Source organism: Rhipicephalus microplus, chromosome 5 (assembly GCF_043290135.1).
Source record: "Rhipicephalus microplus isolate Deutch F79 chromosome 5, USDA_Rmic, whole genome shotgun sequence".
In the NCBI taxonomy this organism is placed as follows: Eukaryota; Metazoa; Arthropoda; class Arachnida; order Ixodida; family Ixodidae; genus Rhipicephalus; species Rhipicephalus microplus.
Genome location: NC_134704.1, coordinates 16,414,205 through 16,486,293, shown reverse-complemented (window position 1 = coordinate 16,486,293; position 72,089 = coordinate 16,414,205).

The window sequence follows — 72,089 nt, the reverse complement described above, 5'->3', positions numbered from 1 at the left end:
CCGCTTGGGGCTACGTCCGGGATTCACCCAAGGGAGTGTTATTAGAGAACACCACGTCTAAATTAGGTTTTACCCTTATCACTCTGCCAACAGCACCCACCAGGCTTGGTAATAGCATTAGCAGGGACACGTACCCTGATTTGACCTTCACCTTCAACATTAAAAATGCCACGTGGTCAAACCTCGATGAAAATCTTGGTAGTGACCATTATATTCTTAGCACCTCTATAGCATCACCAAAAGTTCGTCGTGTCGCTGGTGACGTTGTGATGACAGACTGGGTGACCTTTCGAAAGCGCCCTCTGCCGGAGCAAACGCCCTGTGATGTCAGTGGGTGGGTTGCTTTCATTCGAGAAACGCATGATGCCACCTCTAAGAAAATAGCGCGCACAGTTGAGGCGCCTGCGATAGACCGGCACCTATTGCACATGTGGGATAGTAGGCGACGCCTGATCAAGAGGTGGAAAAAACAACGCCTCAACCGCTGCCTCTACAGGCGAATCGCTGCTCTGTCGGAGGAAGCGAATGAATACGCCACGAAACTTGCCACCGATGGTTGGGTGCAGTTTTGCGGTTCTCTCCGCGGAACACTAGGGACTAGCCAGACGTGGGCGATACTGAGGTCCATGCTGGAGCCGGACAAATCTAAATCCTCCATGAACCGCATTCTTCAAAGAATAGTACACAGCTACCCCGGCACCGACGGAGAGTTGATCCAGGCGCTTAAAGACCGTTATATCGGTACTGATGTGGTTCCGCCAAGTACATTAGAGTACATCGGTAGCGAGAATGCCACATTAGACGCCGCAATCACGAAAGAAGAGGTTTTCGCGGCAGCCCAGGCAGCCAATCGGAACTCTGCGCCGGGGTCGGATGGTATAACAAACGCTATGATAAGAAACCTCAGCACTGAGGTTCTTGAGCAGATAACGCAATTTCTCAACGACCACTGCTGGTCCCAAGGTCACGTTCCTCCGGAGTGGAAGGAAGCCAAAATAATAACTATACCAAAGCCCGGTAAAGCACCATCGCTCGGAGCCCTGCGGCCCATTTCGCTTACTTCGTGCATGGGCAAGCTCTACGAGCGAGTAGTACAGACACGGCTTCAAAATTACATTGAAAAAGAAAATCTGTTTCCCGCTACCATGATTGGTTTTCGCTCCGGACTCTCAACCCAGGATGCCTTTCTCCTTTTAAAAGAAGAGGTCATGAGTTGCGTACCCAGGGGAGGCGAACATTTGGTCTTGGCCCTCGACCTCAAAGGGGCCTTTGATAATGTTTCGCACGAGGCCATTCTCTCTGAACTCAACACAATCGGCTGCGGAAAACGTACATTTAACTACATTAAATCCTTCCTCTCTGGGCGGACGGCAACTATTGGGATAGGCGACACGAGATCGGTGCCGTTCTCGATGCCAAATAAAGGCACACCGCAAGGGGCAGTCATCTCCCCCTTGCTCTTTAACATAGCTATGCGCAGACTTGCTCACGAGCTCGAAGCAATCCCGCACCTTGGATATACATTGTATGCGGACGACATCACACTCTGGGCTACGAAGGGTTCACTGGCGCTGAAAGAGCAGACCCTCCAGGCTGCTGCGACAGCTGTGGCAGAGTTCGCAAGAAATAGTGGGCTGAGCTGTGCGCCTGAAAAATCTGAACTCATAAGAATACACAGTAAGTATTACAAAAGTAACGGTGACATAAACTTACAGGTAGACGGCCATGCCATAGCCGAGGTTACTCAGGCCCGTATACTTGGCTTCTGGGTCCAAAGCAATGGCAAAGCCAGTCACACGATAACCACCTTAAAGACTACGGTTAAACAGATAGCTAGAATGATCCGTCGCATCACTTATCATAAAAAAGGCATGAAAGAAAAGGATACTCTCCGGCTTGTCCAGGCCTTAGTTTTGAGCAGAGTGACGTATGGCCTACCGTACCACTCACTCGACAGAAGTGAGGAGAGCCAGGTGGATGTGCTCATTAGAAGCGCTTTTAAGGCAGCACTTGGTCTACCCACCAGCACACCGACCGAGCGGCTCCTAGCTCTCGGTATACATAACACTTATGCTGAGCTCAGTGCCGCAGTCCTCATGTCTCAGAGGAATCGTCTAAGTGAAACTTCAGCAGGCAGGGCGATACTCACTAGAATAGGAATTTCGCCCCACCCACAGCACATTGATGAGGAGCTGGTCGACGTAGCCCAAGAGGTCCGCAGGCGAATCTCAATCGCACCGGTGCCCAAAAATATGCATCACGACTTTCACGCTGAGCGACGTACTGCGAGGGTAAACTGGCTTCGAAAGCAATTCGGCTCAGCTTCAAATGTCGCGTACGTCGATGCGGCCAGTTTCGATTGGCAGAGACACATAATTACTGTTGTCGACAACAACATGACGCTGCTAACGAGTGCCTCCGTACGCACGACCTCGGCTACAAAGGCGGAGACGATGGCCATAGCCTTAGCCTTAAGGTTTCAGGAGCGTAGAGGGGAGCCATCAGTTATTTTATCCGACTCCCAGGAAGCCTGCCGGCTCTTTTTAAAGGGCCGCCTTCCAGCAATGGGGCTGAGGCTGCTAGGATCCAAACTCACTCACCACCATCGCTTGATCTGGTGCCCGGGACACGCAGGTCTCGAAGGCAATGAAAGGGCGGACGCTCTAGCTCGTGCGTTTTGTAACCGAGCGGAGAGTCCATCTCTTTCATTGACCATGCCAATTTTACCTAGGGAGATTCTAGCTCACCAGCGCTTCACGCGTCAAAAATGTGGAACACCTCACAGATCCCTTAATGGGGAAGAGGCCACTGACCTTAGAAAAATTCAAACGGATGTATTTCCGCACCTACTGAAGTTACACGCGATACATCCAACTCTTTACCCGGCTGTATGTCCGTGGTGCGGTGGAAGACCGACTCTCTACCACATATCGTGGGGGTGCGATCGTAAACCAAGCGACATAACCAATTTTCTCGGCGAACCTTTAACACCTAGTATGGAGCAGTGGGAGGCACACCTCGCTAGCTCGGACCCAGGGGTGCAGCTCGCACTACTGGATCAAGTCCGGCGGGCGGCTAAGGCCAGTGGAGCCCTGGACGTAGGGCCCCAACCATAAAGGCTCTAAAACGCCCCTCTCCCTTTCCCCTTCAATAAAGTTTTACTCTCTCTCTCAGAGAGTTTTGTTAATAAGGACAAAGCCGTTCGGTTTCCAAGAAACACACAAAAAGTTTAATTGAAAAGTAAAAAAAGGCGAAAATTCCTCACAAAACAAAACACTTAATAAACAGTTGACTGGACATGACGAAACACATCTGTAAACACCCAACAAGAACGTTCAAAGTCAGTAACTAAACCTAACGCTCGAAAGGGGCTGAGTGATGAGAGTAGCGCAAGAGTATCGGTGCAGTCTCACCCACAAGTTGGTTTTCGGCGGTGATGAGAAACCGGAACGCCGTGACTCCGGCGTCAGTGCGTGGGCTGGACGAGGACGAGGGAACGCTGGCTGCTGGCGACACGTCGGAAAGCCCTACCAAATCGTGATGGTTTCGGCTTGAGGAGCGTGTACACGTCGGAGACGGGAGAACGCAGGCTGGTGGCGACGCGTCAGGGAACTAGGGTCGACCTAGTCAAGCAGCTGGGCGCACAGCTCGGGCCCGGAGCCCGACGGCTGTAGCTCGCCTGCCGGAACCAAAGTCCGCAGGCCCTGGAAAGGAGTTCAGGACCGGATGGCCACGGTCCTTTGGAGCGGGAACCCGACAGCAGGAGGCCCCGGCCGGTTGAAGTCCTGTAGGCTCGGGTCCGGAACCCAACGGCTCATCTTCAGCGCCCGGTCCGGTGACGACCTTCCGCTTGCACTGCCTGCCTCGAACTCCCCTTGCTCTGGTCTGCTCAGGCTCCTGCTTCCGCTCTGGCCCACTTGTCTCGTTCTCATTGGAGATACTGCTGTTTCGTGGTGTCAAGCCATTGGGCCTTGAAATCTCCGTGTTCGCTGCCCATTGGATGTTTTACCTTTTTGTTTACTTCACGTCCTGCCACGCATCCTCGTGCTTGACGCTCTTTAACGTCGTCATTCTTGTTTAAGCAGCACCGCACGTGCACTCTGGTATTTCTCCTTTTTTTTTTCTTTTTTTTTCCGTGACGCGCACTTTTCGAAGGCGCGCACTTTAAACGCGCACCACACATCACACAGTCCTCGTAAGCCTGTGCCAGAGCTTCGATGAATTGCGTCGTCAGCGTTCCATCGCCCGACAGAGTGTCCCATCACCAGATTCAATCTCGGCCGTCGCACTCGCAAATGGCAACGTTCAGCAAGGAACTCTGTCGAACCAGATTAAAGACTTCATCAGGGAGGAAGTCGCCCGACAGCTCTCCCTGCTGCCGCATAGCGACGCGCCCACGACAAGCCTCCCTTCGAATATGCAGCAGGCCATACGCACTGAAATTTGCAATGCCCTCCCTACAGTTCCGGCCTCTTACCCATGCACTTCGGTGCCATCTGATCCCTCAACTGCTGGCTACGCACCAACTGCGCCGCCTTCACCTCTCAGCTACGCAGCTGTGGTCGCGCGGCCCCCACCGCATCCAGTCGCCTTATCGGCTCCACCTCCTCCGGCCTCGCCTCCAGTTTACAGGCCCCCACCTCGCTTTTTCCGTTCATCTAATGAGTGGCGCACCCGAGACAATCGTCCCATCTGCTTCGCGTGTGGCATCGCTGGCCACATTGCACGCTTTTGCCGCCGCCGTCCCACACCTGCGCACGCATACTTCGGAGCTCCTACCTACGCACCGCAGCAGACTACCACGTCTGCATATGAACAGAGGCACTCCGACTCGGATCACCACCCATCGACTGCTCGTTTCTCATCACCTCGTCGCCGATCGCCATCGCCTATGCGTCGTCGACCACCTCCTGAGGAGGGAAACTAATCAGTGCAGTTCCGGAGGCAAGAGCTGCACCTTGTGCGCAATTCCCAAGGCCTCCATTTTCGCCGCAAAATGTTGTTGATGTCGATGTTGAGGGAGTCGCCACATTAGCGTTAATTGATACCGGCGCCGCCGTTTCTGTGATGAACGCAAAATTTTGTAGGAAACTGAAGAAAGTGACCACATCTCTCAGTGGCTTGGTGCTGTCCACGGCTAGCGCGCAATGCATTCATCCCTCGGCTGTGTGTACGGCGCGCGTCGTCATCCGAGACGTTTTGTACGTCGTACAGTTTTTTGTTCTACCATCTTGCTCTCATGACCTTATCCTGGGTTGGGATTTTTTATCACGTCATGAAGCTATCATTGATTGTTCCCGTGCCGAAGTGTCCCTTGTGCCAACATGTGAATTTACACCACCCGACCGCTCTCCTCTGCTCTGCAAACTCACCGCTGATGACGACATCACCTTGCCTCCTGAAGCTTCGGTCCCTATTAGCCTTTCATGTGTGGCGCAACCTGACGGCACGGTGGTGTTTACGCCATCTCCGGTTTTTACTGAACGCAAGGGCATCGTTCTCCCATTTGCTGTTCTTACAATTGCGTCTGGTTTAACCGTAATGCTGGTCACCAACCACTGCAACTACCCCATTGGCTTACTTCGTGGTGAAACGTTAGGATATGTGCAACCTGTCGACCATATCGATGATATTATTCTTCCCGACGAAACGTCATGCCACATTGCTGCAATCACTCATGCGTCTGAGCCATCAAGTTCGTCAGCCTTCGACAATGCTATTGACGCAGACCTTCCCCTCTCGCATCGCCGCCAACTTGTTGCTCTCCTTAACAAGTTTCGTTCTTCTTTCGACTTTCAAGAACCTGCTTTGGGCCGCACCACGACTATCACACATACTATTGACACCGGCTCACATTCGCCTCTGCGACAGCGTCCTTACCGCGTTTCCGCCGAAGAGCGCCGCGTCATTACGGAGCAAGTAGATGACATGCTTAAACGTGGAGTCATACAGCCTTCTCAAAGCGCTTGGTCATCACCTGTGGTTCTGGTCAAGAAAAAAGATGGCACCGTACGATTTTGCGTGGACTATCGCCGCTTAAACAATATTACGAAAAAAGATGTCTACCCGCTACCACGAATAGACGATGCTCTTGACTGTTTACAAGGCGCCGAGTACTTTACATCTTTGGATCTGCGTTGTGGGTATTGGCAGGTGCCAATGGCTGAATGTGATCGCCCTAAAACAGCCTTTGTAACGCCGGATGGCCTATATGAGTTCAAAGTCATGCCATTTGGGCTCTGCAACGCGCCTGCCACATTTGAGCGCATGATCGACACCATCTTGCGTGCCCACAAGTGGAAAACCTGCTTATGTTACCTGGACGACATCGTAGTCTTTTCATCTGATTTCCCGACCCATCTTGCTCGCCTCCACGAGATTCTGACGTGTCTAACTTCTGCAGGCCTACAGCTCAACTCCAAGAAGTGCCACTTCGCAGCACGAAAACTAACCATCTTGGGACATGTCATCACAAGAGACGGTGTTCTTCCGGATCCCGATAAGCTTCGAGCTGTCGCTGACTTTCCGTTGCCTACATCACTGAAAACCCTAAGAAGTTTCGTCGGTCTCTGCTCCTACTTTCGTCGCTTCGTGCGCAACTTCGCGTCCATCATCGCACCTCTCACGAGTCTGCTTTCCAACAGCAAAGGCATATCTGCATGGTCACCTGCATGTGACGATGCATTTCGCCAGCTGCGCCGCCTGCTGACCTCACCACCTATTCTTCGTCACTTCGACCCTGCTGCGGCCACAGAAATTCACACCGATGCAAGTGGCATCGGTCTCGGTGCAGTTTTGGCACAACGGAAAGGCACCCAAGCTGAATACGTAGTCGCCTATGCAAGTCGCGCTCTCAAGAAGGCTGAATTGAATTACTCCGTGACAGAGAAGGAGTGTTTGGCCATAATCTGGGCGTTGACGAAGTTTCGCCCGTACCTTTACGGCCGTCCTTTCGACGTGGTCACAGACCACCACGCTCTATGTTGGCTGTCCACCTTGAAAGACCCGTCCGGACGCCTGGGGCGTTGGGCACTTCGATTGCAAGAATACGACATCCGTGTCGTATATCGTTCCGGTCGCAAACATGCGGATGCCGATGCACTTTCGCGATCGCCATTAACACCAGATGTCGCTTCTTTGTCTCCCCCTTTTACCACCTTGTCACCACTCGACACGACTGACGTGCTTTCGGAGCAGCGTAAAGACCCATACCTTGCCTTGTTAGTCGACTACCTTACCGATTCGTCTGCTGTCCCTTCCACGAGAGCGCTACGCCGGCAAGCAGCCCACTTTTCCTTACGAGACAACGTTCTGTACCGCCGCAACTACATGCCTGGTGGTCGGAAGTGGCTCCTTGCTGTCCCAACTCATATGCGCTCTGACATCTGCATGAATTTCCATGCAGATCCCCAAAGTGCTCACGCAGGTGTTCTGAAAACCTACGAAAGGCTGCGCCAACGCTATTACTGGCGAGGAATGTATCGCTTTGTGCAGAAATACGTTCAGTCTTGCACCACTTGCCAACAGAACAAAACACCTCCGCGGCACCTTACTGGCACGTTACAGCCGCTCCCGTGCCCGGCTCGCCCATTCGACCGCGTGGGTATAGACCTATATGGCCCCCTCCCATATAGTAGCTCTGGAAACCGGTGGATTATTGTCGGAGTCGATCATCTGACACGCTACGCTGAGACTGCAGCTCTACCGGCAGCCACCGCCCACGAAGTTGCACTCTTCATTCTCCGCAGCTTCATTCTACGTCATGGTGCTCCGCGGGAATTACTCAGTGATAGGGGTCGAGTGTTCCTATCGGAGGTCATCCAAGCTATCCTCGCTGAATGCAACATTATCCACCGGAAATCTACCGCATACCATCCACAGACAAATGGTCTTACTGAGCGGTTCAACCGCACACTTGGCGACATGCTGAGGATGTACACCTCCTCCGACCACACTAACTGGGACGCTGTATTGCCCTTTGTTACCTTCGCTTATAACACCGCGACGCAAGCGACTACCGGTTTTTCCCCGTTCTTTCTATTGTACGGCGGCGAACCTTCCCACCCACTCAACACTATACTACCGTACCGCCCTGATGCAACTGAGTGCTCCCCGCTTTCGGAAGTCGCCAGATACGCTGAAGACTGCCGTCAGTTGGCTCGGTCTCTGACAAGTGAGGCTCAAGGTCTACAAAAAACTCGACACGACGACGCTCACCGCATAGCTCCTACATTTCGTGCTGGCTCCCTTGTGTGGCTTTGGGTGCCCCCGTACGTTCCTGGCCTGTCTTTTAAACTTCTGGCCCGGTACCATGGTCCCTACCGTGTCATTGACGCGACCTCCCCGGTGAATTACATCATCGAGCCATTAACACAATCACCAGATTTGCGCCGTCGAGGACGCGAGACCGTACACGTCGACCGTCTCAAGCCCTATTACGACCTCCTCATTGTGCCTACTCCCTGAGTCGCCAGGATGGCTACCCTTCACCCCGGGGGTATTGTAGTGGAGCATACGCACCAACGCGTATGCGCCTTCGGAAGACAACGAAAAGCCCATGCTCTGATAGCGCGAGAACCTGTGCCGCCTTTGCCAGACTTGCTGTTCGCCCATTTTCCGTCGCAACCTCGTTGCCGCTCCTCTGTTCCAATAAACATCATCGCAATATATATAATTAGGAAGCAAAGGAGCACACTTACGAAAATTGGATAGTTTTTTATTCTACGTTTCGGCCGTGGCACGGCCGAGACGCCACGGCCGTCAAGATCCTGACGAAGGCCGTGCCACGGCCGAAACGTAGAGTAAAAAACTATCCAATTTTCGTAAGTGTGCTCCTTTATTCTTTATTTCCTAATTATATTTGCACCGGACCCACAGAACTTCTTTTTTGAGTCATATATATATATATATATATATATATATACATATATATATATATATATATATATATATATATATATATATATATATATATATATATATAGGGAAAATAAGTATGGACCTCTACGGCAACCGAAGCTAGGCTCTTTATAATATATATATATATATATATAGATAGATAGAGAGAGAGAGAGAGAGAATAAATCCCTCCAGAAGCCCACTTGAATTTGCAGAGATATCAGAAGTTGCATAGGCCGGTTTCAGAGAAACAAGCGTTTCATCTCGACCACATCAGTTATATTTTTTGTTGCATGTGTTTCCCGTTTTTCGCACGTGCCCACACAACACGTGGGCTTAAAAAAAAGATCACCGAAGTTTATGACGTCCTCACAATCTCAAGTCAGATCACATGACGCCATATTACGACATCATCGTTCGACGACATCGCTTGGACAAACGTGGGCCGCACATAGAAGCAGTACAAAACCACGCTATGTGCATAAAGCTTTCGGTTAGTGTGGGCCAGGATAAATGCAATACATTTACTTCGAGTCTTCATAGGGACGTACATAAGAAGGAATGTGAATTTTTCAATGCAATATTCGATGCGTAAAAAACCATGCTGTTTTACTTGTGGTAGTTATTGCCGAGAGTAAATTATTAGGGCAGAGCAATATTTTTATTGCAATACTTTTTTTCTCTGTCAAGCATTTTCCTGCGTTCCAAATACACGACACTTTATTTTTCTAATGCTGAATGCTACCACCAACGACGTTCAGTGCTCCCACTGTGCCTCCGCCGACTGCCCAGTGTTGCTACTACGTATTAGCTAATGTCAAGCTCTCTTCCGCTAGAACCAAATACTGCTGACCGACTTTGCGGCTGTAAGTGATTGAATGAGCCACCTGTCTTGTGTGGTAAAATGCATGTATCTTAAGTAAATTTCTTTAGGACTACAGAAGGATCGTTTTGTTAGGCTGCGCTAGAGCTATTTATTGCTACTGGTCCTGTGTATGATTAAAAAAAAACCTACAAGAATTAATCCTGGTCTTTAGGCTTTCAATTGATTTACTGCGACACCAGCGTTTCCATTTGTTTAAAACCAGCATGTTGAATAAAATCTAGGCCTTTCTTTGCTATCTATCTATCTATCTATCTATCTATCTATCTATCTATCTATCTATCTATCTATCTATCTATCTATCTATCTATCTATCTATCTATCTATCTATCTATCTATCTATCCATCTATCTATCTATCTATCTAAGCTGCTATTGGCAAGGCGCGCCTCCAGACGTTGCACTCATTTAACACGTGGGATTTTATTTTACGCAAAGCGAAGCAGTTTCTCTCAATATGCGGGCCCAGCTAAGAGATTACCTTTGAAATACAGCGTAACTTTCGTTTAAGATTTGTTGAAGAAGTAATGATGACTGTGGCCTCGAGGAGTCCTATAATCTCATCTTTTGTACTGCGTTATCTTTTTTTTTATTTAAGTGAGAATTACTGGTTTTTGCAATTAATGGAGGACATCGTAGAGTGCAAATATAAATCTATCGACCTGTATTTAGTCGCCTACGTCTCAGTTCTCGTGATGACATCGTTAACATAGCATTGACTGAAATAGCGATGAAAGGGCAACATAGTTTGATGATTATGACTGTCTGTTAGTGATGTGAAGAGTGTGAAACTTCGGTCACCTATGTCTTCAAACGAATTCCTTCAGACACGTTTGACATATACCCGTATACCACGGGGCGTGCAATGCGCCACGGGACATCAACACCTTGTATCTACCCAGAAACAGTGAGTAGAAAATATATTAATAATGTGAGTTTGAGAACGTGAAGAAAAAAGTCGCAGTTTACGCACAAGGCTGAATCAATGAACGTAATAGCAACACATTGGGCTGTTATACAAAGTAAAGGTAGGATATTTAGGAACCCTACGAAATGTAGTGAACATGACCGATTGTTCTTGAGTTGGCAGTAATGCAGTGACCCTAATACCTAAACAGGTGTTGGGAATATGGGGACTGCGTGACGTCTGACAGAAGGACAAGTCCAAGTTCGGCATGCAGTAACGTGACAAGCCACTGGTTTACACGTCGAAGTACATTAACGTTCAAGTCTCACGGGACTATCACTGGAGCACCCTGTATTCACATCACCCAGATGTTGGAGAGCAAGATGTTCATGACGTCAGTCTACAATGTTCCTGATAAGATGCACACTGTTGCAATGACGAAGCGGCCGTGTGCTGTTGTAACGGCGCAAGCGTCAACACAACTTATATGGAGCGTGTGGCAGCTTGGGCTAGTGTGTATGGCATGACGATAGTTATAGCGCGAGAACGAAACGACGACACAGAGACAAGAAGGACACGTGTCCTTCTTGTCGCGCGCTCGTAGCGCTGTTGTAGCGCTCGTGTCCTTCGTGTCCTTCTTGTCTCTGTGTCATCGTTTTGTGCTCGAGCTATAATCTGGGGCAGCGAGTTGAGTTTGTTCGTCTAAAGTGGTAGTGGTGGTGCGCATTCTGATGAGAACCGAATTCACAGAAATGACAGGACAAGCAACTTCCCGAATAGTTCTGAGCTTGATGCGAGCAATGTTTCCTGGTGGCTCGGTGTGAAAGTCGAGCCAAATACATTTTGGAATGCCCCTTTCATCTAATTGTGTGTGCTTCAGTGAACCCACCCCTCCATTGATTGCTCCATCGGACACGTCAATGTTTAGGGAAAGCATGTATGGCTTGTCCAAACAACATACTTGCTTTGTTCAAGAATGTTTCTTTTAGGTTCGGTGAGAGTAAGCCAGTGGTAAATGGTGTATTTACATAGCTCGCAGTTAGTGAGTTGAGCGTGGCCCAGTTGGTTAATGCAGCAAGCTGAGAAGCGAGGTGTCGCAGGTTCAAATTTGCGGTGAGTGCCTTATAATTTTTTCTTGTGAAGTATATTTCTTCGTGCCTTTTATCAATATATACGTACATACATATACATATTGGACAGATGATGGTGATGGGAACGTAAAAAAATTGCTGAGCGTACCTATATAGATGCGATCACAACAAAAATCGACATCAGCAGCGTCGACCCATCGATAGGAAATAATAAAAATGACAAACCCAGCAGCGATCTAACCCAAGCATCCCTCGTGGCAGTGAGGTACTTTACCACAGTGACACGTCAAGTCTTCAAAATGCTTTAGAAAAAGACTCTCAGCCGACCCAACGTCGGTCGAACGTGAGCTGGGGTTGCAGTACTGGCTATATAATTTTACAACAAACCAATAGGCATTGCACATGTACTCCTATGATGAAGGCGTCAAATCGGGTCGGTGTCCGTTATGGTGCCGGCTCTGGCTTCACTTTTACAGCAGCCTATTAAACTTTACATTTGTATTTCTATAATTCCGCAAGATATATTCAAGCGTTGCTCGAACTCTGGGCCTCGCTAGGAAACGTTACGTAGCATATTCACATCGCTAAACCACAAAGTGTACTTCGCCTCGATAATATTGGTGTTTGTGCTCAAACGTGAGTGCTGATGCTATGTCAGACTATGAGGTATAGTCCTCAAAATCCAGCGCGGAGTAAACAATCTCTTTCTTTTTTCCTCTTCATAAAGCTTGGCTCAAAACAAAAAAAAGAGGGGGGGGGAGCAGCGTAGACAATTACTCACCAACTGCTTCGCATAAAACAGATTCCCACAACAGGCGTACAATGTGCCCAACTTTTTACGCTCAGCTTGGTTTACCAAGTTCTCCGTCAAGAGAGACATGGACAAAAATGTAGTAGTTCTAGTGTTATTTCATTGAAAAGAGAGGCGTGTTCGTATGACTTCTTTCGAGTAAGGTCACCCTTATTAGTACGCTATATGATTTTGAACGCACAAGAAATCGGTTAATGTGCATCAAGAAGGCATTACATAAGTATGGTGTAACTCATTTCTATCAGTGCGTTCAATTTATTTATGTGACGTTTCCCATTTATCATCTTCGATATACATATGTGAATTCTCCCCTGCTATGCTCATACTAGAAGGATCAGGAACTCTCAGTATATCCCTGGCGTAGCCTATGTATAGGCTACTTTGGGAAATAATATCTGGCCCGCAAGTTTGCCTTCTGCAACTGTAAAACCTATTCATTCTACCACTTCGATTCCACTTGGTCTTTACTAAGCGTGCGAAGTTTATCGCAACATAAAACCGTAACTTCTTGATGATCACATGCTACAAATAAGAAATTGGCCGATGTTTTCATATAGTTCTCATGGCTTATTAGTATGTGGGTCATAAAGTGATTGACAAATATCTGACCGATCTTATTATCTAATTATTTGGGCTTATGCTTTCGGGAGTAATTACTGCTGTCTTTCTCTCATTGACATTTAACTAATGAAAATGATGTCGGGAAAGGTGGGAGGGTTTTATGTTAACGATAAAAAATATACCTTCGTAGGCCTTGTAAATCTGTATATGAAACGTTTATCCTCGGGGTAGTGGCTGCAAGGCACAGCGTAATATTATTTATTTCAGCATTACAAGCGAAAAAAAAAGAAGGAGAAAGGACATAGAGCAGACGGCAACACAAGAAAGACTACGTTGTTATAACCTTTCATAGTTGTTCTGGCGCCTCATCCTTTCCTTGTTTCTAGGAAATGCGATCAGCATGTGCAGCATAAACATTGTTGTTGTGGGGAGGATTACGAACAGTAAAGGTATACTCTATTTGATTCTTACTCGAGAACAACAGCGTCGTTTGTGGCCGCACGTTGGACTATCGTGGCCCTAAAGACTCGTGGGAAAACTCCAGTAATGCTGCCCTGAATAGAAACTCAATATAGTTGACGCCATTGTGCTGAGAGCGCCACTGAGGAAGAAACTTAAGACTTGCCTTCGCGTATATATGAAAATTGTTCTTCGCTTGTGCAAAACACTCGAACTTCAGAAATTCGAAGCACGGAATTATGGAAAGGCTCTTTGGATAAAGGTATTTTGAGAACGTGGACTTCCAGAGTTCATATATGCAACAAGTATTGGGCACGAAAGCACTTAGTCATAGGTTTGCAACATCTATATCAGACCCCAGCAAGAGCGTAAAATAAAGCTACGTTTCGTTCTTTACGATATTAGAGCATTAGGACCAATAGATCAATAATTACGAAATAAATGTTCCAGCAGTATGTTAGTGTTCACGGCACTTCCTCTATTTTTTTTTCGTGCTCTTATTTGTGAGACCGCAAAAAAAAAAGTTGTTGCGAGGTACAGTTCACAGGCACTATGTTTCTTCAAATGTCTATTTACTTACGCATTTTATGTGAAAACCTTAAAAAGGTGGAGAGAGCGCGAAATGAGAGGCTAAAATGTAGAGCTAAAATGTGGAATTAAGCACGACTAGGAAATTCAGATGGCACTTTCGCGTTACCAAAGGCTCTACAGTATTTTCACGACCTTGCATCTACATTTCAATATGATATGAAACGAAACTTTACACAGCGTCAATGCTTGCGTGCATAGTCATCTTTAGACAGCATGTAGACCTTATACTACTTATGTGCTTCTGGCCATTTCTGCAGGTTAGCGGATAACTTTTCAAGATGCGAGTGAATTGAAATGTTCCAGCTTTTTTATTTACCAGATGAACTGAGATTGCGCACTTCCTGGATTTACATCTCAGTTTCTACCAGCCGCTGTGGCAATTACTCTTTTATTAGTAGGTTGCTTGTCCGATTTTCGGTGTTAATTTCGCGCTGTTTTTGATAGTTCATGACGACCTCATTATGCCGAGTTCTCTACCCGAATCAAAAAGGTTGAGCGAAGACAATAAACTGCGTAGTATTAACGAACGAAAACCAGCACACAGGGCAATCAAGCCTATATGACTGCGATCAGTTACCAGAAGATTGTGTAAAACTTAATTGAAAATTTAGACGGAATTTCAAGAAGTCATACTCTAAAAACAAGAAGCTTTTATTCTCATTGCTGTCTGAATATTTTCACAGAGCTGATGGCATATCTTGAGCTCATTTATGCGAAAGTAGTGAGAATATGGGTCACCGTAGATCTAGCCCATATCTAGTATAGAAAATGCAACTATGGTTTTTCATCTATGTTGACACTGACTTACTTAGGCAAGCACGTATGCCTAGAAAGCTAGCCTTCATGGAACCAAAATGGCCTCACCATGTTGCACAACAGCAAAATTGAATGAAAATAACAAGAAGGTACTTTTCTATGCACCCTAGTGTGTATACGAAGACCGTCAGCGTTAAAGTGCTTTGCAAAGCACTGTATCGTGAACCACATTTTCGGCCAAGCTAGCGTCGCACGAAGCGTGAAAAATGAATGAGACGTTTCATCCAGAGTGCATTGTCAAGAAAAAAATCAGGCAGATAAGAAGAAGAGCTTTCGCTGACACCGAAACTGAAAGAAGAGCTCGAGAAAGGAGGGTTGCTGGCCGTTGCCTAAGCGTGGGACGAGCACTCTGCAGCTGCAACATGACACTTGTCATCATCATCTTGGCGTCGGTAACAAAGGGGAGAGCAGGAATAACTGACACGAGAAAAGGATGAGGCGGTTGCTCTGCGAAACAATGGCCATGACGAAAAATTATATCGCTCAAATGTAAAGAAAACAGGCGGCTCGCTTTATAAACTTTAGAAGCCGTCATTTCTAACTGAGAAAGCTGCAGTTGTGGCCATCTGTATTCCGTACATCTGTCGGGAACATGGTGAGGAGATAAGGTGAAAGTTTTATCCCATCAAACATCGTTGCAGTACGTGAGGCCTGAACATAAGGTCTTCGATCTACGCTTCTAAGACTGAACAATTTTTTTCCCGGAAATGGTGCATCAGAGAGAGAGAGTAAAAGAGAAAGAAATAATTTACAGAAAGGCATGATGATATGTGGAGTTCAAGGTCCCAAAACCACCATATGATTATGAGAGACGCCGTAGTGGAGGACTCCGGAAATTTCGACCACCTGGGGTTCTTTACCGTGCACCGAAATCTGAGCACACGGGCCTACAGCATTTCCGCTGCCATCGGAAATGCTGCCGCCGCAACCGGGATTCGATCCCACGACCTGCGGGTCAGCAGTCGAGTACCTTAGCCTCTAGACAACCATGGCGGGGCTACAGAAAGATAGAGTGGCTGGCCTGAGGTACAGTTTGTTCTGGCCTGCAACTGTTTGTTTCTCTTACATAAATATCAAGTTGATGGTAAAACAGGTTATAACGTAGCACACCTTACCAAGTTTTTTAACATAGGTAAAAAAACGAAAGAATAAAAGAAAGTGATATCTGTCGTTTGACGCCCCAAAACCGCGATATAATTATGAGAGACGCCGCAGAGTGAAACGCTCCGGAAATTTCGTCCACCTGGGGTTCTTTAACGTGCACCTAAATCTAAGCACACAAGCCTCGAACTTGGCCTCCACCGAAAATGCAGTCGCCGCAGCCGGGATTCGATCCCGCGACCTTCCGGTTAGCATCCGTGTGCCAAAACGCCTACACCACCGAGGCGGGGCGTGAAGTAAAAGAGACAGCGCGAAATTATGTTTCATTGTGTTGCGTCGTATCGATAATGCTAAAGAGACCGCATCTTCACATGACCGATTTTTTGCACTGTGATCAGACAATGAGATACTCCTTTAAAAAATGAAGAAACGTAAATTGACTGATGCTTTTTAAGAACATATGGGGCCGCAGATTTTATAGAAATCAGCCCGGAGATGATTACACCAATTTGCATTTTTTTGGGATGTCACGTCGCACGCTCTCTTCCCCTGGCCGGAAAGTCATGAAACGTCTCTTAATCTCGGAGGCTTTGCTTCTGGCAATACCGGTTGTCGCAGTGTCCATCAAATCCCTGTCCAAATGGCCTAACGTGGTACTGGAAGATGTAAAAAGTCGACAGGAGAACTGCACGGGCGTCTAGATGCCGGAGTCGCAAATTCTTGCAGATCTCGCAAAACGCGGAGGCTGTATTAGAGGCAAGTAGAATTAAGGTTTAGTATCAACAGCGCTTGTTTTTCATGCATGCATGTTGTTTGAATGAACGTGAGGAGCCGCCAGCTAGATAACACGCATGCCAAGTGAACGGCATCACAGTTCGCTGATTGTGATTCGCACATACCATGATTTTTGGATAGGATTGCGACGTGCTGAAAAAAAAGGATTGGTTCGCGCCAAAATTGAACAGGTGAGACGGAGTGAAACAGCGTGGCTGGCAACTTCACTCTCCTTGTAGTTACAGAAATGGGCCAATCCTATCAATTAGCTAAGGGGGAACAGCGCGAACACACACCCACAATAAAGACGGCACGGGCACACACGCGCTGTCGGTGCCCGTGCACCACTGCACCACTGCAGTGACGCAAGGAGTGGCAGCTGTTCTTGCTCGTAACGCTCCTTTCAAACACCCAGCCATATGTCACGCGTACGGAGAACCCTTCATTGATTTTGCTTCAGCGACCGCCTTTCGGGCGTGCGCAGGACACTTACTTCACCCGACACACTCGGCGCCGTGGACTCCGACATACGTCTTCATAATGGCTTCGAGCTGAAGCCTCCGTCATCTGACCCGAGCTCACAAATCTTGTCACTTAGCCCTGGCATTACGCACACAATATATAGTACTCTCGCACTTCGACCAACAAATATGGGCAGATGATTAGCAGCAGATAAACAGAAGGCTAAACATAAAGGCAAACAAGGTTCATAAGACGACTGAACACCCTTCACACAGGATAGAGACAGAAGCACAGATTGGCAGCTATATGCATGTGCTGCTTGCTAACCTGCAGTGGGGGAATACATCAGTAACGTATGCTGTCGGGCTAGTCAGTGTATAGCTGTATAAAGCATCGTTATCGCAAACATGAAAGAAGACGAAACAAAGAGACACGGAAAAGCGCACATTCCCAAGTGACTTTTATTAAAGCTCATCTTCTGAAACTCTCACGCATGCGTACAACCACAAGAAAAGCCCAAAAAACTATCATCACTACCTGTCAAATAAAAAAAAGAAAAGTCGTTATCAAGTATAGACAAGGACGGGACACTGATACATTGTTGACCAAATTGTTTAATGTACATTGTATCTCCCGATTCACGTGCGACATTGTCCTTGGTCCTTTTTAAAATTCTCGTTCTGTTCAGTAATGGTTCACACGAGCACTTCTTGAAATTATACGGCAAATGCAAACCCGTGCTGCTTCTCATGCTTTCATCTATACATCGGCCCAACCGGCTGATGTGCACCTTGCCACGACTGAGCAGGATCATGTAGACAACACCTGCTTAACATTTCAAAATCTTTTTTTCGTGCTTTTTTACACAATCTTGGTGCGCCACACAAACGAACAGAAAGCCTCCGAGGTGCCGAGAACAGGACAAAAACTAGAGGCCACGTTCTTTAACAAATGAGTCACGCAGTGTACATAAGTAATGGCACACAGGGCACTTCTGTGTTTCTTTTTCCGTTGTGCCTGAATCGTTGTTGGAACCATATCGAAATTTTCTCAATAAAGGTTCACATACTGACGTTAACACCAGGAAGGAAAATCCAGGACACGTGCCTGGAATGAAGAAACGGGAGCAAAAAGAGGCGGAGAGAAAAGAAAAGAGGTGGAAAAAATTGGCCCGAATCTACACGTTACACTGTAATTGTCGTCGAAAGACGGTAGTCTTGCGTCTGGAGAGAGTGAACAAAACGTTTATTTGATGTTCTGCGCAAGCAAACAGTCCGGCAGCAGTGCACATTGGCATCGCTTACTAAATCTACGCCTGTTTCAGATACGCCTACGACCGATGCATCGTTGACGCAGCCTGATACTCTGGCCCAGGCGAAGCGGGGCGTGTTTGCTTATCGACGACGAAAGCAGCGCATCACCAGAGGGCGACGGTTTACCGCTGCTACAAAAGACGCTGCAAGAAAGTCGTTGCCTACAGTCCGGCAGCAGTGCACATTGGCATCGCTTACTAAATCTACGCCTGTTTCAGGTGAGAATTTGTCTGTTGTATTCAACAGCATTTATTTTTTTTTCTGCGATTTGTGCACTGCTGCCGGACGTACTGTTCCTGTGTCATCGTTTGCAAGTGAACGCATTTGTGTTGGCTAACCATGTCGAAGGATGCACGCGATACTGCTAAAGCAATCGAAGACTTACGACGAGAACTAAGAAAGGAACTTCGAGATATAAAAGATGCTTTGAACGAAGTGAAAGAACTCAGAGCAGATATTCAATCTGTAATAAAAGAAAACCAAGAGCTCAAAGCTGAAAATGACAGACTACATCGTAGAATAGAGGAGGTCGAAACTTACCAGCGCTCAAATAATCTGGAAATTAAGGTTGTCTCATCTGATGTTGAACCCCTTGATGCGGTTAAGAAAATCTGTGGTGCCATTCAAGAGGAAATAACTTCAGATGACGTCGATATCTATCACAGAGTACCGACTGCTCGTCATGACCAAACTAATATAGTAGTCCGATTTGTGCGCAGGACAAAGAAGCTTGCCATTCTAAGCAAGTCAAAGAAAGTTAGAATTGACAGCAAGGACCTGGGCAGCCAGACGTCTTCTGCAGTATATGTCAATGAGCACTTGACGAAACACGGAAAACAGCTTCTTGGATCAGCTATTCAGAGAAAGAAGGAAATGCGTTGGAAATCTGTCTGAACATCGGGGGGCAAGATATTTGCTCGTAGAAACGAAACCTCGCCTATACTAAAGATAAGAAACGCAGATGATCTTGCCAAGATGACCGTGGAAGGGGGCGGAACTGCCACAGAGTGAACTTTTTTTTTGCACAAACTGATATACGTTCGTTTAAGATGAGCACCGATACAGCAATACCTAGTGATGACTATCATGATAGCAGTTCTGCGAATGGTCTTCTTGGGGCTGCGCGCAGGTGCATAAAGGTTTTTCATTTAAACACACGCAGCATACGCCACAAGACAGATAAGATCCTTAGTATATTTAGCTCCCTTACATTTAGCTTTGACTTGTTGCTGTTCTCTGAAACCTGGCTAACTGTAGGCGAAGATCCACCATATTTCGAGAACTACACTTACAATGGCATAGTGCGTCCCGTTGGTAGAGGTGGTGGAGTGGCTATTTACCTCAAACAATCATTAAAGCATGAAGTTGTCCCCCAATTTTCCCTGGTTAATGAAGTTGTAGAGTGCCTCATGGTTCGCTTAGAAAAAGCATTCGCTGTGATCGTTTACAGACCACCCTCGGGGTGTAAAACAAAGTTCATTTCATTCATTGAAGACGTTTTTGAGTACTTGTGTCCTACTGGCTTTCCATTTGTGATAATGGGCGATGTAAACATCGATATGCTCTCTCAGGATGCAACTTCACGGCAGTTAATAGCGCTGGCAAATTCTTTTGCCTGTAATAACGTAATTTCTAAGGCAACCCGCCTAACTGCAGAGACTGCGACACTTCTTGATATATGTTTGACGAACACACTCCCAACGTCTTGCGTTGCTGGATCGCTGGCAGTAGATATAAGCGATCATCTACCGATCTTTTGCACCATTCCTTCTTCCAATGGTACTTGCAAAAGCAATAAAAAAGTACGGTCTCGTCAGATCAACGCTGACACGCTTGGAATCTTCCGGTATCGTGTTATTGCAACAGACTGGAACCACGTGTTACAAGAAAGGGATGCTAACTTGGCATACAAGCTATTCATTAATAAACTCATGAAATGTTATGATGAAGCTTTCCCGGTGTCTGTGAAGAACGCAAAACGCCAGAAAATTAGAAAACCTTGGATAAGTAATGCGCTATTTAAAAAAATTACAAAGAAGAACAACATGTACCATGCGTTTATAAAGACACGAGATATCAAATTACTCAGTGAGTTCAAAAAATACAGAAACCATCTAAATGGTGAAATAAGGCGCGCTAAATTCAGGTATTATGAGAATTTATTTAGTAGAATAAGTGATAATCCGAGCAAAATTTGGAGCGAGGTTAGAAATCTTTCTGGTCAAATAAAACAAAGCCACATTCCTAGGGTTTTGGAAAACTCTAGTGGCCTTGGTAACCGAGAGGTGGCAACGGCAATGAATAACTACTTCATAAAAAGTTGTGATTTCGATGATGCGGGGTATGACGAGGATACACAACTGCCTGTAAATGACCGTCGCTTATCTAACTCTATAGTTCTGCACACTATCTCATGTCATGAAACCGAAGAATTAATAACAAAGATAAAAAACAATTGTGCAGCAGGTTACGATGATATTAAAGCTATACCAATAAAATACGTCGCTGATGTTATATCACCTGCGTTGTCACATATTATTAATTTAACTCTTATTACCGGCGTATTTCCCAATGAATTAAAAATACCTCGCGTATGTCTGGTTTTCAAGGGTGGTAATGACCAAGAGATTGGAAACTACCGACCGATATCGGTACTTCCGATTCTGTCAAAAAGCTTTTGAAAGCGCTATTAATATTAGATTACAAAAATTTTTTGCAAAGTACAATGTAATAAGTGATGCCCAATTTGGCTTTCAAAAATGTAAATCCACCGAGCTTGCATTACTCAATATTAAAAACGAGATACTAACCAATTTTGAGAAAAAGCTATATACTCTTGGTCTTTTCGTTGACTTCCGCAAAGCATTCGACACCGTGCACCACAGTGTTCTTTTAGAAAAACTTAATAACTACGGTGTCCGTGGCGTTGCCAATAGGTTAATTCAAAATTACTTAACAGACCGCTATCAGTATGTCGCTATTAATCAAGAGACATCTCCCCGTGCGAGGGTCAACAAAGGTGTCCCACAAGGATCGATACTTAGTCCTCTGTTGTTTATAGTTTATGTAAATAACTTGTGTAGCATTCCGGATTCTCCTAAGTTAATCATGTATGCTGTCGACACTAATATATTTTTTGCTGGCTCATCGATCTCTCAACTTGAAAAGTCTGTAAACACATATCTAAATAAGTTGTCTTCCTGGATTAAACTAAACAAGTTGCGGCTAAACGCGAGTAAAACTAAATATATATTGTTTGCACCCATTAATAAGCCACGGAATATAAGTCTAAGTATCTCCTTTGAGGGTCAGACTTTAGAACAAGTAAAGGTACAGAAATTCTAGGGTGTGTGGTTCCAGGAAGACCTTTCCTGGAATGAACATATAAATAAATTGGCAGCAGATCTAAGTAGAAGCGTTGGATGTATGTACAAACTATGTCCGTTATTACCACTTTGGCTAAAGAAAGCGTTAGATTATACACTGATATATTCCAGGCTAAGTTATTGTGTCTTATGTTGGGGAACAACGACGGCTCAAAACTATAAAACATTACTTACACTACAAAAGAAGGTACTAAGACTATTCGAGGGATATTACGGTATGCCACAAGGTCTTAACGCACGTCCGTTATTCCCTAAATATCTCATATTACAAGCAAACCAAATATATTATTATAAGTCATTATTGTATATCCAAAATAATAAACTATACCCCATGTACGCTTCTCGATGCGCTGAGTACTATCTCCGTACACATAGTATAAGAACACCGAAAACTAGAAGAACCTATGGTCAACAACATATTGATTATCAAATACCGAGTCTCCTCAACAAACTGGGTGACGTAGCTGACCTAAATAAGAAAACTTCCAAAAATAAGTTCAAGGAATTTCTCCTTTATAATTGTATTGAATACACTTAATACAGAAATTTGGATTATTTATTACTTTCTGTGTCCCAATTGCTTAGAGTACACTATTTGTGTCCTTTTGTTGTTGTTTCTTAGGAATGTATGTGTCTCCTGATGCTTTCCTTACCTCACCTATTGTATATATTGCGATGTTTTTTAGGTATTTCACTACTATTTACGGTCCTGTTCTTTCTTTATATTTGTAATGGTTACATGTGTGATCATAATTTGCAAATTGTATCTGTATATAATGATGTTCTCTAATTCGGCTAAGTTGTGTATGACATGTTAATTTTAGTTTTTATTTTATTTCGCCAGACTGTATTTCGGAGCAAAAGCCTCCGTCAGGCTATGTAGCCTTTTGCTTTTGCTTCGTTTTTTCTGTTGCACGTAAATAAAATAAATCTCAAATCTCTCTCTCTCTCAAATCGGTGAATGATATTCTGCAGGCGTTGCGTTAGAGTGCCTCGAGCGTGTGGCGGAGGCGAACGAGCGCATCTAGGCATGTTAGACACAAGTACCAGCTGGCAGTTATCTTCGAAAACGAAGGCGTGCAGCCCGCGGAGAAAGATGCGCGCCAGTCTCGGAGGTGATAAGGTGTAGAACGCAAAGTGAAGGGCAGGTGCCACCACCGTGACGTCGTATCAAAGCGTTGGAAACACATTTTCGAGCATCGCGTTGCACTGTCAGCGCCGCGCGATTAAACACTACATTCCTTAGAGTTACTTGTGTGTGCCTCTTCTAGTATAAAGGCAGACATAGAAAACATCGAAGCGTTGTTGTGGCGCCTCAGATATGGGCAATAAGTGCTTTTTAATTGACAATCGCACAACTATGAACGCTGAACCTTGAGCAATATTGTTGGGCGCTACGGATGGGGTTGGCCGTTTGGTGCCGTTTGAGGTATCGTTAGGGTGGACAAACAAACAGACAGACAGACAGACAGACCAAAATTTTTCCGTGGAAGGTCCCCAAGAAAGACTATCGTCTTTAAAAGTCACCAGCACAATTGTGGGATCACATCGAGTATGCAGGCGGTCGCACTGATCTGTAGTTCATATATTTCAGTACCACTTTCGTTGCCTTCTGCTCACTCGAGAGAAATGCACCGACACTTTGTGCTACGATCACGGCTCGTACGTACATAGAAAAGATACAAATTTTTCTGTGGTCCCGACCAAGACCCACTAGCCTGCAATGTACGATTGATGCGAACCTAGTTAAGTCTAGTTAACCTGCCTGCTTTCTAACATTCCTTCTCTCTTTTGGTTGTGAATGAAATTTTAACCCACGAAGTTCGATACAAACGTACCCTAGCACAAAAGTATGGACAGGTGCAGCCCGCACTGCCATGAAAGACGCGAAAATCATGCGCGGGTGTGGACAGGCGTTCTGCGCGATCATGAGCGATGCGTCATTGCCTCCAAGATAGTATGCGTGAACCTTGGAGATATTAATGCATCTTCACGTTTATATAATGGATATCTATGGTATCGCACTTCTCTGATTCTTTTCAACACTTCAATGCGCGTGCAGTGTTGTTCTACTGCTCTAACACGTGCCTGCCACGTTGTTGCAAGCCATTCGCTCGCAATCGGACGTCCGAAGAAACGAGACACTTGGGCTGTGGGTCCGTCATGAAGTCCCATGAAAGGCGGAGAGGATCCGCCATGACGAAACGGACAGTCTTTGTTAAGAAGCTGGGACTCACAACGTAGGCGCACACATGCCAACTCTGAATCGCGTGGAAGACTCAAATTTTCTGAAACCCTGCCAAAAGAACCTCATCAGAATTTGCAAGTGCGCTTCTCTGCATTGATTATTTGCCCAGGGTGGAACCTGTCGTGCTTCAGACGGAGACGCGGTCTTTGTTGCACATGCTGGAGCTTGTCTATCATAAGTGTTTATATGAAGGGAGCCGTGTCAACATTTTGCACGTCGTTGCATAAGGAAACCGCGCTTGAACAATTTATTAGCAATAAGTCACTACCCTACATCAGATGTTCCAATCACAAAGCGGGGAAGGTAACTTTACAGTTTTGAAAAAAATCTATTGTGCGGATAAGGCCGTTATTCTCCCGAAAAGCACCCTCACCACAACTATAAAAAATGAAATCAACCAAAAATACAGCACTTTCAAAATTTTCTGGCCTTTTTCTATTGAATGCAAAGCACGTTTTTGGTCACTTTCACCGCAATACTGTACTGTTATGCAAAGAAGTGTAGTAACGATTGATTGATTTGTGGGGTTTAACGTCTCAAAACCACTATTTGATTATGAGAGACGCCGTAGTGGAGGGCTCCGGAAATTTTGACCACCTGGGGTTCTTTAACGTGCACCCAAATCTGAGTACACGGGCCTACAACATTTCCGCCTCCATCGGAAATGCAGCCGCCACAGCCGGGATTTGAACCCGCGACCTGCGGGTCAGCAGCCGAGTACCTTAGCCACTAGACCACCGTGGCGGGGCAAGAAGTGTAGTAAGATTAAGAAGGGGCTACAACCAGTCGCGGGTCACAACACACACGTGCACGTGCCTTAGGCTTACGAATACAAGTCTCATCGTTGACGTCTGTAAGTTTTATTGGCAATCATTCATAGCTGCTATTCATGACAGCACTGCCACCCTGAGAAGCAATAAATCAAAACGTTTTGGATGCCAACTTACATACTAATTTTCCAATGTTTCTGGTGATACTAATTTTAGATGATACGATTATCTTTGGTCACGCCGCAACATTTGTATCACCGAGTTTTTAATGTATAGTAATGTGTAAAGATGACTACGTAACAAACAAACGCATTGTTTTCTTATCAGCACACGTTTATAGGTGCATTTCAAGTGATCTGTGTTGCTCGTTGTATCATCATGGCACTTCTCCCATCCTTTACTCCTAAACCCCACATAGTGTGCCATGGGCGCTGTTTAAAAGACACTTGCGGAATTGACACTTGGTCGCTGTTTTAAAGACACTTGCGGAATCAGGACGAAATCCCCAGGCCAACGAATATCTTCTTCACTTTTAAGCGTCAAGCAGAAACATATATTACGAGCCCGACGAACGCTTGCGTGCAGATTTGAATGTGCAAGAGCATGGATAGTAATATGGCCCCGCTGCGGTGGTCTAGTGGCTAAGGTACTCGACTGCTGACCCGCAGGACGCGGGTTTGAATCACGGCTACAGCGGCTGCATTTTCGATGGAGGTGGAAATGTTGTAGGCCCGTGTGCTCAGATTTGGGTGCACGTTAAAGAACCCCAGGTTGTCTAAATTTCCGGAGCCCTCCACTACGGCGTCTCTCATAATCATATAGTGGTTTTGGGACGTTAAACCCCACATATCATCATCATGGATAGTAATATGATCTACACGCACAAGCTCCGATGCAACAAAAAATTAAGCAAGATATGAGAAGTTCAAACGGGCCTCGTTTTAATGTCAGCCTAAACTTATAGCTTACCAGGATGACAAAGTGCGGTTTGCTAACTTAACACATCAACACTTTTTTTTGGCGTAGCCTGTGCCATAATCATTTTGTGTCCATGCTTTATAACATCACGAAAAACGCATGCATGAGGTAGACGAGGCAATGTATGGGTAGGGGGGTCTTTGTCAGGCAGTTGCATCTGCCTTTAGCCCCTTCATCCCAGATCATTACTGTCTGAATAAACTTCAAATATAATATAATATTATAATGAAGCTGCTTTCTATTGGATATGTACGTACTTACTCTTCCGGGAACTATTGTGGCGGGCAATGCATGTTATCGGTGTTCACCAGGTTTCACGTGAATGTGCTCCTAAGAAGGCACTTTGAGCAAGAAGAACCATTCATTCTAAACAAAACAGGGCGGGCGTATAAGAATACAAGAAAAAAAAGCTGCCATGACACTACAAACACCGAATAACAAATGAAGAGACGCACGACGGCGGAAAAGCAACAAGGCTTAAAAGCTTGCCTCACAAGTAAGCCTATCAATCCGCATGGGGTCTGTGTGAAAAGATGACTCTTAAGGCATCTGATTTCATCCTTATGCAGGTCAACTGACTGCTGGCTGACGCCTGCGCTGCCACTATTATTCATATACTATGCTTCGGTCATCAGACGCGTTTCGTCATCCCTGTGACGGTATAAAACTGTGCACTCATTCAATTTTGACGAAAAATTACACTCCCGACAATGTAAAGATAGACCAGAAGGTAAGCCTGGTGTTAGCGATCTCCTAGGTTACTATAATTTTTCGTTAATACGAGTAACAGATAAGCACGCCCAGTGAAAGGGGCAGTGGAGCACAACACGATCGGAAGAGTAATAGCGGAGCGATATGCCCACCTATTTCAGCAAAGCCCATTGCTGCGCCATGTGTTTGACGAGGTTCAAGTTGCTGTCGATCGAACAGAGGCTTTGATTAGAAAACACTCGCACCATAGAGAAACACACTTACATAAAGAGCGCACACTCCCGTAGGGCCCCGCGGCCCAGCTAAGTGCTCTGCTTTCACTGCCACGAGTGGTAGGTCAGACCCGATAATGTCTTTAGCATAAATAAAAAACAAGTTTTCTATCTTTCCGACGCTAGGATTTGAGCCCGTACCCTCACGCTCTGAAAGCGAGTGTCTTTGCCACTATAGGCTACTCACCCATGTTTCCGCAAAGAGAATGCATGTACAGCACACCTAAACCACATGAGTGTGCCTTTTTGTGCAAAATAAATGCAAAAAACAACACTTTCCAGTAATACTTTAGTGCTTTATGTTTAGTGCTTTATGTTTAATGACCTCAGCGGGACATGATGTAGAGCAGATATAGAAAATTGGCATAAATTATTAAAATTTCTTTTTTGCAAAAAATCGATCCCAAAGTTGGGCAATATTTTTCCTCCTGAAGAAACTATTACATGTGTCAAAATAGAGTAAAAGCGAGGACGGGTACGCCATCTATCGGTTGGTCAGACCCATTCTTGCTGGGCCGCGAATAGGCTCCAGTGGCTACTCTTAATATAGTCTATTTCTCTACGCTCGCGCACTCGTCCTCAGCGCAAGCCTCACTGAGGATACGAAATGAGAGGGTGAGGGCTCGCTCCGTAAAAACACTGGATGCACCAACGTACTGCGCACGTGCACTTAGGGGCGAATTCAGAGGGGGTGGGGTACACGGTAAAGGTGATCGCCCCCCTCCCCCCCCAAAAAAAAAACATCGGTGGCAGCGTCTTCCTCGCTCACTTCAGTGCGCGTAGTTTACCTCCTATCTGCAATAAGGACAAAGGAGTAAAACCAATGTGAGCACATTAATAACAGTATTTACAATATGAGGGGGTTCTTCTGCTGCTAGTAAATACAAAAAAGTCCTGACCAAGCCCTCCTTTCCAGTGTTACGTCTAATATACACCCTGCTCTCTTTAAGCTTTGAGATGCGCAATGGATGTACGGTATACTGCTGACGCTTTCTTCCTATCACTTTCTACAACTTCTCAAGTACTCAACGGACTTCTTTAAACGTTCAGTGACAGTGGCCACTGCAACACAGATAACCTACATATAAAAGACGCGTCACCTTTCCGTTACATCTATCACTCATTTCATGCTCACATGACTTTGTGAGTGCCGATTTAAGATACGACAAGGCTACACGATTGCCGGCGATCAGTCATTTCAGATACGTAAATCAGATTTTTTTTATCGAAATCACTTGCCATTTCACTTCACCACATTTCATATTTGCATGGATATCAACGCACTACCATCGTCATTCCTTGCAGCACTTGAAGTATTGCGCTACAGAAAGTTAGATTACTGGCTTAGAGGAAGGAAACAGTTAAGAAGAATTGGGCAATGCCATGAAATAAGAAAAGAAAGAGAAAAGTCGCTTGGTAGCCGCGGCACCTCGCGTCTTAACTTCGCTCATGCATTTTGCAGTGGACGTCATCGATATACTGTGCCTTTCTTCAGCGAATTCATTTGAACCATCATCCTGGGCATTTCTCGTTCGTTGACAGCGAAGTACTAGTACACACGCTGGAACCCAGATCGTCCCCAAGTTTTCGTCACAAGCACCAACGTGCCACCACGCGGATATCAGCTCAAAAGAGCAGTGGTTGTTCCGCCTCACTTGACAGCAGCGGCAACTCGTATCGACAAGTTATACCTAAACTTCGCTCGTGTATTTTGCAGCTTGATACATTTTTTGATATTCTTTATATAACTTTTCTACAACTGCTGCCGAACGGTTATATATTGCGACAGGGCCGAGAACTTTCCCTCTACTTTGGACTTCTCAGGAATGCCTCGTTGCGGTGCCTATAAAGATCTTCTTTGGGATAACAACCCGCATTTGACGTGCTGTAAGTGTAATTTTCTTCTCCAAATAGGTGCTTCGTCTGGTGCATCTAATGATTGATTGTATAGACAGAGGGCATCTCTAACGAAAACTTGGAAGTGCACATCATGCAAGCCGATTGGAAAAGAGGCCACTACAGCACCGGAAACGCTGATCTTCTTGAGATGGATGTTCACGCGCTGCTATTTGACGTGAACGCCAAGCTGAGCACTGTCCACTCTATGCCTGAAAACGCTGATGGCATCGAGAAATCAATAGAAATGCTTTTTGCGGAACTTGACACGTTCACGGAGCGTTTTCATGTTCGGAAAAGAGAGACTCAGCAACTAAAAAAAACGTGTGTAGTAGAGCATCCAGCGACAGGATATTGATAAGTGAAATGCAAGCAGACATTGATGACTTGGGATGGCGCAGCCACCAGCTAAACATCGAGTTTCATGGCATCCCGAAAAGAAAATGTGACGATCTGTTGAGAAACTTTAATAAAATCGCGGCTCTGCTCGGCCTTCACACTTCAGATACACAAGACGACGCCGCAGTACAGATACTTTCATCAAGACCAAACTGAATTTCGGGTATTATTGTGCGATTTACTCGAAACAAGATAAAAACAAATGGCTAGGAGGGAGAGGGGCCCCGAATATTGCGAACAGCAGTGTTTACACCCGGCGTCCTCGTCACCTGCTCTCGGAGCGTAAAGAATGAATTCAACAATCTGGCTATGCGTTCTCATGGCGTGATAACGAAAAAATACTTATTAGAAATAAGTCACTTGATACCGCTGTTGCTGTTTGGTTTGAAGCCGACTTCGCGTCATTATTTTGCTTGTGGACTGATTTCTGTTATCTTCCATGCATGTCGCACGAGTGTATTCTGTTGACCCTTAGACTCCATCAAGTTACATTTATGTATCTTTTGGTACGTGGTCATTTCAGTGCTCTTTCTTTTTTGTAAAGTGGGAAACTACAAACAACTTTATAATTATTAGAAAAAGAAAACCGAACCGGAAAGATAGGTCAAGCACGCACACGGAAGCTACACTTGCCACCATTTTTCTTATAGAGAAGGGGTGCCTGAAAGCTAAATAATTTGAAGTGCGTATAGCACTTAATGACCTGGCTTACCACCCGTTCATTGTCTCATGTCGCACGATCACACGGCGGTGGATAGAAACCTAAAACAATGCTGACAATGCCCGAAAGTCGTGCAGAATGCACTAACAATATGTAAAGTAATACAAATTACAAAAATAATCATGAAGTAATTGCGACTCTCTACCCAAAAACACGTAAAGCACTGCTGTAACATACGACCAATGTCCACGTCATGCGAGAGAGGGCGCCACCATCTCGGAAAGCGCGCGATCGCCGATGCGGTGGCATGCGGGTGACTGCCAAGGGAATCGCTGGCTTGCCCATGCTACACACTTCCTTGGTTTGCACGCCAGTGAAACAGCATGGATAATAATTATCACTATATGCATGGGTTTCTCGTGACGTCATTTCCGGTTAGCAAAGTGAGCGGCCGCTATGTTTGTCAACGTTGAGTAGGGTTAGGCTGCGCGTGTAGCTTACCGCCGCGTCGGAGCTTGTCGGCGTCACTCGCGCAATACGACGAAAAAAAATCGAAAACGGTTACGCACTGTTCCCGTCATACTTAGAATAGCTTTTGGGATCGACTCGTCTACGTTACCGAGCAAAAATTGAAATGTGCGATCGCATCGGTCAGTACGAACTGCGCATCGGTGAAGGTTCTACGTCGGTCTGCTGCCTTCCGTGATACACGGCGGCATCGTGAACTATTTGGTGCTTTCGACAAGTCATGTCACGCTGCGATAAATGAAGTCTAGAAGTTGCTGGACGGCCCCAACCACTTCATCAGCGGCTGGATGAAGAGCATGGCAGCTAAGCTGGTTCCGTCACAGCGTGTCGTCGTTCTAAGCGAGGTCAGTTACGACGCTTTCTTATTGCGGTCGAATAAAACTTCGTCTATCACAAGACGTATGGGCTTCGACGGGATCTACTGCTTCTGGTTCATCCCGCTCTCGTTCAGCGTCTGTGTCAGGCAGTTCGAGAGATGTTCCATAATCCATGGCCGGCGGGCCCACTGCGACTGCGTTCAGCATGTTCGTCTCTCAATATTTAGAGCGGTGAGAACGCATCATGGAACACTGTGGCAGTAATCCAGTCATAATGTCCGTGGCCCAGCAGTGGGCTAGATGCCCAGTTCGAGTCGTCCATTCAATTTGTGGGTTGTCCTATGAAAGAAGACACGTTCCCATATGTTGCACCGTTAGTCCTCATATAACAGGCAGCGCGATTATTAGAAGGCGAAAAGTAGTCTACATCGCTGATAAGCTAGGTAGCATTCTCAAGAAGCGTTGCGATCACGTCAGTAAGCGTGGTAAAAACCAGGACATAACTCGAAAATACCCTTACTTGTAATGACTGCAGACACGGTTAGTTTTCACGGTTAAAGCGCGCCAGCAAAGCAATACGGCAATTTTCAGATGCATCCTTGTTCGCGCGCGCAGATTCGTGATAATCGCGGGAAAACTAAACATTCTAACGCGTGGATGTGCCTTGTCTTTAAAAAAAAAGTTCCACTTCTCGTCGTGCCTTCAAAAATAGCATAAATATTCACGGTGAAGCCGGTAGTGCGACTGAAGACCAGATCTCGCCGCTGCAAAGCTCCCGACTACGTTTGCAGGCAGCTGCACATGTTGACAAACATGGTGATTCTCGGTCCTTTCGTTCCCGGATCTGACGTACGTGCAACCCATCTATAGCAAAGTCCACAATACTTTTTTGTCTGATTCGTTGTTTTTTCTTGCCCAATGTCTTCTTCACAATTCTTGCATTCGCGTACGTTTTTTCATTTTCATCACGGGATCAACTTCGCCCTGATGACCACAGTTCTGTCGCACCATCAAAGCGTTAGGGTAAAGCTAATGTGATGCAAACGAGATCACTTCAACGCGAGATAGACTTTACGGCTGGCTGAATCACCTCTTCGGGTGGCGAATGAGAACCAAAAGAAAGTAAAAGGCGTCAGCGTTTTCTTTTTTTCTCAAGAGCACGAACGTAAGGGCTTGGCGAACAGCACGAACTAAGCATGTCTTTGGCAGCAGCGGGAGCTTTTAGAAGAGCTTGATTGGGAGGCCGATTTACACGAAGACTGCAGCCATTCTGTGACGAAGGCTTGCGTAGTCGCTGTTCTAGCACGAAGCATATAGTTGAAACACTCATGTGGCTTTCATATTCTTTTTGTATGTGCCTCGTTGTAAGTTACTTAGAATTAAAATGTATGTATCAGCTTCCTATCACCCGGGAATTGCCGCTACAGATGTTTTTTCTGTGACATACGATGATTCAAGGCAACTTTCACGTCATTTAACTTCCCCCATTGTGCGTGCCTCCTAATAACATCCTCGCTTCACATGTATTAATTCATTTACCCGTTGGCTGTAAGCAATGCTTTTAAGTGACATTAGTGCAAACTGCGTGGCACAGGCTTTCTTACATACATGGGCAGCGCGAATGCATGTTATCAGCCATTTTGTTCATACTGACAACTAAAACTAAGAGAGATATAAGACTTTATTCCACACAGTGGGCCAGCAGTTTCGTCTTGGGGGCTTCAGGTGGCGGCTCGGATTCCCTGGACTCAGACGGCATAAAACATGAAATTATTACTGTCGCGCGACCTAATTGCATCATTCATTACATGCGCATGGTCTGCCACGTTACTGGTATTATTTTCTTGAGTGAAAGAAAGAGAGATATTAACGAGGGGAAAGTGGCAAATAACCGGAAGAAAGGGTACCAGTTTTCTTATCCGACATTAGGAGAAAATGAAATACGAACAATCTTTGGGGCTTCTTCTCCTCACAGGTGGGGACCATGCGAGGAAGCGACAGAATAAAAACGACTGAAAAACAAGCGGCTCCCATCGCAAAAAATTGACCCCGTATCTGCATGTTAATCTGCAAATGTCGTCGAAAGACGATAGCCTTGCGTGTGTAGAGAGTGAACGAAACATTTATTTGATGTTCTGCACGAGAAAATTGGTGAATGATATTCTGGAGGCGCTGCGTTAGAGTGCCTCGAGCGCTCAGTGGAGGCGAACGGCATCAAGTCACGTCACACGGGAGACATGAGTGCCATTTGGCAGTTCTCTTGGAAAACGGATCGCGTGGCTTTGAGACGGCAGTGTGCGCCCGTCTCAGAGGTTATAAGGAGTAGAACGCAAGGCGACGGATAGGTGCCACCACCGTGTTGTCTTAGCAAAGCGCTCGAAAAGCCGTTGCCAAAAAGCTGTTGTATATATATAGTCAACCTTACCTGGATTATATTTGCTGCTCCTTAGTCTTCTTTCTGTTCTCCACTCTTTGGTACATTCACTGCCTCGCTAAAACTGTTGCAGCTCTACCTTGCTAGCATTGTAAGGAAGAAAAGAAGTGTACATTTGACGGCTCGTGTTTCTTCGTTAGACACAACATTAACGAGATCTAACAGACTATCAAGGAAAGCATTTTCCTTGGCATCATTGTCTTTGAGATGTGATCAATATGGTAAGAGAGTTATTGCTATCTGACGCATCTGTTTTATTTTCGGCGGTCGTAAAAATTCGCATCGTGTTTCAAGCACCCGAGTCACCGCGTGACATTTCAAAGTCGTTAAATAAATGCCTGCAGGTTCCCCGCCAAGGTCACCGCGCGTTCACATCTCCGCCGCCTGCGACAGCGAACTTTTTCAAAGCTCGCTTTTCTCGGCAACAAAACCTGGATAGATTGTTCTTGCGTCTCTTTTTTGTTCTTTTACCATTTGATCAATTCCTTACGCGAGTTCATATTTTTCAGTTCACTGAGGCATCAAGTGCGCCACCAATTTCACATTCATTACCGAAGTGTCTTGTTTCCCTTGACTAATGCCGACCTTTTGTGAGCTTGGAAACTTTTTTACTCGTGATTTCGAGGCAACGACCGCTCTCACTCTGCGTTTTCCTCTTGGTAAGTTAACATAACTGAAACTTTTAATGAAAAAGAGCGTAACGTTCGCCCAAGTTTTTGCAAAAGGCGATGAACGATATTAATTCCCTTCTTGTACGTGCATTTAAATATGCGGTACTAACGTTTCAAAAGCCCTTACATAAGGTACGTAAGACCCCGACTGTTGAAAAGCATGTATAGTACAGCGGGACTTACGGTCGAATATCAGCTAATCATGTCATAGTATGTTCGTGACTGCTGGCAGGCACTTTGACTATTTTAACTATAGAAAAGCGGATTCGGATTCCCCAGTTATTGGCAGTTCACCTTCAAATATAACAAACCGAACCTTTTGTATCCGTTGTCCACATATGTGGACAGAGAACATTAATGAATCATAATTGAGCTGGCCAATGGCTTGTCTTAAAATCGATTTTAAACGGTGAAATTACTCCTGCGCGGGTTATTGCCCACGATAATCCTGCGCAGTGTAAAACCTTCAAATATGTTTTAAGCCAAGATCTTCAAGCATTTCAAGCAAAGCTTAATCAGAATTTGTTGATATGTTTTGTTTACATATGAGGACATTGGAATACAAAGGGTTGAAAGTTCATAATCTTGAAGACGAAAGAAACTGCCGGACTTCAAATAAAGTTCATTCATTCATTCATTCATTCATTCATTCATTCTCAGACGAAACAAATTCGTTCCCCAAACTTGCAGGTGAATATTTGGGACACATGCATTTAACTTTTTTTTTGCGAAACGAGAAACGATATGCTCGAAAGACCCTCCAGCATTGTGACGCGTATAAGAGGTGCAGGTTACATCAATGTAACGCTATTCAACAGCAAACCAAAAAATATTGCACGTCTTTTAAAAGTAGTAATAGATTATGTACCGCATAAGGAGAGGCAAATTTCCACCGTAGGGACCTGTACTTGCATTGAAAGCCAAGTGAAAGGTTCTTCACTGGATTCGCATTGCTGTTACTTTGGCATGCTGTGTGACACTCAACTCCTTTTCAATGATTGTTTTGAAGAACAAACTAAGCACTAAGAGCTTGGCAGTTCGTACCACAATCCATGGAGCCCATGGACTCCGAGAGTATTGAAATCTCTGTCGGCGTGTTTCGGAGGCCACAGCAAGTAACGGTGCAGTGTGCGTCGTAATTTTGTTCCACTGAGCAGCGCCTGAGCAGTATAAGGACACATCTCGTGACGCAATAAATGCGAGCCCCTAATATTTCCTCACCTTCTTCAAAGTCTTAGTTTGTTTTCCAGTTTTTTATCTTGGTAGCAAGCACAGCCACTATTACACAGAACACACAACACAACTCTGTGTAATAGTGGCTGCGCTTCCTACCAAAATGAATTCATACCAACTGGCCCGATACAATTGTTTGTTTGTTTTTTACTTGTGAAGGACTGCTGGTGGAAGTTGATACGCCATCTAGTATGCACGGATACATTACACGAATAATTTGCACGAATACAATAAAAATAGAATGAAAGCAAGGGATAATCTGGGCAGGTTCATTCATTTTAGATTAGTCTTCGAGGGAACAGACGATAAGAGCACAAATGGGGTATAGTCGATGGCGCAATCGGGGGCCAAGTAACACGCATATAGGAAGACGTGCCATCAAAAATAATAGCATTGGGATATACCGGCCTCGGAGTCCTCCCGCAAACGCATAGCCGAGCGTGAAATTGGGGACGCCCGTGAGGTTCGCAAAGAATTAGGTCGCGCGCCGGAATGCGTCCCCGTCCGTCGTTAGGAAGAACATGTGTACTGCATCCCGTCACTTCAAAACCGTGCAGCAGAGACGAGGGCAGAGTTCACCATAGTCGCTTTTAGACCAAATGCGCGGTTTGAAGCTATTGCAAGTGCTACGTGTAGTGTAAAGGCAACTCGTTAATTCCTACAAACTTAAGTTTCACAACCTGCGTCTTCGCTTTTTTTTATTATTTTAGCACATACTCCAGTGCCTGGTAACAGCCGAAACTCTTCGAGATTCTGGTAGCAGAAAGTTTTCATGCAACGTAGCTGTCTAACAGAAGCAGCATTGTTGAAAAGTCGGACATGCATGTAGCTTAAAGATATGAAGACCATAAGATTCTACGGAATAAAGCAATTAGTAGAAATAGTGTACATAGGAGTCTGCAATCCTTTATTATTCTTGAGTTTACCTAGGAATCTGCATTTCATTAAATCATTTCTTCTTTCGAAATGTTACTTTTTTGTTTTGGCGATGTTTAAATGCACCATTTATGGCGCAGAATCTTGCGACATAAGCTTTCTTTCTATCGAGTTTATTTAAAAGATACAATGAAGATTGTTTGACTAGCCATCACCTATGAAACTGAAGCAGAAAGTGTCAGTTCGGTACGCATCATAATGTTAGCTTGATATGTAGTATTGTTTTCTGTTATTGAATACCTAAAGTGCAAACCTGTGATTAATGCTCTAACAACACTGTAAACGTATAATTTTTAATCATAAGAAGCCATAAACTGGTCAACAATTGACCGATGTGTTGCTCACACTCAAAGATGTATGTGAGCCGGTCAGTTATTTAACTTGCTTTGTATGATGCTGTCATTTCACTGATCGCAATAGCAGCATATTTGGTATACTTTGATCCCCCGCAGGGGCGCCTGCGCAAGTAGGCGTTTGGTGTGTAGCGACACCACGGACCCGAGCTAACGGGGGAGTTTCTACTCCCTCCCACGCCTAGCCGTGCGTGGCTTTGCCGTGTCCGGGAAAAAGGGGATCCTGGGGGTTGAGCCAATGCTGGGTGATTGGACCTTTATGGCCCCCCGGCAGAGGCAACACACCCCTTTGGCCCCGGCTTCACGTAGACGGCACCCCTGGGCTGACCCACCCAGGGGAAATCGGCAGTCGCCTTTTCCTATCTCTCTCTTCCTATATCTTAGTCTTTTCTCGTCTTTAAATCTGTCCTGTCTTCTTCTCTCTTCCATTTACTTCCGATTTTTCCTGGCGGCAAGGGTTAACCTTGTGTAATTACTCAACCTTGAGTAGTTATATTTGGTTATAGTGGCAAGGTACGGCTGGCGTCTGCAGCCTTATGCTATAAAGTGCTTCAGCGTCCCCTGGTTGGACTCCATGGTGGGTGGTCACCATTGCTGCCGAAAAAAAGTACACTACTATGGGAACACCTGCATTTCCCCGTCTCCTAGATCGTCTTCCGCCTAAGAGGGGACGCACCGATGACATATCCATTTTCAGCCAACCAAGACAATGCTTTCCCAAATTCCATGTTGTGCACAGCGAAAACCCAACAAAACAAGCCAGAGCCATATCTCCATTTCTTGTTGCAAAATCTCTGACTGAGGTCTTTGGCCCAGGATACAAAGTTACAAAGATGGCTAGCGGAGACATTCTCCTTGAGCTGCCTGAAAAACACCACTATGAAAAACTTGGCAGTCTCGTAGCATTTGGTAATATCCCAGTGTCTGTTTCACCTCATAGATCAATGAACACAACACGCGGAGTTGTTTCAGAAGCAGACCTTCTTGAAATGTCTGAACAGGAACTGCTTGAAGGGTGGAAAGAGCAAAATGTCACGGATGTGAAACGAATCGTCATCGGACGCGACAACAAAGAAATACCTATACCAAACATTTAATACTCACTTTTGCATCTAGCACACTGCCTTCATCTATTGACACAGGCTACATCAAACTTTCTGTCCGCCCCTACATTCCCAATCCAAGGCGGTGTTATAAATGTCAACGATTTGGTCATGGCTCGCAGAACTGCCGCGGTCAGGAAACTTGTGCAAGATGTGGTAGCCACGGCCACACATCTGATAACTGTGTTACTACGCCTCACTGCGTGAATTGTGATGGGGAACACGCCGCGTATTCGCGTTCGTGTCCTAACTGGAAGAAAGAAAAAGAAATAATTACTCTTAAAGTCAAAGAAAACATCACATTCAAAGAAGCAAGACGAAGAGTGTCGCCATTTTACGGCGCAACATATGCTGATGCGGCGCGTCAGGGGGCAACGCCGCACCAGCCCTCGCCACCCCTTCGGCCAGCGCAGAGCGAGCCGTCGGCTGTGGCGCCTGCCCTCAAGGCGGCAGTAGTTCAGTCTACTCCGCCTTCAAGCAAATTGAGGCCGGAGAATCCAGGGTCCTCTGGTCTCAAGGCCTCACCTCACCAGGCGAGGCCTAAAATCCGAAGCACCAGCTCGCATGTGCGGGCATCCAGTGCCTCTGACGAGGCAATGGATACAACGGTACCCTTGGTACCAAAAGAGCGGCGCGCCTCCTTGGAGCGCGCCAAGAAAAATAAAAAACCAATAACGGGGCCGGACGACCGTCCTGCCACCTAAAATAACAAGCTCACTTTAACACAGGACACTCTCTGTACACACAGCAGCATCTCTTCTTTTAGTATGCAGACAGAAATATTACAGTGGAACATCCGAGGCCTTCTTCGAAACCTTGATGACTTACAAGAACTCCTCCATGAATACAATCCAAGAGTGCTGTGTGTACAAGAGACACACTTAAAACGAACAAACACAAACTTTTTACGTAAGTACGTAATCTTCCGAAAAGATAGAGATGATGCCATGCCACCATCCGGTGGTGTAGCGGTTATAGTTAGTCAAGGGATAGCATGCACACAATTACCCCTTAAAACTTCCCTCGAGGCGGTGGCTGTTCGAGCAGTTATTCTAAACAAACTTGTCACTGTCTGCTCTTTGTACATACCTCCACACCACCGTCTTGAAAAACTCCAATTCCAGTCTTTAATGGACGAACTACCTGAACCTTATCTGGTCCTTGGGGACCTGAATGCACATAATGGTCTGTGGGGTGACTCTCGCTCTGATGCACGAGGTCGTCTCATTGAACAATTCCTCATTTCATCAGGTGCTTGTCTGTTGAATAGGAAAGAGGCAACATACTATAACCTTGCCAACAAAACTTACTCTTCCATAGACCTGAGTATCGCATCTCCTTCACTTGTACCATTGCTTCAGTGGAAAGTCATAAAAAATCCATACGGAAGTGACCATTTTCCTTTAGTTTTGAGTACACCAATAATATATGAATGTCCTCCACATGTTGCCAAATGGCTGGTAAACAAAGCCGACTGGGAACAATTTCAAAAGCTTACTCACTTAAATTGGACTGACATATGCGGATTAGGCATAGACGAAGCTGTTCAGTACTTCACGGCCTTTCTTACTGACGCAGCAGCCAAGTGCATTCCACAAACGTCTGGACTGCCCGGCAAACGACATGTCCCGTGGTGGAATACTGAGTGTCAGAATGCGCAAAAGGAACAGAACAGGGCATGGAGGTTGCTGCAAAACTCGCCGACGGCGGAAAACCTTGAGAGCTTCAAGAAAATAAAATCTCGAGGCAGGAGAACGCGTCGGCAGGCCAGAAGAGAAAGCTGGCACAAGTTTTTATCAGGGATAAATTCATATACACAAGAGGCCAAAGTCTGGAACATGGTTCGTAGGGTAGCAGGAAGAAAAGTACACTCACTCCCAATTGTAAACACTCAGGGTGATACCTTGGAAGATCAAGCAAACTTCTTCGGTGCACACTTTGAACAGGTATCCAGCTCGTCCCACTATACTGACACTTTCCAAAAATACAGAACAAGAATAGAAAAGCTGAAACTCGAACACAAAACCACTAGATACGAGGCATATAACCAAGCTTTCAGTCTAGCTGAGCTCCAAACATCTCTGAACCCCTGCAGTACTTCCGCCCCAGGTTCAGACCGTGTGATGTATGAAATGTTAAAGAACCTACCAAACAAAACCCGAAAAACCTTACTTTGTTTGTACAATGCTATTTGGTCTTCTGGCACTATTCCTACCTCCTGGAAAGAGGCGATTGTTATTCCCATTTTGAAAGAAGGCAAGGACCCATCTTTAGCTGCGAGTTACAGGCCGATTGCACTTACAAGCTGCTTGTGCAAAGTCTTCGAAAAATTGATAAACGGCCGACCTGTACACTTTCTTGAAACAAACAATTTGCTCGACCCATTTCAGTGCGGGTTTCGAGAAAGTAGATTCACCACAGACCACCTTGTTCGTATCGAGGCACAGATCAGGGACGCCTTCGTCCATAAACAATATTTTCTCTCTGTATTCCTCGATATCGAAAAGGCTTATGATACAACATGGCGTTTCGGAATTCTAAGAGACCTGTCCCACCTTGGCGTGCGCGGAAGAATGTTTCACATAATCGAAAGTTACCTGTCAAACCGGACATTCCGTGTCCGAGTGGGCACGGTTCTTTCCCAAACATTCGTCCAGGAAACAGGCGTGCCACAAGGTGGTGTACTTAGCTGCACACTTTTTCTCATCAAGATGAATTCCTTGCACTTGTCCATCCCTCGCAATATGTTTTATTGTACTTATGTCGACGACGTCCAGCTTGGCTTTAGATCTTGCAATCTGGTAATGTGTGAGCGACAGGTTCAGTTAGGTTTAAACAAGGTCTCCAAATGGGCAGAGGAAAACGGATTCCGACTGAACCCACAAAAGAGCACGTGTGTCTTGTTCTCCCGAAAGAGAGGCATGCACTCAGAACCCGACATTGAATTGAATGGTCAACGTCTGTCTGTCAATGCGGAGCATAAATTCTTAGGATTAATCTTGGACAGCAAGTTGACCTTCGTACCGCACATCAAGTATCTAAAAACAAAATGTTTAAAAGCCATGAATGTTTTAAAAGTGTTGTCACATACTACGTGGGGTAGTGACAGGCAATGTCTCATGAACCTCTATAGAAGCCTCATTCGCACCCGCCTAGAATATGGAGCCGTTGTCTATCAGTCTGCTACTCAAAGTGCCTTGAAGATGCTCGACCACGTGCACCATTTGGGCATCCGCCTTTCTACGGGTGCTTTTCGCACCAGTCCCGTAGAAAGCCTTTATGTTGAGTCAAATGAGTGGTCACTTCATCTGCAAAGAACTTACATGTCCTTTGTTTATTTCCTTAAGGTGAAAGCAGACAAGGAGCACCCCTCATACTCTACAATTAACGATTTGTCGAGCTCCATTCTGTTTCAAAACAGGCCTTCGATGAGGCAGCCCCTCTCAGTTCGCCTGAAAAGTCTAGCTGAAGAAACTGGAGTCTCACTTGAACACAGTTTAATGGCTCCTGTAGCATATCTGCCACCGTGGCAATGGCAGTCTATCGACTGCGATATGTCTTTCCTAGAAGTTACAAAACATGCGCCTATTGCCCATATCCGAACATACTTTTTGGAACTTCAACACAAATACACACGTCCTGAGTTCTTCACAGATGCCTCCAAGACTAACTCCTCTGTGTCCTACGCTGCTGTAGGCCCATCCTTTTCGGATGCTGGTCCACTACATCCACGCACAAGTATCTTCACAGCGGAAGCGTACGCGATACTTGTGGCAGCTAAACACATCAAACAATTAAAAATACAAAAAGCAGTGATTTATACAGACTCCCTCAGTGTGGTAACGGCTCTGCACAGTCTTAAAAAACAAAAAAACCCGGTCCTTGTCTCACTTTACTCCATTTTGTGCACACTCTACACACTCAAACAACATGTTGTAGTGTGCTGGGTGCCAGGGCACCGTGAGATTCAAGGCAACGTGAGGGCGGATCAGCTCGCTGCATCCGTGCACAAAAGCACTGCCCCTACACCTATATCAATCCCGGCCCTCGATCTTAAACCATCCCTCAAACGAAACCTCAGAGTATACTGGCAGAGCAAGTGGGATACACAAACACAAAACAAGCTACACGTTATTAAGCCACACCTTGGTCATTGGCTGCCCGTATCGAAATCGCGTTATACAGAGGTAATACTAACGAGACTCAGGATAGGACACACATACACGACACACACACACCTTTTGTCTGGTGGCGATCCACCATTGTGTGACAGATGTGGTGAAGCATTGACAGTCCTTCACATTTTAATTGAGTGCAAACAATTGGACACTGTAAGAAAACAACACTTTCCATTACCCTACCGACAACATATACCTTTACACCCTGCAATGTTCGTCGGTAGGGAACCGCTTTTTAGTCACAAATCATTGTTAGCGTTTTTAAAAGAAATTCACAGCTTTCATGTCATATACCCGGGCATACCGTAGCATGACCTCTCCAGAGAGGTTTTGCTGCGGTGGCTACACAAGAAAGCACATGCCTCACGGCCCTTGGACGCAAGGGTTTGAACGAGTGAGGCACTTGTGCTAATGCCATACATATCCACCATCGTCTTTTATTATCACCAACTTTTGTCATCTGTTCACACCACACACACACCTTCCACGGCATGATCATGATTTTATTATTTGTATGTTTTTACCCGCCTTACTGCGAGGAATTTTATGGCCCTTATACAGCCGCTTATCACAATCATTGTCCATATTTTTAGTTAGATGAACTGGCGCTCTTTGGCCGTGAATCGGCCCTTGCGCCATAAAACATCAAACATCATCATCATACTTTGATCCAAGTTTTTATACAGCCTGGCCTCACACTGCAAAAGCTTGCCTCATAAATGATCAGTCCCATATTAAGAAAGCATCTCGTCAAGGGACTGCAAGCAACAAGAAAAAAAAAAGGGAGGGGGGGGGGATAGCTGCCACTGGAGCAAAGGTGCACAGTTGTAACGTTCACAATGGAACTGGCTTCAAAGATCGCAATTGTTAGCGCTTCTGATCGCCTTGTCAAAGCACTGCACCTGTTTCAAATCTTTTCTTTACTTTCAGAGAGCCTACATTCATAGTAATTTTTTCATATGCCAACAATAATACCTTTTTTGCTAATTGATATATTAGTTAAAACAAGGCACACTTTGTTATCACATTATTGGGGGTGCAATAACGCTCAGTGAGAATAACCATGCCACAAAATTTAATATGACTGTATGGTATACGAAGGTGCTCCTAGTGTTAGTGCATATATTTAAAGTTATTTAATCATTAGCTTTTAGTATTCATATTATCTCATGTTTTTTTATCATTACACTGGCCAAAACCCATTTTTTTCCTAGAGAAGCGTGAGTATTTAGTCACCAGAACTTGAATTAGAAATGTTCGAGTAATTATAGGCCTACTTTTAATAAAAGTTTAATTGTAAAACATCACAAAATTTAAGAAACGCTTTATAATGCTTACATGTGACTAAATCGTTACTCTTTTTAATACAAACTAATCTATAGTACTTAACACATTTAAAATATGTCCGACACTTGGCCTCATGCCGTTGTATGGTACTGAATACGTTTTAATATAACATACATGAAAGGCGCTGACCAGAACTTAACAAGGTTATTAACGCCAATATGGAGGACTGGGTACATGCATAATCAAAGCTAGCGCGTTCGTATAAATGCGCAAGTGACAAAATTACGCAATCGTACTGAAAAGAGAGCTCGGCTAACGTTCCGGCTCTCTCTTCGCGATGAACAGAACTTTTAAGTTCGTCGAGTATTCCCCAGAACACGCACCGCTAAATGCAATGCAGCTTTTTCTGAGCCGCAACGAAACGGACTGCCTTCCCCAGTCGGTAAAAATTATACCATTAATTCATCATTCTTCTTCTTCACTCAACATTAAGGTCTTTAGGACACGACAGCGTTCTCGAGTGGTGCTTTTAGTGGTTCCCGAGCGAGTCTTAAAAATGGGCTTTCCGAAAGCAGAACCACTAAGAACTTTTTCTCCCGCTTGGACGATGTCCTTTCGGTGTCTTGAGGGACACTTTTTCAAGGCACCAGTCAGAGCAAAGTCTGTGAATTTCGCACATTTTGTGACTGTTGCGTTTCCCGTTGCATTTACTATATGCGCATGATAACCGCGCTCTGCCGGGAGTAACATTTTGCACACGAAGCCGTGGGAGCGTCTCTGGTTGTTTCTTGACAAACTATGCATCTTTTTTTTCTGAAAAAAAGCAGTATTACCATTGAACATCATGAACAGAGTCACAAGTTCTTACATGAGGAGGTACTTTCTCTGCTGATTTACAATTTGTGAACGCAGAATTTCGCATGCGTGTGTTAGGAAACGAAGCGTGAGCATACTGAAGATCTATCGACTTGCAAACCTGCTATCCTGGACTGGTTAACGTCCCTACTTTCCCTCTCTACCACTTATTCTCTCTTCTCCTCTGGTGTGCATAAGAAAAAGAAACATATAGTACTTACGTAATTAACTCATAACCGCTCTATAATGAGCATAACACATATGCACGTCATTCTAGGATACGTGCGCGTCCGCTGTCAGATGATTGTGGAGCAGAATTTACCTGAATTCTTTATTTCCTTGGTTCATTTTTTTTCTCGTTACGTCATCTACTTACTCCCGACTGGCCGGTTCTGGTCATAGCGTAAAATAAAAATGAGAAAACGCTGACATCAAGTATAAAATGTATAGATTTGTTTGAGCAAGAGGTTGCATGCCTGCATCCATAAACTACCAAAGTTTTGTGCAAGGTGAACGTGAAAGTGCTACGGTTGAGCGTTACGACTTGAGAATCTACGGTCACATCGCAGAAACTCCTCCGTGACAACTATGCGGGAGATCTGAAAGCTATCTGAAAGTATTAGTGTGTGTCTTTTGATTTTCAAATAGGCTTTAACCACCGAATGCGCCCTGTGATTTATAAAAGGGTCCGTATTGTCCCACTCCAGTGATGCAAGCAGATGCATACCACCTTATATGGACACGTAAAAGATTGCAGCCAGAACGCTCACGCCACCTCCTGCAAGGCGGCCTTCGCTAGAGCGACACAGCCACTTACAACCGCTTGATACACGACAACACGTTCTACAAGACACTACTTCAATTCATACATAACACCGGCCTAACTGCGCACAATTAACAAACATACCCCAAAAGTATTATGCCTTAAACGCAAGTCTTTGTCGCAATAAAAAAAGTAAACATTGGTAACGCAATGAGAGTTAACAATAGAATTGTCAGTTTTTCCACTGATACAATATTTAAAGCAGCTGCTAATGTAGAAATTGTGAGACAGCCTAAACAACATAAGTTACGCAAAGTCAAATTTTGGAATAATTGTTAGGGCACGTGATAGCACCACAATCGCGATATGTTCACTACAACTGTTTGGTACTCTTTTTACGTGCGCTATTTCAGATCATCGCGTAAAATGGAAGAAATATCATTTTTAAAGATATTTTATCTAAGCACTGATTCTCATGCATGCTGATATTTGCCTTTTCAATATATTGACCCAACTTGCACTTTGTTATCAAGGTTCGTGAGTCGGCAATACCGAAAATGTTTACAAGAAAAAGATTGTGACGTAATGTGTTCAGCACAAAATAGAAATGCTGTCACTCCTTTCAATATACCCCAAGTCAATTTTTTGTGACGCAGCGAGGAACCGAAAGTACATTCATGTGGGAGAAAGGTCCTGATTACAAGTGCATACAGTAGGCACTGATAATGTTGCCTCTCTCGGAGAGCTCCTGTTTATGGCAGCTTCTAGAGCGTGTCAGATAATGTTCCCTCTAACCTCTCCACCGTCGGTGCAACTCCTTTGGACCTGCGACATTTCTGTCTCATGTGGACGCACACAAAGGACAGCTATGCTTTCAGAGCTAAGGCAGGGTCATTAGTCGTCCTTTGTTTTGATGCTATCAACGAAAAGGAAAAAAAGCAGCGTCTTCCTGGTCATTGCCCAAAAATGAAGGTGCTGGCATTGTGCCTTGATCGATTCTAGATGAAGCGCTGCTAGCGCTGCCTAGATGCCATTTATTAAAGGGAAAAAAAAGACGTGATTTTTCTGCTATTAGTAAATTACCTTTTTACAGTTCCAACATAACTGAGCTTGGTGCGAGAAGACGCTTGGTAAGGGAGAAAACACGCAAAAAGAAAATGCGAGAAGCGACACCACCTCAAAGTTCCTGCACCCAACGCTGTGACGTCATGAATTCAGATTGTGTTTACAAAATAATTTTTAATTCTTAATAGGTAACAAGGAATTAAAATGTCTGTTGATTGCTCCAGAAACTTAGCATAACATATGGGGGAAATTTTGTTGAGTCAATGTCAGCAAAATACGAAAATATACTGCAGAGTTTGTGACATCACACGCGCCTAATTTAGCATGAAGTTTAAAAATGGTACTTTAACCCTGATTTGCTCCTCTAATAATGAACCTATGCTAGTAAAATTAACAGCATTAGAGTTCTCTCAGAGAACACATGATCAATATAACAAATTTGTTGCTCCGCTTGTGTTCCTTCAAGCCGGTAACATCAGATCCCTCATCAAACGTGGAACATGACTGACGGTGGTGTCAGCCCGAGGGATGCGAAATATTATGATCACGTTATTGCGCTGTCATGACGTCACAGGTCGTGGATGCTGTCAATTTGTCGAAGGCGGACGGATCATGGATGTATTAGAAAACAAGGTGACGTACAAAAATGTTGCAATGCATCCGATCTAAATGGCAACGCAAAATCTATTTCAGTAATGTAGAGAGGTGAGCGAATCGAATTTGATTCTTTGAAGTACGTGAAAGCAAGCAGTAAACAATACAACCTTACAAAACCCTCAAGGAAGGTCTCAAAAAATAAATCACAGAAGAGCATGCAAATTCGTTCCGACAGAAGCAAAAAAATGTTAGTGGAGAGGGAATGTAGAGCGAATTTAAATGAAGTAAAATAAATTTAATAAATGACCGCATCAAGATTCAAAGGACCAGAAGTGAGTGTCGAATCAAAGAAATGAAATAAAATTAAACTACAACAGGGAATGGAAACAGAATAAGCGCAGTCAGAAGGGGGTAAAGAGTAAAACTGAAAGCTCAGAATTGAGTGATGAACAAAACGCCAACGACTGTAGGAATTCCGGGAAAAAGAATGAAATGAAACGGGTTTTTATAAAATGGTGACAAGCAGTTCCCTGTTCGCGTGCTTTGATTTAATGCGTCCCACTAATTGCCACACCAGACGATGTCGTGGCCTCTGGCATCAATGCGAGGCGACAATGTGAGGAAGGAACAGCAGAACAGCGTGAGTAATTTACTCCGCTCACAGGTTCCTCGTTCAATGTTAAGCCCCGCCGCGGTGGTCTAGTGGCTAAGGCACTCGGCTGCTGACCCGCAGGGCGCGTGTTCGAATCCCGGCTGCGGCGGCTGCATTTCCGATGGAGGCGGAAATGTTGTAGGCCCGTGTGCTCAGATTTGGGTGCACGTTAAAGAACCCCAGGTGGTCTAAATTTCCGGAGCCCTCCACTATGGCGTCTCTCATAATCATAGAGTGGTTTTGGGACGTTAAACACCACATATCAATCAATCAATCAATCAATCAATCGTTCAATGTTAAGACTTACACAAAAACTTTACAAGCATTTTTTTCAGGTGCTCTTTTGTCTCTTGATCTCCATGTGAAAAATTAAAGAAAAGTCGATTATTTGGACGTCTGCTAAATGCATTTAGATTATATTGTCCTGTTCTTTCTCGAAGCGAAAATAATAATTTCGGGCGCCAGCGCTTATTTGCTTCTTATAACATGTGTTTTTTCTCTGCTTTTGAGTACGTTGCTTAACTTGCTTCTCGTGTGGTTGCTGGCTAATGCTGAAATAGAACAAAGTGCTTCCCTTACAAACACCGAGCCCAGAAAGCTTTCAGCTACGACAAGATGCTGATGGCTGTGGTGATGGCTAAGCAGAAAGATGTGTAGAGCACTAATGGTGCCAAAGCCAATTTCACTAATCCTCTAAACTGACGCTAAGAAGGAAGTGCTTTCTCAAAAAATTTGGAGTGTCAGTTGCCGACGTTTTTTCGGAACGAACTTGAAATCAAAAACTTTTCTACTCACACAGGGCGAAATTGAAAATAACATGACTTGGTTGCTTCCCTTGGCAGATTTCAGAAGCGTAAAAAGTTGTGTTGACGGCAGTCCCAAAGTTCTAAATTCTTATTTCCTGTACAATGTTCAACTTTCTGACAAAAATGCACGTTTTTAAGGACACATGATGAGATGAAAGTTCCTAATTCAGGCCACCCGCTAGCTGTACAGTCATCATTCATACATTGCCACCAAATCACGAGCTGCCAACTCGGGAAGGATACTTTTGAACACAATCACTCTCTGCGTCTTATTCGGGAATCATGAATGGTCGTACAATGTAGCTCAAAGAAAATGCATATAGCGAACCAAACTATCGGTCTCATAGGTATGATCTGGCTGCCTTCTTGCTAAGCAGGCTTGGCGGAATGGTGGACAACTTTGGCTCTCGGCATTTTATGTCAATATGTGTCCCATTCTGATGTGATCTTCTAGAACAAATGCGCAAAACAAGTAACAAAAGCCAAATATGAGACCTTATACATTTATCTTCAAGTACTATAGTGATTACTTTGATACACGTTGAGTCATGTTGCTAGTTCACACTGTAGCCTGGTGGGTCGCAGAAATGCTGTATTTTGTGTCTGTTTATGGGCCCATCAGGATGCGTTATTCACGATTGGTATGACTATGTGCCGAGAGTCATACAGGAAGGTTGCAACTGACTTGACAATCGTCTTAAGCGGCATATTCTTTTTATAGTGTTTTTTTTCTATTTTCCTGATTTACGATGCTTTTTTATATTTAGGAACATCAAAAAGGTTGTCAAAAAGTCAGGGTTGGCTATCTCAAATTTTCAGCCTTTACTCAAGCAATAATAAAAGGAACACACACAAGTAAATATAAAAAAGGAAACTTTGCACGCGCAAATTGAATCAGAAAGGTAGTCTGCGTGGCCATTGGCATACGGGTAATCCATTGACGCAACCAGTAAACAAAGATGACAAAAGTCCTCACACAGCTTTGCAACAGCATAGCAACAACGTAGTGATTGCCAGACAAGTACTCCTGACAATAACAGTAACAACACGATCTTCGGAACAGCGGTGCAAGAAAACAAGAGATAACCACAACCTTCGTTCACCGAAACAGCAGATATGGCGTCTTTCGTAACGTCATCCGGGGCACAGTTAGATGTTGCGCAACTGAGATCCGATGGCCGATAATTACGAAAAGCTACCCTGCAACATAAACAAGGCTTGACGTTGTTAGGAAACATAAGCTGCAATTAATTCGAGAGCACGTGCTAAAGTATTAGTGACAAACTACCATTGGTCTTTTATAATTTGTTGATTATTTAAAAAACACGAAATCAAACAAGCGCTTTTTCGTCGAAGTGGCTTATCATTATAGGCAACATCTTGTTCGATCATAAAACTAAAGCTTCAAGTGGTTTTTTGCTCCTTACTCGATTAAACTTGGTCTCACTGTTGGAGCAATGGTGTGAAGCTGCCTGGTAGCGTGACATGACGACACTACTAGCTTTTCATCTGTAACGCGTTTGTACTCGTATTTTGAGAATCCCAATTTGCGGGTGTAACGCTATGAAGGCATCCGCTGCCAGAGCCTTTCACACCTATGAGGCGGCCATCTAAGACGACCGCATATGACGCTTGCTAGATAGACTACCCAACGTAGTAACCAAGTTTGCGTGAAGGTGATTCACAAATATGATTATACGAACTCATTGCTGTATATTACAAGTAACGTCCTCCAAAACAAATCTGGTGTGAGGGTTTGGCAGTAATAGGTTAGATTATGTAGTAAACAGCAATAATTATAAGTTGTTACTCATTGAACTTTGTAATTATTCAGCAACCACAATAAAAGATACTATGAAAGCAGGCTTCGCTGAAATATTATATTTCTGAAACAGCTACACTAATATTAAAGAAGACAGTGGGCAAAAGACCTGTAAAAACTAACAGAGCTCTAACAGCTAAAAAGCAACGTTTGACAATTGTCCTCAGTTTTCAGACAAATATTTTATTTCAGTGATCTCGTATAGAGCTTCACTTGACTTTTATTAAAAAGACTTTCCTGCACGTCCTACAGAAATACTTATGATTGACAAAAAAAAAATACCTGGAAATATAAAATAAATTTAGCTTAAGAAAACTTGGCGTATCGAAAACTTTTGGCATATCAACACTAAACACTAGTTGAGAATTTCTGCCTAACCAGGAACTTAATCTCGTGATTTGATAAACATCTGATTTGGAAACAATAAAAATATAAATTAGGTAAAAATTGCGATAATTTATCAAAATGATCAGTTCGACAAAGAAAGCGTTCCTAATGCATTAGGATTTATCTTTGAGTAAACGCTGCTCTTCATTTCTTGTAATCATAGCACTGAGTAAAAGTTTTAAAAGGTGAAATATCATGTTTTCTTCTTTTATTTTGCAACAAGAGGGCTTAAACAATGTAATTTAGGCAGTATTGACAAGAATTTCAAATACCTTTAGGTTGTTTCTCTAAATGACAGCACCGGTGTTGGCCATCCAAAAAAAAAAGTGTCGTAGAGCTTGGGAATGCCTTGAATATATTTTTATTATCCCTACCATAAAAGAGACATTTCGGTTTTGGTGTCAAAAGGCGGCTTCGTAGTCACGAGTCAACAAGTCTGACGTCGCAGAAAACTGCAACTCACAACAAACTAGCAACAGCTTCCAGTTTGCTGCCAGTCGCCCGTGGCTCACATAAAGAACGACAAAGTCTTTCCGAGATTTCTATGACGTAGCCTGCATGCAGGCCTATAGATATTGCAAAGCCAGAGAACTGCGTTGACTCGTCGCGGTAATGTTTGTTGCGGCGGGGCTGGAATGCAGATGCTCTAATATCCATGTAAACTTTGATATTCAAAACTTGATAATCCAAGTAAAATATTTTATGCGTGCTGTTTGGCTTCGGTGGAGGGGAGAGTGCTGCTTCTTCACTCCATAGAAACAAAAAAACATCGCTATAGGGCTGCCTCGAAACAGTATCAATACTCTTTCAGCACACAAAATTGTTAAGCAAGACTCATGACACTTTACAAGGCACTCCGCGTGTTGAGAACTGACCTTATCGCATCATCTTGTATCTTTTGTATATAAAATATTGCGCATTTTAATGACATCTGGAAGTAAGGGTGTTCTGTATGAATGGATTAAAATGATAGTGATAACAAAATTGTATTTTATCCAATTATATGAACCAACTACCCCAACACGTCACCACCCTGACTTGCATTTTTTGTTGTTTCTGTCACTTTTCTTCCTGTACTGCAGTTTATATTTTTGTTTTCGGACTTTGGAGGCTCAAGAAACGACAACATCACCTTCACCCTAGGAGCCAGTGGTCATACTAATGTCCTTCAGTATAGTAACGTTATAGGCAGACACATTTCTTATAATTACATCCCATTATTTATGCATAATACATGCTGGAACGTACAATCACATGATCAATGATTAGTGAGCTTAATAAGCTGAGTAATCGAGGTTTATAATAACTTAAGTGAGCCAAGAAAGTCACCAAGGTGGAGAAGGACAAATGGGGAACTAAATTAGCTCGTTAGCATTGGCGCCGTTTCCAAGAAAGGGCAGGAGGTGATGGGCACAAAAGTATTCGTATTGTCATTAACACTACCGGGAAAGAATGGGAAATGAAGCTAGTGGCAAATATTGCCACGGGGAGAAGGAAAGAAGCAACAGTTGAATAAAACAGCATTCGAGAATTTTTTCACTGTACTCGGAAACCATCAATTGTGTTTGATACCTACCCCTCTTGCTTATGACTGCGGGCCAGCGAATCTTCGTCGAGAAATTAGTTTTGCTGAACACTATAGTAGGCTTCTTACGTGAACGTTACGTGTAAGACGGAAAACTTCAGACGTGGCTTGAAGGAGACTGCCAAACGGCGGTTGCTTTTATTAGATTTAGATACTGATGGTCATGATAATGAGCAAGTGCACTTTCACGGCTCATATTACTGTTCGAATACATATCTACGCTTGCAAGATTGATATTGCTATTCGAAGATAAGCGAAACAATGACTGATGGTGCGAGGTTTTTGAGCAAGAATACAGCATAACTGTGTCAACACCGATGGTTGGTTAACAACATTCAGTCGTGCTCATCTATTCCATTATGACCCAGATTTATTTGCGTAAATGTGTAATGATCGCTTTAACTAATTATTATGGTGAAAAAAGTGTGTGCACAGTCTGTGTGTAAAAAACATAAAGTAAGCACAGGAATAATTTTACACGGATAAGAGTGCTTGCTGATGTACCCCTGTTACATGTTTGCGCTTGACACCCGGTTCGATGCCTCACTGAAATATGAAGCACACGATTGACTCTGCCAAGTGGACAATAAATATCACAAAACAAGTAAAAAACTATAAAATATTTTCTGAAGTAGCATTCGAAAGCATAGCCTGTTATCGGTAAGATACTTGTGGTATCAAGAGGAGGAGGAATAAACTTGATTATAAGAAACCAGCAGGTTTAGGTGGCCGGGCCTAGGCCTCCCATGAGGGGACGTCAAGGGCTTGCCTCCACGCCACCTCAAGGGGGTGCTGGGTCACCCATGTCTGGTCGTCGAGGGCGGGACTCCGCAGGACCTCATGGAGCTTCGACGAAATGGTCATGGCGTTAGTGTGTCTGTACTCCCACAGCATATGCGGAAGCGTAGCCGGGTGATTGCCGCAGCACCGTCAGCCGGAGGTTGTGCACACGTACGGGAATATGAGGTGAAAGCGGGCAGGTGATCTTTTCGGAACTAACTGAACTTATCAGCCTCTTGTATGCATCGTTGTTATCCAAAAGTGCCTATAGAACTAGATGGGGCATTGTCTGGCAAGGAGTCCCATTTACAAGACTAATGTTGCGGGGGAAAAGGGTAATGATCGCACCAGCTGTTGCACCATGTGGAGCGCGTAACATGTGGGGGATTGAAATTCGTTGAACTATGACAAGTGGCTGATGGTTAACTATTATTCATCATCGTCATCATCCTCATCCACAGCATCAGTATTCAGCTGTTATGAAGTGATCTGAAGAAATTCTGAGAAAAGAGCGGAATGCTGGGAAAGTATTGGGTAAACCTGTTTACACATATTTTATGCATATGATTTATGCATATGATTTTATACATATGCATATGATTTGGGTCAATTGATGTCAAAATGCATTCTGCATACCTCTGACTGGACTTTTTAAATTTGAGTGCTGCTTTGGGATCAGACGTGTTTAGTGTTATTTTACAGAATACTTGGTGTAGATGCTATGGCATCTTGTGAGGACTATACTGCTATGTGATGGGACTCTATATTTTGAGTTTCTTCGCGTTATTATGTGAATGGATTTATATGAATTTCGCCTAGCTTTTTTTTTCTTTATAATTACCCCGCTGTGGCGTTGCAGTGGCTAAGGTACTTGGCTACTGACCCGCAGGTCGTGGGATCGAATGCCGGCTGAGGCGGCTGCATTTTCAATGGAGGCGAAAATTCTGCATGCCCGTGTGTTCAGGTGTGGGTGCACAGTAAAGAACTTCAGGTGGTCGAAATTTTTTGGAGTCCATTACTACGGCTTTTCTCGTTATCATATGGTGGTTTTTGGGATGTTGAACTCCACATATCAATCAATCAGTTTTCTTTATCATTCTTTTCGTTGCTATGCTTTTCACATTTGTGAAAATGAGAACCCGGTGCTTCAAAAAAAGCGCCAACAACTCATAAACGCCATGTATTAATAACAAAAGCTTTTAAGCTTCGGGGATAATGATGATGAAGATGATGATGATGATGATGATGATGATGATGATGATGGTAGTGGTGGTGGTGGTGGTGGTGGTGGTGGTGGTGGTGGTGGTTATGGTGGTGGTGATGATGATGACGACGACGACGACGATGACAATGATGATGATAAAATTGCGACACTGTAAATGTCTTTCGCTTTCGAGTAGTATGCGAATGCGTAGGAGACCCTGTTGGTTTTACTCTGTCACCCTTAGTCAAGGCAACAGCTTCTGTTCTACCGATATCCCAACGTTGAAAAACAAATACATGCACGCACGGAGATCCCAGTGCAGTAGCATCGTTATTTATCTACAGGGCGCCGAAAACAGCTCTAAGACGGGAACAATACAAACAGCCTGATGACATCGTAGCTTTCCGCGCTTTCGTGCCTTTTCGAGTTTTCCCAGAGCGCACCATTTGCGACGCCGACAATTCGTTTTCACGCTGTTCTGGCTTTATTACATCCGGGATTTCTACTTAACAGCGCTGGTTGTAGCAGGAGTTGGGCTGGCGCTCGCAGACAGATTGATGCTTGCAATCACAGCTTCTGCGGACGTGGCAAAACTGCTCCCGCTTGGTCGCTCATTTGATCGACGTTAGGATGGTCAATGCACACCCTTCCTAACCCCCTTTCGTTGATGCTCTTTCTGTTTGAGGCCACAAAGCCGCTGCCACAGTTCTTGGATTGGGGATAGCCTCAATACCGAAAAACTCATCCATGATATTGAGCGAATAGAAGTTTCGCTTTCTTCTTCGTGTTTCCAACAGTACAGCGCTTAAAAGAACGACCGGATGTCGATTCACTATCGCAGCAATGGGAGGAGTTTTATATTTCAGTAAATAAAAAAACGCAAACTCAATATTTTTATTACTTGCGCTCAGCTCAGCGGCGGCTGAATTTTTGATGGGGGCGAAAATGCTGCAGGCCCGCGTGCTCAGCTATTGGCGCACGTAAAAGAACCCCAGGAGGTCAAAATGTTTGGAGTTCTCCACTTCAGCATCTCTCATAATAATATGGTGGTTTCGGGCGTTAAACTCCACATATTAATTAAAGGCATTGAAAGGCCAATCTTTTAGCTTTAGATGTGACCATGCTGCGCGTTCCGCACAGGCCTGATGGTTTTTTACGAAAGAGTTTCCAAGATCATTCTTATATGTGTCACACCGACATGAATGCACGCATGTTGCATCGCCAAGCCGTTTTGCAGTGTGATCATCTAGGCACTTCATTTTTAAGAATAAGAAGAACTATAAAACCGATTAATATACAATTAACCTATAAATAAGGACGTCATCTCGAAGCGAAACGTGCGAGCCTAACGGGTTACAATAGCGTAACGTTCCAGCTTTAATGAAAAACAGCTGAAACAATCTTATATGCTACATGCTTTCCTGTCGCTTTTTTGCGGCTGAGGTCTTTCTGCAACTTATGTGGGAAAAGTGCAAGCAGTAAACAAACCTGCTTTTATAACAGCATTTTAATATGCAGCCTGGGCTAATCTTTGTTGTCGACGATCGTAGGTGATCAGAAAACTGCAACATGAATGCCAGCAGTGATAAAAAATACACCACGATTTTGAAAGTGTTTTAGCGTGTATTGTTTTGCTACAGTAACGCAGCCGTCTCACATGAATGCATTCGAAGGCTTCCGCCAATGACGCAATTTGGTAGATGGGAGGAAACTGGTTTACTGTTTCGATCATCAAAAGGTTCTCAACATGTATTGCTTCGATTCGAATACAACTAAATTGCATTTACTTTATACGATACGACGTTAAAATTTCCACAAACAAATCCGTGTGATAGCATTTAAGATTGTCGCTTTCTTTATTGACCTATTCGGAGAGCTCTTCGCGAATCCCGATGTTCATTACGCTCAGCACACCGTGACGCTCACTAACAAATTCCTTCTGCCGCTAACATTTACTGAAAGCTGATAGAAAGTTGCGTCATGGAAAAAAGCACACCGACATTGTCAACAGCACTGCACAACTTCATAATCTCGGAAAATTACGCATATTGATTAATTTCTAAAACTAAGCCACCCCTAAACGTGCCCAATTTTTCCGATGGTGCCTTGTGCGTCGCTTATTGAGCCGCCATATTAATTGGGTGTACGCTCAAAGACTAATAACGGACTTCATTCGGGTGCGATGGACTGTGCTACTTCAGGAAATGATAGCGGATGTCATTAAACGTTTCTGAAATATCGCGTGCATTTAACGAGCGGGTATACTTATGCAGGCCGCACAAATTGAGTGCGACAGTTGAGAGCATGTGAAGTGTATTTCATCAGGGAGCGCCTGCGGCTGTAGACGCTGTCTTTGCCCTTTATAACATTCTAGTTCAGCTCGGTCGTCTGAAGTAGCGCTGAACCAGAACCAGAAATCCGTGCTATCATATATCTAGAGGCAGGCTTAATTAGTATACCGACTTTTTTCTCTAGCCGGCCCCCTTTAAGTTTTTTGTACATGGACACCATGTCATTTATATTGATGCTCGTGACTACAGGTAAAAAACAGAACGGGAGCTAGAACACGTTACAGATGATGAAATTCCAAATTACGACTGGCTGATTAGCCTGAAACAAGGGTTCAGCAATATTGGAAAATTATCTTTGAGATGTTATTGTCTATCTATATTCCTATATTGAGATACATTCAAAAATGTAATTGTATCTCTGTAGTCAAATAGTTTTATTATATGTCAATTTTATAAGCGATATTCTACTGGACACGGGTATCTCGTTATATATATGGGTTGTAAATTGGCTGAGTCTTACCAAAAAGCAATGCAAGAACTTCCTGTGCTAATCCAAGCAAAAGAAGCCCACTGTTCGGTGACGCAGTGAGAGCGGCGAATGGCTCCATACTCACACAGAATTGCTGAGGACAGATGAAAACTGTATCAGTAGGAATGCTTTTCATAGGCGTGAAGATATAGGTTGCCTTGTCTGTAATGTACAAGTAAAACATGAGGGAAATGCCTTTGTCACATGTGGTACATATAACATGTCACACGTGGTAGGGTCTCGATAGCTCGATAAATATTTGATCAACGAATTTTGCCCTTTCAGTAGTAATTTGATGTTCCTATAATACAAAGAAGTTACACACTTAGAAACACCCCCCTCTTTCCGAAAGCTTTCGCGCAAAACAAACACACGGCAGAAAGGCCACACTGCGATGGTCTGGCAACTACATGAAATTAAATGCCGAGCTTGTGAAAATTAGACTTTGCCTCCCGCTACTTAAGATTTTAAATTCTGAAACTCTCAAGGTTTCTCAGTGTCATGTAATGACCATAAAAGCTGTAGTTCTTGACTTTTGTTTTGATAAGTCTTGCGCAAGCGATATATGTCGTCAGCAGGCTACATTCGGTACCTTATTACACCATTTCACTATAGTATTCACAAACTTATTCTGAAAGTGAACTATAAATAGAAATGAAAACAAAACAAAAACACTTTTTAAACTGTTCTAATGAGATTACCACAGAGGTAACGTTAAGAAACTTTTTTCGCCGAAGCGCTGGTGTTGGTGGCGGTGGCTTCGATTGTTAATGGGAAATGGAAATGAAAATGGAAATAGAAATTAACAATTTTTTTTTCAGTTTAAGGGACAATCGAATTCAGGCCTTCTGTGTGGATAGCGGGGGTTCTACTCTACCACAAAGCAAAGCAGTTGCTTGAAACACCTTCGCTAAAAAAAACACTATAGGAATGTCATGTACACAAGAAGAGTCACCTCCACAGATGTAATATCTCGTACCATAATCATAATGAATAGCATCAGGCTACCAACTTGCGAATAGCGCGAAGAGTGGGTGGTTCGCAGCTGCCCACCAATTTCAGAGTGCACCTTGCTGGCGCGTAGTGGCAATTTCGCCCACTTACAAAAGAAAGAATTTATTCAAATTGGGCACTTAGCGACTGCACTTGCAGCAAAGATTGATATGTGGTGTTTAATGTCCCAAAACCACCACATCATTATGAGAGACGCCGTAGTGGAGGGCTCCGGAAATTTCGACTTCCTGGGGTTCTTCAACGTGCACCCAAATCTGCATGAGCACACGGGCTTACAACATTCCACCTCCATCATAAATGCAGCCGCCACAGCCGGGATGCGATCCCGCGACCTGCTGGTCAGCACACTTGCAGCAAACACTCTGAGATAGTTTGGAACGGCCAGTGTTAGGCGTACTTCCTTAAGGAAAGGTTGAAGGTTATGCGCTTGAGATCGCATTATGCTATCACGTTTTACTCTTGCAAGCGAAACTCAAACGTCACCAAAGTTTTCTTTATGGTATTATAGAAGGAAAGCCAAATGACAAGACGCATCCAAGTGTGTGTCATCTAGTAAAGGGCATCTTGAATACTTATAAAGATGGGGGAGCTCAGCGATATAAAAAGACATCGTTAATGAAGAAAGCAACTAAATTCGAGTCCCTTCAGGTATTTTCTACCATGCGGCCATATTATTATTCTTAATTCACAAAGCCGTGTTCACTCTCATTCAAGAAGGTGAAACGAGGGAGGCAGTATACCGATTACTTGGCTATCTGCAGTTTTACAAAATTATAACGATGCCTCCTAATTTGCTCATTATTCAGCGTGGCGTGAAAATAGGAGAAAACATTGTTTACAGTTTGTGTGCCTTGTGTCTGTTGTTTTCTACGTTTTTTTTTGCCGCAATATATATTCACTCGATGAAGCGAAGAAAGTACACTCCTCAGCCCACGTCTGAGATCTCGTCCTGTTCGGTATGCACTTGAACTAAATACCCTTAAGTATGTGCTAAGTTGCATGGCTTCCAGTCTCGTCCAAGAAGAAACCTTTGGGAGCATATAGAAGGCGAGTTGGCCATGTCTGCTGCTCTTTACACTATGTGTTGAACAATAAACCTGTGAGAGACTAGAATTTTGATTTCTTTAGAGTTTTTTTGTGAAATCTCCTTCCTGTAATGCGTAGTGCCAACCACGTGTGTATGGTGGTCATAGTACTAATGCAGTCCTTCGCATAATATTTTAACTATTACTTTCCTTTTTTTGCCTAATATGATCTTGCTTAGGAAGAGCAATACAAGGATTCGCTCTCTAGGCCCACTTCTCTTCCTTCCTAATAATACCATTTTCGTTCCAGAAATGATTCGAACGTTGTAATAGGAAACTCTTTCTCAGCGTCACCGATACCCTCTAATACTTCGTTAACCTAATTAGCGCCAGTGCTGCTGTAGATAAGGTAATTTATAAAAAAACTAGAGGCATAAACGGAATTGCGTGCGACCGCCTAAACACGACTTTTCCAGCCTATAAACTTGCTGGTCAAAGCAAGTTCTCCGGCACCGCTTGAACTTCGGCGCAACTGCCACGGCTTTCCGAGACCTCCTCTGAATCCAGCTAATTTATATTTGCTGAGGCTGTGGTTGCGACGCGGTCTTAGCAATGGCTGTTGCTTCCTCACGTACTTGCTTCCTCAAGTCATGCGGCTGCGTCCCTGACACGCTTAAACTCTACGCAATCACGTTTCCGTTCACCGAAGACTCACGTTTATGCGAAGACATGTGGATGTTGTGAGTAATTGGGATGCCGTGCATGAGACTAAGTCTCACTTTAAGAGCGCTGCAGGAAGTTTCATAATAGAGTAGATAATGCAGAAATTCTTAATTCAAAAGTGATTTAAGTGTGTAAAATACATCTGTAGAATTCAAATGCATAGTACCAGAATAAATGATTCTTTGTATGTTATCACTCCTGTTCTAAACACGTTGTGTTAATGAGAACAGACAATGGAGTGACAGAAAGTACACTGCATGTTATAAGTACTAATTGTGGCCTAAATGAGGTAAATTTGAAGTGTAGTAAAAGATAACTTGTCCCCGGGAAGGATGAAACCTGTAGTCTTCGGGTAACGAGTCCAATGTTTCATCAATTGAGCTACAGTGGCAATCATCCTCCCGTTCACTTTATCGGGTATGTTTGTGCGTTATGTATGTCTGTGCATTAACCTTCAAATAACACTCGTTGTTGGGTTGGTTGGTTCACTGCACCAGAAAAAACAATGTAGCCAATAGAATAACGAACACAGGAAACAGAAGGAGACAGGCTTTCCTGTCTCTTTCTTCGTTTCCTGTGCTCGTTCTTTTATTGGCTGGATTTGTTATCTGATGCATTAGCCTTGTGGTGTTAATCAGCACCGCTTGTAACCATGATTGTGAGTGTGAAACCTTCTTCATACATATTTATGGTGTGAATCAATGTGAGCAAAAATAGAGCAGCGTTTTCATATGAAAAATTCCAGTCACGCAATCTCGACTAGTCTATTGATAATACAAACTTTTACATTTGCGTCTTGTTTGAAGAAAACCTGAAGGACTTCAATTCTGGGGTTATAGTATGGTCTATGATAAAAGGGTGCATATTGCGCGTTTTTGTGTAATGCAACAATATTCTTCATATGGTTAGCGTGCAAATACTTTATTGAAAACCAGGCGTTCGAAATTTCCCAATCAAGAATATAGTTTGAAGACTTTGGCACACACACCATCCGTAACTGGAAGGTATCTTGCGTACGGAGATAACATAAAAAGGCACGCGAGATTCACCCCAATCATTGATCTGTGGCAGAAAGTTGGCCCTTACGTTTTTAGAAGACATGTAGTCTTATTGAATTCCCGCTTTACCTAACCTCTCCCGTAATAGGAATGACATGCGATATACCACAAAAACGTGGCTACTTGGGTTGGTTGTTATTGAATGCTAAATTGAATAGACTCTCTTTGTGCATAAAATTGTATTGTGATATGTGCGTGTAAGTGTGTTTTGAATATGTGGGATCGAGTGTTCTAATTTGCATGCCCTGCTTTCTTCAAGCTACGTGTTCAACTTTCACTCAAGGGCTAACGAGTAGCCGGTGCCATACTTGTGAGCCGACATCTTCTTATACCTCATATCAATAAAAAAAAACGTTTCGCAAAAAAAAGTCAGATAAAACAGAGCAGGTTCTATCTGATTCTGTTCAATCTGACTTGTTTTTCTAAATAATCTGTGCACAAAAAAATATATTCCTTTTTAAAAGACCAGTGATAACTTTGTGAATGTGCTCTACAGGATTCAGCAACTGAAGTAAGCGTCCTTGTGTACTGTACAACTCTCACGACAAAGATTACAAATTGACTTGTGGTAATTTCCGTCAGGATGCAATCACAAGTACAGTTGGTGAATAAGCTACACGCGGAGAATACAGTAATTGAGAATGTTCAGGCTGCGTGGTTTAATTTCAATACTGGATTTGGGTGCATGCTTAAAAACCCCAGGTGTTCGAAGCTTCGGGAGCCATCCACTAAGACGTTTTTCATTATCTTATGGTAATTTTCGGACGTTATACGCCATATATCAATCAATCTAGGTCGAATAGTGGTAAAAATGACCTCAGTATTCATACCGGGTCGCAGACATACAGATAATACTCCCCTCCCTTCCCAAAACAAAGTAAATAAAATATATATGACTGGTCCCGAAATTGTGTTATGTTTTTACTACAATCTACAAGCAACGTTCCGTTGTTTTGCACGTTTTCACTTAAATTCTTGCAAAAGCTGCATTGACGTGGCGGATGTTCAGTGCCTCTTCTAGTCTTGGTGAGATAAGGATAGCGACTAACAAACTAAATTTTCCAAACTGCTTGGCAATGTTTCCTCAGAATGATGGATGACCATCTGACAGCTGCCTGGGGCCGGAGTCTAACAACCCGTGTTTACAAATGTAGGATTCAGGATACGGTTGAGGACGTGGCGGTCGATGTTCACATTAATTTTGCGTGAGCGAGATGGCATGTGCTGGAGATAGGGTGTAGCGTGACTATCGGCTCGTATGTTTACTTGGACAATGTATGCATTTTTTCCACAAAGCCTGTTCCTGACTTAACAAGTGCACAGCAACATTTATTATCGGAATGATGAGAACTGTATGTACAACAAGACTTACATAAATAACAATACATGTAGCTCTATTTGTGTAAAAGACAGAAGTGTTGTTTTAGTGACCAATATGTAGGAGATTCCCCAATTTTTCTACTGTTACCTTTTGAGTAAACTTTTAACACCACCGAACATGTTCGATAGAGTCTTTGATTACTTGATGATGCCTTCTCGATAAAATAACAACGCGAGTGGTTGTCATGTGATAGCTTACGTTGAAATATCAAGTTAGCCTAGCTCTAGAATGTGTCGTCTTCGTTCGTCACCCTGTTTAAGATAAATACTTGTGAATTCTTAGTAGGCACTGGTATAAACATCTAAAGTATCGCCTAAACTTGTTTCACATATACCTGGACTCAAAAAATTAGCAAGCCAAACTAGCTGCGCCACTCAATTACGTCTTAACACGATAGCGTTAAAGTGCTCAGTAAAAAAAAAAACTTTTTGTATCGGTGTCGGGATAGTTGGTTGTGAGCAAAAATTCAGCGTTGTCTGGGAACGATAAGCCGATAAATATGAAAATACGATAAATAGTTATAACATATTCACTTCAAGTGAGAATCTTGATTGATATGTGGGATTTAACATCATAAAACCACTATTTATCTATGACAGACGCCGTAGCGGGGTGCTCCGGAAATTTCTACCAGCTGGGGTTCTTTAACTCAAGTCAGAATCTATCCGAGGCCTTCTGCGTGCGGAAAGAATGTAAATCTAACGTAGATACAGGGGTTTCGTAACGTATGATTGGCAGAATTGCAGAACTCCGCTAGGCGTCGAGACAAGTGACTTGCGGAACGAGTGGGTGTTTTAAAGGCCGCTCTCAGGCATATATAATAATCAGCAGCAGCAAAAGCATCGACGAAGTGAGAGGCCGCGTTGTTCAGCGAGATGCCTTACGGACGCGAGGTGGGCGCTTCATTGATTCGCAAAAAGAGGGATAATGGCGTTGTGCGCGCTGTCCATCCATACTTGCAGTAAGCATCCTAGAGCAGTTCGAAATGGCAAGTGCAGTGCGCATAGACGCTCGACTCCTTGCGGCATGGTTCCAGCAACCATCGTGAGTGATTGAGGAGACTATTTGCATTCGGCCCGATTACGCTATCGCATTCTATTTTTGAAGGCTGATCTACAGAATACTCAGTGTTTTTTTAAGAGGAGGGGGGGGGGCTACATAAAAACATTGGGAACGTGCTCGTATGTAGTGATGTGGTAATTCATTTGCATAAAACAAATATACGTTTGATATTTCACGTTACACACTGCCTAAAAAACGTCCCTGGCTTTGATCAATAAGTAAATACTTGCTGCAAACGGATTTTATGCAAAAATAATAAGAATATTTTCGTATAGCATTGATAAATGAAGTATGATTGCCTGATTGAATCTATTGATTTGCCAAAAAGCTGGCTGATGGGACGGACAACTGGCCCGAACACGTGAATAAATCCTGGTGGGCACGAAAAGACAGGGATATATAATGACAGATTGAAGCTGCTTTTTCGTGAGCGGAGTAAATTTTATACATTGAAAAAAAGTAGCAATGCATTTGTATGTCTTGAAGCATGAGGAGTATGCACCGATTCGCTTTTGTGCACGTATATAGTCAGATGCTGTCATATGCGCCATAATTAGCGCTCCAAATTTGAGTGTGTATAATATTCAAGCATGCACAATTCCGCGCTGCTTACAAGGTATAAACAAAACACAGATCTATATTCATTTACTGAATATGGCTCGAAGCAGAAAGCCATTTTTTTTCTCAATTGATATTGTAGAGGAACGAGACGAGATGGTGGCGGATCAGACCATGCCATAGTCGCAGCACTTTATATGGGGGCGAAGAGAAAAACCAAGTGGTTGCGGCTGACGCGTCTCGCGGGGCCAAGGGCCGAAGCGTTCTGAATTCCACGTGGCTCACGAATCGCGAGCCATGCGGCTCTCATCATCTTTCGCGCGTCTTCCGCAGCGCTACAATATCTTCGTGTTGCCTCGTCACCCTTCGAAAGCTTTCTTCCCCTGGCGTCGTTTTGCGTGGTCTTCGAGGTCGGAGTCACCTCACCTGGTTTTGCGTTGCCGCCTTCATGAGACCACATTTGACCAAGCTAAAATTTCACGTGATTAGGTCACCATATGAAATGGCGTCACTGTGACATGACGTCACAGTGACGCCACTTCTGGGGATTCGGGAAGTCATAATGGCATCATCGCGCGATGATTCTTTCCATCACTCGTCCCGAATGCCACCGCCGCGGAATTCCAACGGCGTGTTTTCGCGTTCAATGAAGCAGCGAAGGCATTTGCCTTGGAAAGGTTCCACGCTGTGAGGCAGCACTCCCTTCGCGGTGACGAGACGAGTACGTAGAGCGGTGGCACATGCGCGCGGAGTGCACGCGTACGCAGTACGCCACTCTGCACGAATTTGTAATGTTAGCGTTGTGCGGGTTCTCCCATCAGAAGGTTCAGTAATTACCTCCATGGTACTTCGTCGACAAGTGTGGTTGCGCAAGGCAGCGCTTACACGTGTAAGTGGGCGATAACGAAACTTGAGAATTGACCGTGGCGAAATTGGAGGACTCTAAAGGTTCGTCTTTAGGAGTTGAACGCGTAAAGACATCCTGTTCGAAGTGCGTACTTCAAACGCTTAGTGCATGAAATCTTTTTTAATTCGCTATGCACCCACTACGTGGCCATAAGAGAATAGGCGCAGTAGCATATGCGCCTTTGTAGTGGATTACCGGCTTTCAACCATGGAGCCATTGTGATGATCACATACTCTGACGCCCGCTGGCATTCAGCACTTCACTACGCATTACTACTGCAACATATCATGCTGCACTGTGAAGAAGAAATACAGGACGCATGTGTTTTAGATGCGGAAGCATCTTATACTCGCGCCTTGTAGTGCGCCGTCCGCGCCGTCCGCACCGCTTATCGAACATTCGACAGCTGACGCGCGCGCATGCGCCGTCGCGCCGTCGCCCACCATCTGTGCCGCGTGCGCTTCTCCTTCGAGAACATTCGACAGCTGACAGCGCATGCGCCGTCGCGCTGTATATATACTCAAGGTCGGCACTCGCTCGCTCAGTTGCCGCTCGTCGGTTGGTTTGTACGGCGCGTCGACGTCCAAGGTCGCGGTGAAATGAATTCCAACGAATCCACAAACACAATGATCGACGTCCCTTCGACCAGCGCCGCCCTTTCGCATACGTGTGTACGTGTTCACTCATTTAACACCCCCTCCTACAACCACGTTAACCAATTTAGCCATCGACCCAAGTAAGTCGCACTTTAACACCCCGTTAACCAATTATATGCTCCGCATCCTCCTCAGTGTTCCCCCGAGGGAAGCTGCGGGCAATTTTTTTAAAGCATCAAAGCTACTGCCACTGCGATTCCCCGCAGAGGAAGTTCTTTTCACTGTTTTCACAAGTAGAGGCGTGGCTTTGCGTTAGAACATCCGCTTGCTAAGCATACGACCTGGGTTCTATTTCCGCTCGGATCCCAACTACTCTTGTTCAGTTCCTTCTCTGCTCAAGGGTTTTTATCATTTATTTATTTTATTTGCATCGTTCTCGATTTTTCAGTCACGCATAAAATGATTTCTTTGCTCCCAACCAACGACGCCGACACCAACGCCGACCCCGGAATTTCGGTGAAATTAGCTCTTTAACGTTATTGCGTTATTATACTCTGAGTATTAAGCTTTTGGTTGCAATAAAGAAAAGTCGTGTAAAATAAAAAAAATGGTTGTTGGTCTGTTTATGATGAATCCAACTACACCAATCAATCACCTTTACGTGCCTACATTGTTCTTCTTCAGTAAAAAGTATTCACCTCCCATCGAATCGTCGTGCGTGAATGAAGATTCAGCCTTGCTCAATAGAACAGGTACAACAATGAACACGTTGGAAAATTAATTATTGTGTGCCGCTGATACAGAGTCGCCTCAAATGCGCCTCCTAATGAGGTCAGATCTTTCATGGACGACAGCCGTTCCTTCAGGTCTGTAACAATGGTGGGGAGCAACAATGGAATGGGAAACAAAGCCCAAGGGATTAACCTAGATCGGCGTACTAGTAGTAAAACGACAGCGGCACCGAAACAATGGCTCTCTCGCAGCGTGGCGCTCTGTGTTATACGGAGCCCGTCGAAGGCGTCTCCGGCAGTGAGCGACCGCCACGTATAGTCTGGCGAACAACGATAACATTGTATCAAATTGTGTCCACCAGAGCACAAGTTAATTCATTATTGCCTGTGGCTTCCCGCTTCTTCAGTATGAAGTGCTTTATTATTGTCATTTTGACCTACTACGCAAAAATATCCGACCGAAGAAAGAGAGAGAGAGAGAGAAAATGAGAGTACTACAAAGGCAGGGAAGTTAACCTTAGCTCAGCCCAGTAGGCTAAAAGTCGAGAAACGTGTGTACACTTTCTTCAAGCTCCTGCGCGCATAAACTGCGTGCGGGTAAGAAGAAAAGCTGTGAGTAGTGTGCATAAATGCACTATATCAAAAGATGGCGAGAAATGCTGCCGTCTACTTAACTTCTGTCGAGAGCGACATTAGGCAACTTTATTAAAGGGTACGCATTGATATCGTGTAGGTTGCGTATGCATGGTATTTCCGTCACCTGACGGAGGTACGCAAAAAAATATTAAAAATAGGATACGACGCATGCTCAGTGGTGTCATGCGCTAATCCAAAGTTTTGCGTATACCCTCTTCTAAAACTACTTGTTCATGTGCCTACCTGTTCATGTAGCCTTAGATGCCTGACAAAGCGCGAAAATGTACCATTTTCGTAAAACCATTGGCGGCATCAACACGAGTGATGTAAAATATTATGACTTGACAATTTTCACGTGATGTTTATTACGTTTCAATACTTGAGATTATTCTTACGTCACTGAACGCGAAAATTTGTTGTATGACGTCACACCATTGGGTGGCTATGATGAAATTACTACGACGTTACAAGTACACGACGGGACGTCGGTTGATGACGTCATCACATGACATCGTAGCTTGTTCAAAAGTGGGCCGATCACGGAAGCAGTGCGAAAACAGTTGAGTTGCAGAAAAGTTTTTTTTTTGGGGGGGGGGGTTATAGAATACATCGCGTGAGAACGAAAAAAAATGTTTTCTCATTCGTGTCGTCTTATCGAAGGCATAAAGAACCTGTGAGATGTTTTTTTTTTCAATATTTTTAGAGCTTTATGGTTCTTTGTGAAGAGAGTATTCGTGAAATCGAGAAAGGAGAGACCGAAGTGGTCAGGAATGTTTACACTTGGAGCTAAGAGTCAAGATAGAAACGGATCTGTTTTTAACAACACGGATTGTGAGAGTGAGCGTAAGAAAAGTGGTAAACCCGAAGGCTGTTTGGCAATGAGATGGCTCCCACTTCTCCTAGTGGAATACAAGTGGCAGCTTTTTGTATTCCGACTAGCAAGAGACGTGAGAAGCAGCCTTGTTTACTGAAACCGATGCTGACAAAAAAAAAAAAAACTTGGTGATTCTGCGCAGCGACTCTTTGTTGGTCTCGTCGGTACGAGTGCTGCCACCGTCGTTTCCGCATCGATTTCCTGCTGCTGCAATTACACCAAGAGTGAATGCTTGAAATGGGTCTTCGCTGTACAGGGTCACATCTTCTAATTACATTAGCGAGTGTGAATAAATGGGATGTGATCTGATGAGGATATGGGCGCAAGTTGCTTCCTGACACACATCGCTATGTGCACTCTAGGAGAAATGCGCTTTTATTTCTAACGCCGAAGCACTACCCCTGCGTCCATAATGCCAAATTGTGGGAAATAAAGCTAATAGTGGTACAGTGAAGGGTGTATTCTTTAAATTTACCGATAGGCCACATTCACTACAAAACGTTTTTTTATTTAGGAAACTGTTACTCAAGGAATCGAGAAATCCTACAGACCCATTTCATGCTTTTAAGCGCAGGTAGGCCAATGTCGACATTATGGGTGAAATATAGCGACGTCCGCGCGTAACTGCCGCCATAAGTCCTGAGGGCTGCGATGTGTGCCAACAAACAAAACCAAGTTGTCAGACGCGACTCACATCCAACCGCGACGCAGCTCATCAGCATACCGTTTTTTTTTCTCGTTGCTTGACTAAGAACACCACAAGCACCATTGAAAACCCAGCAGAAACTGCGGTAGGCATAGCGTTTTGCCTACCAAGACAGCGCCACCGCATTTTCGTGACGTAAGTCCAGTGGAATTTGTCTATAGTTCGGTTTAGTGGGTCATCACGTTTAAGCCATTGAGTCCACGCTCATATTTAGGTCAGCTCTTCTACAAAAAGCCAATTTAGAAGTAGAAACACTTTTTTTGTTCATATAAGCTTGTTTCGTGCTCAATACACGTCCCCACTCTCGCACAACTGCATGTAAGCGGTCCTAATTTATTTTTCATGTCCTCAAGAAATAATTAGTCGCTGTTTTTTAACTAGCGTCTATAACTTAAGTGTGCACTTCATAGAAAATGATGAAATCTGTGAAGGATAACACCACCTTAAAGAGCTGAACAAGGAGGTCTTGTGCAACGTGTGTCCATCATCGGTCTGGAAAGCACTTGTAGCTGGTCATTTCTTAGACCGTAGTAATTGCACATTTTCTGTACATGTCCAAGTGTATCTTGAACATGTGGACTTTATCATATATAGCGTTGATGACCAGCTAAGTTTAACAGTGAAGCAGTTCCGCTTTTTGTTATGCCGATGCACGTTTGCAAAAACTATCATTGTTATAAATGACCTCTACTTTTCTGACGCATGCCGATATATTTGTTCTTGTTCTTGTTCATCTATTGTTCGTGGCGCATACCCACTGTGAGAGATCGGCCACGAACTGAGTGGTTTTATAAAATATTGCGCAGTTTTAGAATAATGGAGATAACTCAGTCGACGCAACCTCTGTTCACCTTCTTCTTCATCTTAGGTTTCTTCCTCCGGACATGTACGCCCGGGGCGTGCTCTGGCAATGCACCGATTTGTGCGGCATCATCATCATCATCATCATCATCATCATCATCAGCCTGACTACGTCCACTGCAGGACAAAGGCCTCTCCCATGTTCCACCAGTTAACTCGGTCCTGTGCTTGCTGCTGTCAATTTATACCAGCTAACTTCTTAATCTCATCTGCCCACCTAACCTTCTGTCTCCCCCTAACCCGCTTGCCTTCTCTGGGAATCCAGTTAGTTACCCTTAATGACTAGCGGTTGTCCTGTCTACGCGCTACATGCCCGGCTCATGTCTATTTCCTATTCTTGATTTGAAGTATATCCTTTACCCCCGTTTGTTTCCTAACCCACTCTGCTCTATTCTTGTCTCTTAAGGTTACACCTACCACTTTTCTTTTCATTGCTCGCTGCGTCATTTTCAATTTAAGCTGAACCCTCTTTGTAAGTCTCCAAGTTTCTGCTCCGTAGCTAACTGCAGGCAAGATACAGCTGTTATATACCTTCCTCTTGAGAGATAGTGGCAATCTACCTGTCATATTTTGAGAGGGCTTGCCAAATGTGCTCCAACCCATTCTTATTCTTGTAATTACTTCAAATCTCGTGGTTCGGCTCCACCGTTATTACCTGCCCTAAGTAGACATAGTCTTTTACAACTTGTAGTGGACTGAATTACCTATCTCAAAGCGCTGCTCTCTTCCGAGGTTGTTGTACATTACTTTCGTTTTCTGCAGATTAATTTTAAGACCCACCTTTCTGCTCTCCTTGTGTAACTCCGTAATCATGAGCTGCAATTCATCCCCTGAGTTATTCAGCAATGCAATGTCATCGGCGAAGCGCAGGTTACTAAGGTACTCTCCATTAACTCTTATCCCTAACTGTTCCCATTCTAGGCCTCTGAAAACCTCCTGCGAGCACATTGGGGAGATTGTAGCCCCTGCCTTACACCCTTCTTGATAGGTGTTCTGTCACTTTCTTTATGAAACATTATGGTAGCAGTTGATACCCTGCAGATTTCTTCCAGTATGTTTACATATGCCTCATCGACACCCTGATTGTCCGGCATAGGGTGTAATAACTCGGGTAGGCGGAAAAACGATTCCAGAGAGACAGAAAGATATAGAAAAGTTTTTAGCGAAAAAAATTTTTGACAAGATGGGATCTGATCAAGGTACCCAAGACTTGATGGCGAGCATCGTAACCTCTTGGAGAGCTCAACATGGCCTTGTGTGGTATATTATAGCAAGGAGGAGGAAAGTGGAAGAGAAGGTGAAGAGGATGAGAGGATGGGAAGAAAGTAAGGCACGGAATAGAAAGAGAGAGCAAGAGAGAAGCCGAGAAACAGAAGGACAAACGGAAAGACAGAAAACGATATACAGATATACACAGAACGAGAAAGAGATAAAATGAAAAAGTGAGAAGTAGAAACAGAGAGAGAGAAATAAAAAGACAAATAAAAATAGTAATAAAAAGAAGTGAGTAAAAATAGACAGGTACAAATTCATGTAAAAAACAGAAAAAAGAGAGAAAAAGGAAGAAAGAGATGAAAAAAAATCAGAAACCAAGAAGGTCCCTCCCCCCTGCAGTTCCTTCAAGCTAGGTACTCCTGTACGAAGCAGTATAAAATTTATGTACTGGCTCTTTAGGGCATGATAATCTATGTAATCTTATCGTGCTATTTGGATCATTGCACCATACCACTTCTTCATCGATAAGTTCCCTTTCTCTCCCTCACCCAGGAGTGGAAAACTGGTTCATTGAAAAGAGTGCAGAGAGATTGAGGAGAAAAAAATAGACCATGACGCGACTTCATTGCCGTACCCAAATGTCTAGTGGATCGCAATCCTCAATCTCACTGGTCGAACGTGATGAGGAAAATACTAACATAAGCAATTGTTCCCTCGCAATCTCCTACGAAGAAATCACTCCGGATGCTTTCCAGGTTGTGCGCACTCATCGAGCCGTCGCCAACATGGTTCTCACTATAGCGAAGCGGAAATGACACTGTATTTCCCGCGGCATGCTCACTAATACTATAGACTAATCGTTTATTATTTTGGTTTTAGCGAATAGCTACATTCTTTCATATGGAACATGCATAGAAAATTCGAAAAGAATTCATGAACGAAGTATTTGAAGTGCGCATGCACTACGAACAGGATGTCACTATTGCGTTCAACTCCTATAAGGGCGAAGCTTTAGGGACCCCTTATTTTTGTATAATAAAATCAATTTTCGTGTGGCGCACCTAACCACGCTGGCACTAACTTGATGTCAGGTTACTGCTCCAATTCTGGTGACTTCACACGACAGTCTTGTTACTTGTGATGACGTCAGATACGAAGACATTCAAAATGACCGGTTTGTTCGTCACGAATGGAGTCACAGTTCGGAACTTCTGTTGAAACGTCATGACATTTTCAGCGAGCACGTGACGAGAAGCTCATTGTGTGTTCTGCCGTTAAATAACAGTAGAAACGGAAACTAGGTTTTAAAAACACACTTTTATTGCTTATTGTACGGCGCACTCGAGGTTATCAGTACAGTTTTTTAGGCTCTTGAAGGCTTGACTTTTGATTTAAAAACAGAAAACAGCCGAAAATTTTCATGTCAGTACTCTTTTAGGATTTGAGCTGTAGAAGCACAGCCCAAATTTTTTTTTCATATTTTAGGGCAGAGAGGGGGAGGGGGAGGTTGCTTGTACCACCCTTCCCGTACGTTCGCGTGTATTTAGTGTAGTGAAGAAGGAGAATGCTACTCGAGGAGGCAGCGGGTACTTACCAGGACGAGAAGAGAATGACGTTTTGCTATCTCAGCGTTTAGGCGGGATCCGCCATTACGACGCCAGTTGAAGAGGCTCCTATTTTGTCTGATAAAGAAGTGCTGCTTCCAAACGCCTTATTTCATTAAAAACATATTTTTCTAATAGAAAAATGTGTCAATCTTATGCACTTTGAAAATTGAAGTTATCTATTAAATATTGTCACCATCTAGTATAGGCCGGCATAAATGGCGAAGCTCACTCAGACTAACAAAAATTTTTCTGAGCCCGACTCACTCGGATCAAGCTCACAAAGACTTTCTTAAACCGGACTATCTCAGACTCACGGCTAGATCTGAGTGTAGTGAGTCGACTCGGAGGTGAGGTCGCCGACCTATACCATCTAGTGATGTAAAGTTGTGCACGACAACGTCTTTCTTTACCTAGAACAATAAAAAAAGCAGCAGAATAGAAGGAGATTGCAGTATGCACCAACCAATAACATTGAGTAACCTGAACAAGATATATGTGTTCTATGATGTATGTTTATGGTTCCAGCTGTTTTTTTTTTCTTTTTTTCCTGCACCCTTGGTTTAAGATCGTCTAGGGCCTCAAGTATGAAATAAGTGGTTGCAATATATTCGTATATCCAGAATGACCTAGCACACTGTAACGCGTTCTCATGCGCACTAATGTGTTTGTGTAAGACGAGAGGCTGGTAGTAATAATGTGAGCGTGTTTCGCGACTAGAATAGCACTCGTACAATCACGCCTAGCAGGCTGTAAAAACAGTGATGTACCCCTG